Below are 72089 nucleotides of genomic sequence, written 5' to 3' on the forward strand. Positions count from 1 at the left end.
CTAAAACAGCATCGCTTGAAGCAAATTTGATTTCTGAACCTCTATATTGTATTATCTTCGGAGGTCATTGATCCATCATTCACCCCAGCATAACAAAAAGCTTGCGAAACTTTATACGTAATGTCATATTATAAACGTGACGGTGCGTTAATATATAATACGTAGGAAGACCGCAATAAAGTATTGTAAAGACGTGCTAAGCATTATTACCTTCTTCACACCATTTCTCACGTTATTCCTCCTGTCGCAAAGATATCATTCTGAATTTTATGTTTATATTCATGTGCTAAGCTCGCTATACTGATTCCGTCAATCTTCCTTTCTTAAAATGCATAATCTAACCGAAACAATTCATACTATACTAATTCCAGTATTATTACGAATTTTCCTTGCTATAAAATATTTTCAAGATGTCTACTTAAATGACTATTCAAGATGGTGACAAAAATAATCCTTCACATTTTCATATTTACCAGTAGCACATACACGCGCTTGGTTACCAAGTACAAGTTAAGGCCTACGTTTTTTAAATCCTTGCAAAAGGAGGAGGAAGGAACGTTCCATCTTTCGAGAGCTTGCATGTGAACTTCGATTCTCGTGATTCCTTCTGGCAAATCTCCGTCACGTGTATCTGCAATGGACATGTGCTTGCAAACGGCAGAAGGGAGGGGAGAAGAGGAGGACCAAAATAGTGGACGGTGTTGCAGAAGGATGAAGAATGTCGCACACACGCATGCGTACACATGGGAATGGAAGGAATGAGTGCAATCGATGCTACAGCTGGGAGCATAATATGTGGCGTGTGTCGTTGATACTGGGTTAGCATCTGTTTCTCATTCTCCACACCGATCCACCGTGCACCATTTCTATTTCGTCCATACCGCATCGAATGGAGTGGCCAAAATTTCATTTCACGAGTTTCTGCACCGCGATCGTTTCATCATACTTGGACTTATTCACCATACCAAGATTGCCATTCCATTACCTTGCGTAATTTGTGTGTCGGAGTTCTGCTCCTCGAGCTTATTCCTTTTCCAAAGATTTCGTGGCTGAATTTAAATACACGTGATCGTGTGCGATCATTTATGGCGGATGGTTTATTGTTTATGATGTTCGTTGCAGTAAATACTTTCATTTTCTTCCTGTACGCTTCTATATAGTGAAAGAAACTTTGCGCCGTAAACGTTGCTTGATAAGTTAATAGTTGTGGTATACGATGTGAAGCCAATCGATTCCGGTCTGAGGATAAAGGGAGAAGTATGTTAAAACAATGAATAATATAAGGCGAAATGCAATATTCTGAAATTATTGAAAATAGATTGAAAGGGACCAGAAGTACACGTATGGTATACTAAAGCAACCAATAAAACCATTTGTAAGTAGTACTTTACCGATGTAGATCAATTAGGCAAAATCCAAAGTGTCACCTCGGAATTAATTTGGATAATACCACAAAATGCTGTTCTAATGAAAGAAACAGAAGAATACATTTCTCTACGAAATTTAGTATATAACCACTCCGTTATGTTCACTATTAAATAATGGAATTCCATAGACCATAATATTGCATACAAGCCTACATACTATATTATACAGGTCTAACCTAATTTATCCACTTTATCTTCAGGAACAGCTAAACTGTTGTCTATGTCAACTTATACTTCTAAGAACACCGAGAAACGTCATTCCAAGGCATTAACTAAATCATTTCCTTCCACGAAATTATTTTTATTACAAATTTACGAATCCACTTCTCTCTGACGGCTCTGTACATATAAATTGAAGTGGAATTAAACACCAGATAAGGGGGAACATACACAGCAAAGTTTGTCGTAGTCAAATCATTTATCTATATGTAAATATTCATATCGGACAAAACAAGCGACGAAATTATTCATAGGAAACCTATATAGAGCGAAAGTAATGATAACTGAAATTTGATGGCACTTGCATTCTGCATCTACACATGAACTTCCAGTTTATACCGAACAGTAGCAGAAATTCTTCATGAAATAGCACAGCAATAGCTACACTATGCAACAAGTTGATAGTCTACTCTAAAATTTTCAGTGATTTTCGAATAAATTCAGGGCGGTATATCTCGGCAAAGAAAAATTATTTTTGATTATAGACAAATTTGGCTTGAGGGGCGTGGGGTCGTTATCGTTACACAAAAAAAATTATCGTTGCACAAAATTAATAAAGACTATGAAGAAACTGTTACCCTTTTCAGAATATTATGTAAGGATGGAAATAAAAATAGCAGAAATCAATTACTCTTATTCATTTGTTTCAGAAACATGACACGTCAACCAGTATTTGCTCCTAGATTCGTTCTCACCACATTAAATTATAGAAGATTTTAAGAGAGCGGCTATTAAAAATCATATCCACTTTTTTCTGTCTCTTCTTAACACATTCGCCAGGCATTATAGCGTTGCCGCGATTTTTCCCATAAACCGTTTAAATTTGTAGCAGGAAATGTCGGTGCTAATTAATGTTCGTTAGCGGTGATAAAGACTGAAGACACTAAGCGAATACGTATGTGACATGTGCGTAAAATGAATTTCGATATAAGGAACATGGAAACCTGCAGGCTGCGCTGTTATTTCATCGAGTACTCTGCGGTAACGTCTATCCCAAGTCATGACCACTTCCTCCCCATGTTTCAACAACCACAGCCCGGAATAGAGTCATTCGTTAAGACGAGTACAAAATTTGACCGTCATACAGATTTCACATGCCTTCCACTTTCCCGAACCCGCCGTAGTCTCTCAATGCGTGTGTCACGCAATAGCACGAGAGGTGATGAGTAAAATGTCTAGCTGCAAATAGATCGAGTTCTATATTGACCACAAGTGACGTTAAACTCCAGATTGCCTCAAGGCTCAGTCATTTAGGCTGTTTTGTTTGGCTCTTATAATGGTCCGGTTGTTTGTCGTCGGATGCGATAAGGTTGGTTATCTCGCGTTTGCAGGGTAATATGAGTGCTGGTTCCGATGACGACAGTTGGGCGTCTTGGGATATCACGTTCCCCCCTCCTTAGATTGAATTTGGCGCCACAAACTCGTCTCTTGATGATACACTTGTGAAACTTAGCCGTTCTTGGCTCTATAGTCACGGTTCCTGGGCGGTCCTCCTCAAATGTAACACCTGGGTTGCTGTTGGTCTCCAACATAGGGGTTAATTGTGGTGTAGTTGCAGTTGGTGTAGCTTGAGTGTTACTATTTTGTTTCCCGGTTTGTTTTTTTTTTTTGATTTTGAGACATAATATGTTTATACAGAGCTTTGTAGGTAAACATATTTTTAGAACTAATACATTAGCCAGGAAGAAATCTGCCATCGCGAGCGAGATATATCCTATTATTTGAATCCAGGTTGGTCTCCATGACTTTACCTTATCTACTCTATGCGAACATTGCAGTTGGCTAGATTTATCCGTCAGTTGGTTCAATGTGTCTGAATAGCTGTTTAAATTACTGAATAATTTCGGGGTATTCTCTAACGTTTCTAAAATATTACTTAGGTTTCTGCTATTATCAATTTGGATTGTCTTAATTTTTGTATCTTGGGTGATATTTACAGTGGTTCCTGCTATCCTCATGTGATTATTCCCGTACAAAATGTCGCATGCTTCTTTCGATCGTAATAGTGAGGCTTGTATCAGATTTACATTCAGATGTTCCTTTTCTTTGAATACAATTAATTCTGTGTTGTTCACGTATCGCTGTGTATTGATTCTCTGTTTTGCTGTGGTATAAATGTTGTTTGGTTGAACTTATAAATTGTGAATTGAGAGAATTTGATATTGCTATCAGTACCCAATATTTCAGAGGCGCAGTCGGGTTTGGCTCGGCGGTCGTTTATGGGTTGCGTTTGTTTGCATAAAAGAAAGTTATTACGGCTCTTGCATTTATGTCCAGGTATTTTCGGTCTACATTACTATGAACAAGTCCGAAAGAGAAAAATTTCGGTGTTTCGAACAATGGTGCCACGAATACCCGGTTTTCCTTGTTTGGCATGGGGTATACGTGCTCTATATCCCACTCCATGTCTTACAAAACGGGGATTGAGGGTTTGAAGAAAATTTCGTTTTCTTGGGTGAACAATGCGAAGTTTGCTATGTCTATTGCGTGTTGGAAATTCTCGTTTACCGTTGTTATTATAGAGCTAATTATCCTGTGGCATAGTGCTTTGGCAAAGTTTTGAATGAAAGCATGGTGATCAATTACTTGTGGGCTTATTATCCCTTTCTTTCCGAGCAGTATTACGTTAAATATCACGTCTAGTTGTAAATGAAGTACATAAACAGAACTTTCAATCATAATTACATTTCCATTGACGATTTCGTCTTGTCTACTGTCTTTTACAGGATTTTTGATGTCTGCGCTGAGTTTGTTAAGTTTCTCTAAGCTATCTGTGTTAATGATTCCCCTAATTAGGGCTGTTTGATTAGCAACTATGGTTTTAAGCCGATTTCCTACCTCAAATAACTTGTCAATATTTGTATTAACTATTTGCAAGTCATTTGCACCTAGTATTCCAAATGAACCCTTGAATGCAGATCTTATCGCATCGATCAGGCCTCTTTTTACTCTATTGTGTCTGATAAGTCTTAATTGTGCTTCTAGATTTCGCAGTTTGTCGACTTCAAGGTGTAGCGTATTTACTTCAGCCTTAAATAGACTTTCGGTCTTAAAATATTTCTGTAGATCCTCAACATGAAATTTTATAAGGGCTATATGAGAATAAACGTCATTTATGCCTAAGTATATAAATACAATACTGTCAGAAGGGTACTTGTAACGTTTACCAACCTTCTCATGGAATATAATGTTATAGTTTAGGGGAATCGCCTCTAGAGCGAGCACGTAGCTTGCGGCGAAAATGATCGTCCGGAAAAATACGTTTTCAGTATGTTACCATGAATCTTCTTTAACTGGATGCTTACAATAATTTCATAGTATGGTGTATGAACTCCGTGATGTGCCTAACTATTCCACATCTAATTCATCGTGTTTATGGCCTTTATGTACCATTATAAAGCCCCTTCATTAAACATGGTCTGAGTTTTTACTATCTTTCTCAACTGAACCCTTTGGTGTCTTTCTTCGTTCCTCAATAGTGCTTCTGTGTCTAGCGTTAGGTAGTTATTAAATCGTTTTTGCAACTATTCGATCATTTCATTCTAAGTAAAACGTGCTGCCTTAGCTGCAGAGGAGGGTAGATTGGCATTTCTTCCAAATGTTAATTCAAATGGTGTAACCCTGGTGAAATCGTGTGTTGCCGTAATTTAACCCAGGCATACAAGATTCAATGCTTCGTCCCATTCTTGTCATGTGTCGTGTCCGCCGGTTCTTACTAAATCTTTTACTTTTGCGTGTGTACCTTCTAGGGATCCCTTTGGTTGCGGTTGGAAGGCGGCAGTTTCAATGTGTCTAACTTTAAGCATGTCCTCGAACTTCGTTGTTAATTCGCCTATGAAGTTTTGTCCTAGGTCAGTAAGGCTCGTCTTCGATGCAGAAAACATGTAGATATGGTGTGTGGATAAAGCGTTTATTATGACCTAGACTTGTTGATTCTTTGTGGTACGAGCACCAGGTATTTCGTTAATTCGTCATAAATGGATACAATGGATTGGCTTCCTTTCTTTGTTTTGGCCATTGGTCCTATTAGGTCCATGCTAATTTTGTCGTTAGGTTGCGCCGGGGTTTCAGTAATATCAGGTATTCCTTTAGGACGTATATTGTTAATTTTTCCTTTTTACAGGCGTCACAATTTTTTATGAATTGTTCAATTATTCCTAATAGTTGCGGTATTTTGTCCTTGGCTTTTATACGTTGGTAAGTTTTCTGAATTCCGAGGTGTCCTATAGTGTCGATGTGGCTTTCCTTTATCACTGTTTCAATTTCTTCAGGTGTTAGGTCTTCAATCGATTCCCAAGCAAATTGTATCGTTCAGACTTTATTTTCTATGTACATCAAGGATATTTTAACGCGGTTCTTTTCCACTTCAGTAAATGTGCTGCCTCCTATTACTATTTTGATATGACTTTTAACGATGTGGCATAATTCTTTTAGCAATTTATTTTTGTCATAACTGCCTAAATTCATTTTTGTTGGTTGGCAGAATTTGTGAGCGTTGGGGACTAACATTAGGCGAGGAGGTAGATTTGATTCTCTTTTCCATTTGTTAAATTCCTGTATGTTGTATGCCGTTTGCTTCGTCGGCTGCTAATGGTTGAGTTATTATGTTTATTCTAGGCAGTGCCTGTGCGGCTTTATTATCCTTTCCCTTAGTGTAGTCGATTTCATATTCATATTCCTCTAACCTTAGTCTCCACCTTATTAAGCGTGATGAGGTGACTTTGCAATTATGCAGCCACTTTTGGACTTGGCGATCAGTTCTCACTAGGAATTTTCGCCACAACAAGTACTGTCTTTGTCCTTTCACTGTCCAAACTATAGCGAGCAATTCTTTTTCTGTCGTGGAAGAGTGAGGGCAGAAGCTGGGGTGGGTTCTGGTGTTAGGTATCCGCCAGAAACCACGATGAAACTGATGATCCCTATAGCTGCAAAGCCGAGCTGCGCAGTGCGGGAGACTTCGGTGAAGTTGTAGGGCCCGAACCGGCAAGTCCACTCACCTCGCCTCCTCGTTGGTGCCATCGGGATCCAGTAGGTGGTGTCCCATGCGTTCGCGCATGCCACTGGATGCGAAAGAGAGAGTGGTAACGGGCCATGGAGACCATCGGTTGGATCTCATATCCATGCCAGACCCGTAGTGGCCCAAGAGAAATTCGCCAAATCGGGTATCTCCCCGGGCGTACTCCTGAAGCCTACTAGGGTCTTGTGCGGGTTGACTTCCTCCGCTGGTTGGACCTGTTCATTTCTTTGGTATGATGATGATTTAAATTCGCACCCAACATCTACCACAACATCCATAAATGGACCAAGTACGGCAAAGCAGCGTTTGGCGCAGAAATGCTTAAGAAACAATATTTGTCGTGGAATAGTTCTTTTCAGGTGAATTCACTGTGCGGGATACAGCAACATGGATGGCCGTCCAGGGATTGCATGACACCTAGTCCGTCGCCACTTGCATCTGTCGTTAACGTGAAGGGTTTGTTATAGTCAGGATATGTCAGTACTGGTGCTTCGCATAAGCCTCTCCTTGACAAGTCAGAACAGTTCTACGGTTTGTCCGTCCTAAAGAATGGTGCCTCCTTCTTTACCAAATCTGCCATGGGTATAGCAATTTTTGAAACTCTTTTTATGAATTTACGGAAATGTCCATATAGTCCTAAGAATGTTTTGGTATCGGATGGGTTAGTTGGAATTTTCAAGTTTTTCACTGCGTATATCTTCTTAGGATTTGGTTTTATTCATGCGGCGGTGATTAAATGGCCAAGGTACCCTACTTCATGTTTCAATAACTCACATTTGCCCGGATGGATCTTAAGTCAGATTTCTCTAAGTCGTAGGAGTACTATTGCGAGATTCTAGTTATGTTTCCATATTGTAGCGCCAAATATTATAATGTTATCAAGGTAGACAGAGAAATGCTTGTTAATCAATCCCTTGAGTGCCGTATCCATCCTGCGTTGAAATGTGGCGGGGCATCTTTCAATCCAAAAGTCACGCGGTTAAAATGAAAGTGTCCCTGATGTGTGATAAATGCTGGATACTTCTTTGATGATTCATCCATTGGTATTTGGTGAAAACCGGAGGAGAGGTCATGTGCGGAGAAAGATTTGGCATCTCCTGTCTGAGATTGAATATCGTCACTGTCTGGTAGGGTATACGCTCCTTGATCCGTTAATTCGTTCAATTTTTTAGAGACAACGGCAATGCGCTATTTTTTCTTTCTGGATGCGTCAGCTTCCTTAGGTACGACGCATACGGGGGAATTCTATGGGGAGTCTGATCCTTCTATAATTTTCTTTATCAAGAATTTCGGTCATCTGTCCTTTTATTTCCTGTTTGTGGGCTTCAGGGGGTCTGTGCGATTTGGTATTGATGATTCTGTTTAGTTTTAGTGTAATAGCGTGTTTAGTTAAACTAGTTCAAGGTATAGTGTCAGTTTCCAGGCTGAATATATCGAGGTAGTGCATTAAAATTTTTTCTATTGGTTCGTGGAGGTCTTTCTCTTTATGACATGACCTTATTGTGGTTCTGAATTTGTCTATCTGGCTTGCTTCATGTGTATCCTAAATTCGATTACTGATTTCACTGCTAGTTTCACCAGATTTGAAGAAGCATACTCGTGTATGTGTTCCCTAGAAATAGATAGTTCCAACTCTTCTTTCACCTGGTTGTACTTCGGTAGGTTTCTGGAAATGTAATATGTCATCGTTGAGCTTAACTTTGTCATTGGAGACTTCATAAATGTATTTTTCCTGGAGTGATAACCTAAATATACCGTATTCTATTACAGTACAGTCCTCTAGTATTAAATGTACTTTATGTGATTGGGAAAAGGGTTTGGAGCTTATGAAACTGTTTGTCGTGTGTTTGTCTTGTCCCGTGAAAAAATTTGTGATTTGTCTGCTGGGAAGGTATTGCTGCAAGTAGGTTCATTCCAACTCCTGTGTCGGTGGGGCATACGGTTCTTCCTCTTGGAGTACTGAATCTCCTAGTAAGTAATCTTCCTGTAGAAAGGTTGATTCTAATTCAGGATCGCTCACTTCTTCTAACTGCATTCGATTCATGTTTGGTGGTAGGTTGCGCTGGCTGTCTGGGTGAATATTTGATTGTGGACATTGATTAGCTAGATGTACGATTTTGCTACACTTAAAACACTTCGCCTGGGCTTGATATAACAGCGATGTGCGTTCTATTCGGCTAAAACTGTTTACTGTGTGGGGAGCTATGCGTCTAAGCAATATTCCATGCGCTTCATTTCCTTGCGAGTTGTATTTACGTTGTCGAGTGTGGGTGGTGAGTTCATGTTAATGTTTGGTTGCTTCCATCCGATTTGTTCTTCACGTAAATAGCGTTATACTTCGGCAGCTTCCTTTTCTGTTTCTAGTAGTGGTTGTGGCTCGTTTACTAGAGGTATTTCTCCGATTTCCAGTTTCAGTCCTTCTAGATATATTCTATTGAACTTATTCACTGTTGCTTCCATCATCATACGTCTGGTTAGCGGTTGAGGGTATTGATTAGTTATGGCATACGTGAATCTAATCAGTATTCGTCTAATGCGCAGGTTGAAATTCTGGATGTTCTCATCTCTACCTTGTATAATTTCGTGTAACTACTCACTATATCCTTCTGTAGTGACTTGAATTGCTACGTTCCTCCTCAACGCTTCATATAATTCTCCGAATGACTCTATTTGTACATTTCTTGTACCTAATGCGGCTTTTCATCTCGAATATATTGGCTTTGAGTAACAATTCCTTTCCTACACACAAATTGCTCACTTCTCCCACCACTTTAATGAAGTCTTCAACTCCTGTACCATTATCTCCATTGAGGATTGGGATATGCCTGGCAGCTTCAATCTGTGGTAGGTACAGCATTTGGTATATGGTCATATTCTTCTTCGAAGGAATCATCCTGGATTGGTGTCTGTGCTGGGATCTTCTTTCGTAACGTACCTGGTGGTTGTGGCTCTTGTCGTATAGCTGTGCGTGTACTGTTGTCACTCGTTATTGGTGAAACAAATTCACTGGATTTCATGGCTCCTGGTATGGAAGAACCGAACCGCAGTTCGGCTAAGGCTTTGCTCAATATCTATACTCCTTTGATTAGCTTTTCATACTCTTTATTGGATTGGTTTGTTGTGCGTTCGATCTGTCGTATATTTCTATAGCATTTGTTCCAGGCGTTCATTCTGCTTCTGCATGGCGTCAAGCATGGCTCGGAAGAACGGATCGACGGTAGTAGAGGTGGAGCGTTTTCAGGCACTGTCCTTGCTTTTGCTTATTATTAAATTGCCTTCTTCTGTGTCTTGACTATCAAAACTAATTCGTCCTACGCGGTATTGTAGAAAAAAGATAGTGTTTTTACATGATGGAGGTGTTCATTGTTCGTGATAGTGTGTATATCCTTAGAAGTAACACGTAGTCCTATGTCCTGCTAACCGTAGTTAGGCAGCCTTAGGTTCTCACAGGACATTAATCAATGCCCTGGCATTTATTTCCGAAATGTCACGTAATATTTCGAGTGACAAAGAGTAAAACGTTTAGCACCAAATAGATCGTGTCCTTTATTAATTACAAGTGACTTTAAGCTCCGCATTGCCTCGAGGTTCAGTCAAGACGGACTTTTGGGCGGTTTGATCGGTCTTCTATTATGGACCGTTTATTTGTCGTCGGATGCGGTAAGGTTGGTCATCCTGCGTTTGCTGGGTAACATGAGTGCTGGTTCCGATGACGTCAGTTAGGCATTTTGGGACGACACACATGCGACACGATGGCGATGGAGAATTTATTTCGAGACGTGACCATAAAGTATCAATTAATTGACCGAATTCAGAGGTCGTGGATATTAGGAGGTCAAAGGTATTCAACAAAGCAGTGCAAGGAAGGAGAGTGCACTTCCTAAGCAGTAGTTCATTGGGAGGGCTGAGCTTGAAAGGAGGGATGAAGTTAACGATTAGATCGAGGGTTTGCTGCGCTTTGGCTCTTAGGGGCGTGTTATATAGGCATTACGTAATAATAGTAGGTATATTCTGTTAATTAAGAGGGTCACATAATTCAACAAACTAATCTCGTCATGTTTGCAAACCACGGGAGTATAAAAGATATATGACTTAATTTGAACTGCACTACGCATGTGCTGCTTGAAAAATATGAGCGCAGTTTTTATATCAGACGAAGTACTCACTGCCGAATTTTGGAATGAGTTTAATCAAATAATTAATTAATGTAATTTCAAATATGATTGATATCTGCCAATCGGTTAATGCTATGTATATGATCAATTATCGCACTAAACGCTATTATCATTGGCTCCATACTTGACTAATGACGATTATAATAGTTCGCAGTACCTTGATTGAGGTTTTGTGCACTTTTTGTTAACTGCATGCCTTTTCTTTACACAATACACTAATTTCGCTGCCTACGTTTGAAGAAATAACTTTAATGCAATTTTCCTGAATCCGCGCATTAAACGAATTGTCATCAAATGTTTCAAGGTACTTTGTATTAAGTATCATCAATTTCTGCCTCAATTATAATATTAAATTTTACCCTTCCGATTTCCATTTCTCATTACCTATTGAGCGTAGTATCAGAAACTCGAAGCTTACCCAAGAACGATATTTGCGGTGCAAAAGCAGGAATTACACCCTAACAGGCCTACTCATATTCAAGGAAAGGGAAGGGAAGCTTATTGTGCAGGGTTTGGTACTTCTTCGGAATGAGCCGTTGAATTTTCGCTCACTGTTACTCTTTTTGCCGTCCTCATGTTTCATTAGGATTGGATGGCGCATCGGGATGGTGATAGAGAATGTTGATTATTTGTGCATGAAACTTTTTAGATTTAGCACCACAGCTGCGAGCTGCAGAACGTAGCATAGCAATGCAGAGCAGTAAACAGCACCTAATATTACCGCATAGCACAGCACAGCACATTATTGCTCAGGGCGGCGCCACTTCGAGCAGCACCGATATCACACCACAGCACTTCATTGCTCAGCATCGCAATGGATAACACCGCAAACAGAACTGTGCCTAGCAGTGTGCAGCTTGTCACAGGAGGGCGCAAGAGCGTACAGGCTGTCCCAAAGGAGCCCAGTAATGCTCCGAATACCAAAGAACACCTGCGAATAGCGCTGTTTCCTTGATTAACGTAACAGGCGCTAACCACAGCAGGACAGAGCGGAGCGCAGGAAAGAGCACCGTAGGGCAGCAGAACACAATGAAGCGCCGTATAACCACGAACAGGTGCCAATAGCACAAATGCTTAACCTAAGCGAGCATAACCTATCCATACTTCTCCTACTATGACGCAATGAAGCTTAACGGCAGCAGTGATAGTCAGATCGTTGGAAAACCGAGCAAGCCGCAGTGATACGCAGAATCCATCGAATAGCAGCGAAAGGTACAGATTCCTTAAATATCCTAGCCTATCCAATACAATCCTGTCATACCCTAACCTCACGTACACTACTTTCCGTGACCCAACTGCAGTTGGCATCAGCAGAACGCAGAACCGTAATTAGCCAAATGCCAGAGAATACTAGCAAAAATCACATATCCGATCCCCGAGTTAGCCTAACACAACCTATCCACAGTTGATCATGGCACAGTGCAGTTGAGGACATCAGAGCATAGCACAGCAGATTAAATAGTCGAATACAACTGGCGGCAGCGCATAGCACCGATTCCTATCCTAACAATATCCATCGCTGCATATCCTAACCATACAACAGTGGAGCATATCCGTGCAAAACGTAGCGAAGCAGAAGAGGGCAGTGCATAGTAGAGCGACGAAAACCATCGTATCGCAGCGAACAGAGCATACTCATGTGTTAATCTAGTCTGACCAGCCTCATAAACTCTACCTTCCCAAACCTATCCAGAGCGGGTCATTGCAGTGTCCACCAGAGTGCGGCTGTGCGCAGCAGACTGAATATATGCGCTAAACACAAATGCAATTATAGCTTCATAAATATCATAATTACATGGTATCGTAATAGCATCATTGCCATTGGATTAACCTATTCACTGGTCATTAAATACTATAGCAATTCCAGAATAATCAAACGATTGACCAATGTTGCCTGGAGATATTATCATTTGAATGTACAGTTCTGGCTGCAGCCATTTGCACAGTAATATTTGCAATAGTATAATCTATTAACAGGTGATCCAAATTCTATGTCGACGGTAGAATGACGAAGGGGTAAATCAATTATCGCCAGAGACATCGACAACTGGCGATACGGAAATGGGTGTATCTGACTACAAAGCTTTATATCCATTTTGTTAACCTACACACTGACCTTCCAAATTCTATAGCCATCTAGGAATGGTCAAGGGGAGGATCAATTACCTCCAGATATACAAGCAATTGAAGATAATGTGCTGAGCGTTGTCTCCAATACTTTTCTATTGCCATTAGAGTAATCTAATCAATGAGAACCTAAATTATGCGATAAACGATTGAAGGATCAATGGTTAGATAAATCATCGCTAGGGATGTAAACAATTAACAATGCTTTACTCTGAACAGCCATCTACACATTCCTGTAGCCATTGGAGAAATCTATTCACTGGTTATAAAGTTTCCACAGCTATTTTGGAATGACCAGTTGATATTTAAAGTATCGCTGGAGATATTCTCTAGTGACAATACGGTACTGAATATAGAAATCTCCTCAGTGCCATCGCAACTGCATTAACCTATTCGCAGATAATCTTAGTCCTATAGCTATTCTACAATGATCAATGAGTAGATTAATTATTCATATGGAAATCGACAGTACCATGAATGGTGTAGCCGTCTATGGACTGTAAGTGTCATCTGATATATCTGTTTGCAGAACACGTATATATTACAGCAATTTCAGAATGGTAAATGGATAGATCAATTATCGCAAGAGACATCAACTATAGAAAATATAGTTCAATGTACAGCCATCGATACAGGTATTGTGTGCGTTGCCGTGGCCTGCCAATTAGCGACCACACCGTACCACGAGCGAATGCTACGGCTTCGCGAAAAAGATGTTATTGTACTTTCTAGCGTCACCGCTGCAGCGGAACGCGTGTGTAGATGTTGAACACGCGGTTTGGAGAAACCCTGCACTCACCTTTGAATGATCATGGGACAAGTTGGACCTACCCTTGCGGGAACCGGCTCACTTGGCCGATCCTCAAGGCCGTCTCGCGCCCTGTAGGCTCACTACCAGCGGGGGACACGTGGAGGTGGAGCTGCCAGCTTTCGCTCAGTCCCAGCAGGTTGGCATTTGCAGCTAGTTCTGCACCGCCACGGTATCTGTGGATACCGCCTGCGTTGGCGGTCGCAGGGCTCTTACCTGTTGTACTTGCTTCTTCTCGTCCTCCGGTGTCAGACATGGTTCTCTCCTCTGGCAGTCTTCTTAGTTTGTCCCTGTTGGCTGCATCCTCCTTAGCAGCGGTTGGTCCTGTTCCGGTAGGATCCTGCTTGGGCCAGCCTTGTGCTTCTTTTTTGTCCTCTTCTACTACTTTCTTCTTCTCCTTTCACACCGCGTCTTCTCCCTCCGCCACCACGTGTCCCTCTTATAGTTGCTCCTACTCTTCTTTCCCGCCATTTCTTCTACTTGGCGGAGAGTACTTCGCGAGCGAACTTCCGAAAGTGACGAAACACCTTTCTTGAAGTGAATATGTGACATTCGACTGGCCACCTGAATCTGTGGCCGTCGAGTTCTTCTTTCAGTGCGCGCCGATCTTCACTATAGGGTGGGCACACTTATATGATGTGCCTAGGAGTTTCCTTTTCACCGCCGTCGCACAGTTCCGTTTCGCTGCTGCCAAAGTACTTCAGCTTGCTGTTGAAGTCACCGTGGCCGCTGAGGAACTGTGTCACATGGTGGTCCACGTGGATCCATTTATTCCTGACCCTCTCGTGAACGCTGCTGAAGTAGGCGTATGCTTTTCGCCCTTTCCCTGTCGCTCGCCAATGCTCCTGCCAAGTACCCATGGCCTCGTTGCTTTGCCTCCACTGTGTTGGTGGATCTTCTCCTTTCAGGGTGTATCCGCGCGCGCATTTCGGCCACAATGTCGATAGGCATTTCCCCAGCTATCACTTCAAGAGCTTCTGTCGAAATTGTTCGGTATGCCTTCGTGACCTGAAGCTGGGCCATCCTCTGCGATCTCTCGAGAATCTTCTTTGTCTTCAGGTTCAATAGGCCGCTCCAGCCGGCTGCGGCGTACGTGGCGATCGGGACAAATAGCCCCATGTACAGGGTGGTTGTGGCTCCCCGTCCGAGACCTCAGTTTGCCTTGGCCACATTTGCAAGGCTATTGGACACCATTCTGCACTTGCGCGCTATTCCTTGCACGTGCTTTTCTATCCTCAGGCCGCGTTCAAGGTGAACGCCCAGGTATTTGATTGATGGGCGCATCCTGATTCTTTTCCCGTTCGTGCGAATTGTTGGTGGTCGTTCGGCGTCAAGCTTTCCTTTCACCAACAGCATCTCCGTCTCCTCGGTTGACAGTGCTAGCCTCTTGCGGCTGCACCATGTGGATACCGTTATGACCGCTGATTGACCTTCTCGCCGCAGTTCCTTCCTCGAGCTACCGTCGACCAGGATTACTATATCTTCGGCGTAAGCGACCGCTTCGCAATGGGTTTCCTCGGACTCCGGTTGCGCCAGCAAGTCGTCGAAAGAAGATTTCAGAGGCTGGGTTCTAGTACCGACCCTTGCGGGCAACCCATTGTTACTGGCTTCTCGACCGATTCGTGCTTCCCTATCAGCTGTGCTCTCCTGTCCGTGAAGTAGCTTTGCGTCAGCTCGTACAAGTTCTGCTCGCAGTTCCTTCGCTTCAGTTCTTGGAGCACGTTAGGCCACCACGCATTATCTGAGGCACCCGAAATGCCGTGTGCGATCGCTAAAATGTACTTCCACTCGCTCTTCTCATTTATCGCTCCTCGTACCTTCACAATTGCGTCCTCTGTCGATTTTCCAGGACGGAATCCGAACTGTCGCTCAGAGGACAGTATATGATTGTGGATGAGTGAGGCCATCCTTTTCGCCATAAGTCGCTCCAACAGCTTGCCAATCATTGAGAGCAAGCATATCGGCCTATTCGACCTTGGGCTACTTCTGTCTTTGTCCGGTCCTTTGAGAACAGTAACAATGTTACCGATTTTCCATCTCAGGCATCGATAAAGTACTATTGCCATTCAATTACTCTATTCACTGATAATCTGAATACCATAACAATTCTAGAAGATCAATCGGACATATAAATGACTGCCAGAAAAATTGACAATTGGCTATACGGTGCTGAGTATAGCCATCTTCACTGTACCATAGCAATTGCATTAATCTATCCAATAATCGTTTAAGTTCCATAACAGTTCTAGAATGATAATGATTAGAGCCGGCTACATAACACTAAATCCCTTGCGCTAATCTATGCACTTATGATTCTTACTTCACAGCAATTCCTGAATTAACAATGTGCATATCAATCATCGCTCGGCATATTACCAATTGACAATACACTACTAAGTTTATCCCTCAGCAGAGCACCATAGCAATTGGAAAAGTTTATTCACTGATCACAGAAATTCTACAGCAGTCCTCGAATGACCAAAGGATAGACCAATTGTCGTTGGTGATATTGGAATTGTCACTACAGTACATGGTATGGTCATATACAAAGTACTGTAGCCACTGTTTTCATGTATACACTGATCATCTATATTCTTTATCAGTGACTGATGGACTATTGGATAGGACAATAATCGCTAGAGATATTAGCATTGAACAATCCGTTACTGAGGATATGTATCCACACACTATAGCCATTGTATTAATGTACACACTGATAACTTTAATTCCACTGCAATCCTAGAATGTATAATGTATAGATCAATTATTGCTAGAGATGATAATATTCAACAAAACTGTAATTAATACAGCCACCTACGGCGTACTATATCCATTGCATCAATATATTCATTGACTAATTACCTTTCATAGCAATTCAAGAATAATCAATGGCTGCACCTATAGTCGCTACAGATATTCAAAGATGAGAATACTGTGCTGAGTGTTGCTACCTTAGCGGAAATATAGCAAAGCACGCATCAATAACGCCGCTCTTTACATCTATTCAGTAAATATTCAAATTCCGCAGCAGGTCAAGGATTATCAAGGCATGGATCAATTACCTCTAGAAACATTAAGAGTTAAGAAAACAGTGGAGGGCATAGCCATCTAAACAGTACTACATCCACAGCATTAACCTATTCACTGATTTGTCAATTCTGTAGCAATTCATCATTGATCAATAGATAGATGGATTGTCGCTAGGTATATCAGCAATTGAAATTACGGTACTCAGCATAGCCATGGATACAGTACTATAGGCTATGTATCAGTCCACCCAATGATCATCAAAGTTTTATAGCAATTATACAATGATAAATGGATATTTCAAAGATCGCTGGAAGAGCTAACAATTAACAATACCGAGCAGTGTATATCCACGTACGTAGTACTACAGCCATTCGATTAATCTACTCCCTGATCATTTAACTACCACAGCATTTCTAGAACGATAAATCGCTAGATCAGTTAACTCATGAGATACTGACAGTTGACGATACAGTCCTGAGTGTTGCATCTTCCGGGAAATATAGCCATTTACGCAGTACTAACGCCAATGCATTAATGTATTCAGTGATCACTTTAATTCGATAGCAATTCTATATTGATAAATAGATGGATGAATTTTCGCTTGAAATACTAACAATTGATAATACGGCACATAGTATAGCTATCTACGCAGTACTATATCCACTGTATTAATATATCCACTGAACGAATAGTTTAAAATGTAATCCTAGAGTGATCAATGGATTTTCCGTTTATCTCTGGGGACATTGTCAATTAACAATACAGTACATGATAGAGCCACCAACAATGAAATATAGCCACTGCAATAATCGATTATTGCCATCATCGCAATACCGTAGCCATTGATTAATCATTTCAGTTGTCATATCAGTCCCACAGTATTTCAAGGACTATCAACATAAGGATGGATCTTCGCTAGTGATATTATCAATTAACAGTAAATGTTATAGCCGCCTACGCAATTTCATATCCATTGCCTTAATCTATTCACGGCTACTGTCAGTCCTAATGCAATTCTTCATTGAGCAATGGATGTATCAATCTTCGCTTGAAACGTTAGCAATGGATAACGCATTACTTAGTGTATCCTCATACGCAGTATTATAGCCATTGGACAAATTTTTCAGTTATCATGTGAATTCCACAGAAATTCAGCAGATATCAATGGATGTATCAGTTATCTCTAGGGGCATTAACATTGAACAGTACACTACAGACTATAGCCAACTACACCTTACCATATCCATTTCATTAATCTGTTCACTAATCATGTAGGTTCTATGGGAATCCTAGCATCGTCAACTGGTGGACGTTGCACGGTAGCAACAGGATTGATCTATTCACTAGCCAGTAAATTCTGAAGCAGTTCTAGAATGACCATCGGATAGGTCAATTATCGCTGGAGATATAGGAAACCAACGCAGCAGTGCCCAGTATAGGCACCCACGCGGTACTATAACCATTGCATTAACATATCCACCCTTCGAGCAATTTCTATAGGTATTATAGATTGACTAATGTGTGGTTCATTTATTATATTATAGAGGAGATAATAGTTAGGAATACAGTACTGAGTAAAGCCCTCTACAGAGTACTATAGCCATTCCATGAACCAGTTCACGGATCATTTTATTGCTATAGCAATCCTATGATTATAAATGGGTGGAGCAATTATGTCTAGAGAAGGTAACAATCAACAATACACTACAGAGCATAGCCATATCCACATTACTATATCCATTGCACTAATCTATTTACTGATCATGTAATTTCTACAGGAATTCTACGTAGAACAGAGGACAGATGAAATGTCGCTTGAAATATTAACAATTAGGTACAAAGTACTGAGTGCAGCCATGAACACATTACTATAGCCCTTGTGTCGACCCTTATAGTGATCATCCTATTTCTATATAGCAATTTCAAAATGATCAATGGATACGTATACTATTGCTTGAGGATCTAAAAATTGAAAATACAGTAATCAGTATATCTAACAGCGTAACCCTGCAGCCAATGGCACAAATTGGCATAAAGTATTCGCTGATAGTGTAAATTGTGTAGAAATTAAGGAATGACCTATAGATAGGTTAATTTTCGCTAGAGGTACCTATGATTTACCTTACATTGCTGATTATAGTCACAATTACAGTATCGTAGCCATTTAATTAATCTTTTCAATGATCACACAAATTCTAGGGTAATTCTATAATGATGAATGGACAGGTTTATCATCGCTAGCGGTTTTGTCAATTTCAAATACAGTGGTGAGTGTAGCCACGAACGTGGTACTATACCTATTCGTATAAGCTATTAACTGATCATAAATGTTCTGTGGCAACTCCAGAATGATCAAGGAGTGGATCAATTATCTCCAGAGATATTGACGATTGACAACACAGTGCTGGGTGTAGCCACCTGTCCTGTGCTATAGCCAATGGATCAGTCTACCTATAGTTCATGTAAATTCTATAGCAATACAAGAAGGATTAATGGATAGATCGATTATCTCTAGAGATATTAACGATTGACTATACCGTGTCGAGGAGAGCCACCTATAGAGTACTAGAGACATTGAGTCAATCTATATACTGGCCACCTTATTCCTGCAGCAATTCTAGAATGATCAATGTATATATGCATTATAGCAAGAGAAATTGACAATTGAAGGTAGAGAAATGTGTACAGCAATCAACTTAGTACCATAGCCGTTGGTATAAATTATTCGCCGCAAATTCTATAGCAATCCTAGTATTGTCAAGGTAAAGGTCAACTATCGCTAGAGATATTAATAACTACCTATGCAGAACTGAGTGTATGCCTCTAAACATATCTATAGTACTTCTATTTACTTATAAACAGAACATCCGCTTTCTTTGACAATTCCAGAATTATCAATAGAAGCATTAATTGTCGCCACAGATATTAAGGAGTGACAATGCAGAAACCAGTATAGATCCCCATGTATGTCTTCACAGTAATATATCATATGCGTTAACCTATTCACTGATCATGTAAGATCTATATCAATTCCATAATGAGAAATTGATGGATAGGTTGCTGCAAGAGATATTAGAACTGACTGTAATGTGATGAGTGTGGGCAAGTGGGCAATTCTATAAAAATTGGTTTAACCTATAGACGGACCACTCATATTCTATAGCAATTCTGTAGCGACCAGTGGATATATCAATTATTGCAAGAGATACTAACAACTGACAATAATTTACTGAGCTTAGCAATCAACGCGGTACTACATCCATTGGCACAGTACCTATGCTGATCGTCTTATATCTAAAACAATTCGTGAATTATCAATTGATGGACAAATTGTCGCCAGAGATGTTGAAAAATGGTAACACAGTACTGAGTGTAGCATTCCACAATGTAATAAAGCCGGAGCCTTAATCTATTCGCTGATTACTTAGGCTGCAAGATAATTCGCTAATGATCAATCATTACATCAATTATCGCTTCATATATACACACTAAATAACGCAGTACTGAGTATAGTCGTCTACATCGTGCTATATATGCATTGGATATATCTACTCGCGGGTCACCTAATTTCTACAGAGATTCTAGAATTGTCAATGGATAGATCAATTACCGCTACAGACATTTTCAATCAACAATAGGGTACTGAGTATAGCCACCAACGCAGAAATGTGGCCCTTGGAATAATTTGTTTACCGATGACTTATATTGTATTGCAGTTCCAGAATGACAGAAGACGAATCAATTATAGCCCAAGATATTAACAGTTTACAATACATTAGTAAGGGCAGCCATCCGTGCCCTTCCATCACTACTGGGCTAATCTATCCGCTGACTACCTGCACTACATGGCAATAAGGTATCATTAGTAAATGGATGAATTATGGCTAGAGATAATAATACTTGACCGCACACAACTGTGTACAGTCATCAACATAGTACTACAGGCGTTTGGTCAACCGAGTTACTGATGGTTTCAATTTCATTGCAATTCTGGAATGACCAGTGTGTAGATAAATAATCGCTTCTGATACTGACAACTGATAATGCAGTACTTGGTGTAGTTGTCCAGGCAGTTCTATATCCATTGCGTTAATCTAATCACTGACTATCTAAGTTCCACATCAATTACGGAAATACAAGTGGCTGGACAAAATATCCCTAGATATCCTGATAAAGTACAATACGCTACACAGTGCAGCCGTCCGCACAATGATACACATAGTGGATAAATCTATTGGCCGATGATTTAAATTCCGTAGTAATCCTAGAATGACGAGGGAAGGATCCATTAACGCATGCCATGATAACAACTGATAACAAAGTACTGCGTACAGCCATTGTCACAGTTCTGTATCCTCCGTATAAATGTGCTAGTATATTCACAAATGTCAGTACGGTACCTAGTACATCTACAAACGAAGCGGGGATACCGTCGGATTAATCTTTTCACTGATGATATCTCTCCTTCTGCAATTCTACAGTGAGAAATGCATATCTATTATCTCTCGATACATTTACAGTAGACAACACAGTACTGAGTACCGCCATCATCACAGTACCTTATCGGTTGGATTACTTTGCACACTGCTGTGGTAAATTGCAAAGCAGATCCAGAATAAGCTATGCATATTACGGTAATGGATTTTGATATTTACAATTGCCAGAGCGGTGCTTAGTACATCCACAAAGAGACTACTGTGTCCGTTGGATAATTGTGTTCAATGATGATTAAAATCCTATAGCAATACTAGAATGACAACATAATGGTCCGCTATCCCTTGATACTTTAACAATTTAAAACACAATACTGAGTACAGCCATCGTAAGTGAACTGCAGCCGTTGGATAACTCTGTTCACTGATGATACAAGTTCTATAGCAAGCCAAGAATGACCAAGAACAGGACCATTTTCCCTTGATATATTAACAATTGACAGCAGCGTATAGAGAACAGCCATCATCACAGTAGAGTAGCCGTCGGATTACTTTGCTCACTGATGTCGTAAATGGCAAAGCAACTCTAGAATAGCATATGCATGGAACGGTCATGGCTAGTGATATTTACAACTGACAGTACGGTGGTTAGGACATCCACCAACACAGCACTGTTGCCATTGGTGTAAACTGCTCAATGACTTAAATCCAATAGCAATCCTGGAATGAAAAAATACAGATCAATTATCTCTCGAGATATTAACAATTGACAACACAGTACTGAGAACAGACATCAAGGCAGTGCTGTAGACAACGGACCATTTGTCCACTGACATCGTAATTTCCAAAGCAATTTTGAAATAACCTGTGCATAGTAATATTCTGGCCAGGGATATTTATATTTAGCAGTAAGGTGCATAAACAATCTTCCAACAAGTCGGTGTAGCCGTTGCAATATTCTGTTCAATGGTGATTTAGGTGCTATAGCCGCTCTAGAACGACAGAATACGGATACATTATCCCTCGAGGTATTAACAACTGACAACACAGTAGGTAGTACAGTCATCATCGTTGTGCTGTAGGCGTCGGACAATGTGTCCAGTGATGATGGAAGTTCCAAAGCATTTCTGAAGTAATCAATGTATAGTACGTTTATGTCTGGGGATATCTACTATTGACAATACCATACTTAGTACGTCAACCAACAGATCACCGTAGTTGATGTATTAAACCGTTAAATGATCATTATGATTATATAGCAATTCCAGAATGACAAAGTACAGACGCATTATCCCTCGTGATATTAGCAATTGACAACGCAATACTGAGTAAAGCTATCATCACAGTATGTAGTTGATGTATTACTCCGCACACTGATGACGCAAGTTGCAAAGCAATTTTGGAATGACCTATGCATAGAATGGCCAATGCTAGTGATACGTAAAACGGACAGTGCGGAGCTTGGTGCATCTACCAAGAGAACACTGTTGCCGTTGGCTTAATCTGTTCTCTTATGACATATATTCCGTAGCTATTCGGAAACGAAGAAGGACAGATCCATTATATTTCGAGTTGTAAACAATTGACATCAATTACTGAGTACTGCCACCATCCCAGCGCAGTAGCCGTTGTACTACTTTGCTCACTGATAATGAACATCCAAAGCAATTCTGAAATAACCAGTGTACAGTACCATATTGCTAGTGATATTTGCAATTCAGAGTGCAGTACTCCATACATCTACCAAAAGAGCACTGTTGCCTCTGGAATAAGCTATGCAGTGATGATCTTGATTTTATAACAATTATAGAATGACGAGGTACAGACACATTACCCTTCGGGATATTAGCAACTGACATCTCAGTACAGAGTACAGCCACCATCACTGTGCTGTAGCCGTTGGATTAATTAGGTTTTCGACGATATATGTTCCACAGCAAATCCAGAATAATCATAGCATAGTACGGTTGTGTCTAGTGGCACCTGCAACTGACAGTGCGGTGCTTAGTACTTGAACAAACAGAAAACTGTAGCAGCTGGATTAATCTGTTCAATGACGATCTAAATTTTATGACTCCTTTAGGATTACATAATACAGACCCACTGTACCTCGAGACACTTACATTTGAAAACAGAGTACTCAGTACATGAATCGACACAGTATTGTAGCCGCCGAATTACATTGTTCACTGGTGATGGAGTTTCGAATGCAATTCTAGAATAATAAATACATATTTCGGTTATGGCTAGAGATATTTACAATTGACGATGGGGTTCACCAGTACATCTACCAGCAGAGTACTGCAGCCGCTGTGTTTATCTGCTCAACGATGCACTATAATTTATAGCAATTCCAGAATGGCAATGGACAGATACATGATCCCTCTAGACATTAACAATTGAATACACAGTACTAAGTACAGTCATCATCAGAGAACTATACCAGTTGTATTCCTTTGCTCACCGATGACGTGAGTTGAAAAGCAACTTTAGAATACCCTATGTATAGGACGGTTGCGGCTAGAGACATTTATATTAGACAGTACGGTACTTAGTACGTCCACCAGCAGAGTATTGTTGACGTTGGATTATTCTGTTCACTGATCATTTATATTCCACAGCAATTCAAGAATGAGAAATGCAGATCTGTTATCCATCGAGGTATTGACAAATGACAATAAAGTACTGGGTTTCGCCATGTACACAGTATTGTAGCCGTTGTATTAGTCCATTCAGTGATCATATTATTTCTACAACAATACTAGAATGGCCAATGGGCGGATCAACTAGCAGTGGTGATATTGACAATTCAGCATATACTGCTGAAAACAGCCATGATTACATTTCTACAGCCATGGTATGAAATAATCCTTTGATCATTTATAATATACTGCTATTCTAGATATATCATTGGACAGATAAATCATCGCACGAGATAGTGACAATTGACAACACAGTACCGGGTAAAGCAGTCAACACATTTTGGCAGCCATCGTATAAATCTGTTCCTTGATCGTCCACGTTACACCTTAATTCAAGAATGGTGAATGCATACATCATATATCGGTAGTGATATTGACAGCTGACCTTGCAGTACTGAATGCAGGCATCTACACAATACAATAGCTATTAAATTAATCTGTCCGCTGATCATCCGTGTCCATCAGCAATTGCAGAATTTTCTATGGACAGATCAGTTGCACCTGCAGAAATAGCCATATGTCAATGCAGAAGTGAGCATAACCGTCGACAGAACACTGTGGGCGATTCATCAATCATGTCACTCATGCCTGGAATTCTATAGTGACTCTAGAATGCAAAAGAAACTTCCATTATCGATTGAGATATTAATAATTTAAAAAACAGTACTGAGTAGCGCCATCATCGATGCACTGAAGAGGTTTGGTTAACTTGCCCACTGATGACTTAATTCCAGAGCAATTCTAGCATAATCAATGTACAGATCAGTTATGGCTGAAAACATTTATAATTAGCAGTACGCTGTTTACTAGCTCCACCAATAGGGCACTGTAGCCTTTGGAATAATCTGATCAATGACGATGTTACCTGTATAGCAGTTCTGAAGCTATCCATGTGTATATCAAATATCGGTTGTGCTATTGACCAATGACAATACAGTACAGTGCGTGGCCATATCCGCAATACTATAGCCAGTTAATTAATATATCCGGTGACCGCGTGATTTCTTCCGCAATGGTAGAATGATGAATGGACGGAGCAATTTTCGCTGGCGACATAGATATATGTCAATACAGCACTCACTATAATCATAAACAGGGCACGGTAGCTGGGTGAATAATCTTATCACTGATGATTCAAATTATATAGTAATAGTGTAATAACATAATGCAGGTCCATTATCGCTCGAGATATTAATAACTGGCGTAAAAGTACTGATTACGGCACTCATCACTGTACTGCCGCCGCCGGACTAATTTTTTCACTGACGATTTAATTCCAAAGCAATTCTGGTGTAATCAATGTATAGTACGGTTGCTGCTAGAGACATTTACAGTCGACGGTACTCTCCTTAGTACATCCAGCATCAAGGCACAGTGGTCTTTGTAATAATCTGATCAGTGATGTCTTGTTTTCCACAGCAATCCTAGAACAAACATTGTATAGTTCAGTTATGGCTAGAGATGTCAGCAATTGACTGTATGGCACATAGTACGTGCATCAGCAGGTTGCAGCTGCTGTTGGATAGATCTGTTAACTGACGATCTATATTCTATAGAAATTCTAGAATGACAAATGGTAGATCCATTAACCCTCAAGACATTGACAGTTGATAACACGCTACAGAGTACAGCCGCCGTCACACTGCTGTAGGCGTTAGGTCATTGGTTCACTGATGATGTATATACCAAAGCAATTCCGGGACAACCAATTTATAGATTAGTTATGTCTAGGGATACTTACATTTGGCAGTATGTTACACAGTATATCCAATAACAGGTCGCTGTATCCGATGGACTAATCTGTACAGTGACGATGTACGTTCTACAGCAATTCTGGAGTGACAAAAGACATATCGATTGTCGCTCGAGAAATTAGCATCTCGAAACACAGTACCCTGTACAGCCGTCATCACAGTATTGCATTCGTTTGATAAATCTGTTCCCTGATGATTTATAGTCACCAAAATTAGGAGAATGACAAACGGTTAGAAAATATATCGATAGTGATATTGACAGATTACAATATAATACCGAGTGTAGCCGTCTGCACCATAATATAGTCATTAAATTATTCTGTATGCTGATCAGCGAATTCCGTTAGCAACTGTAGAATAATCAATGGACAGTGCAACTTCTGTTGGAGACATTCATATATGTCAATAGGGTACCGAGTATAGCCATTAAGAGCGCACTGTAGCCGTTGCACCAAACTGCTTAGGCGACGATATGAATCCTATGGCTAGTCTACAGTGACTAAAGGCAAATTCATTTTCGCAGGAGAAATTAGCACTTAACAACACAGTAGTGAGTACAACCATTATAACAGTAGTGTAGCCGTTCGATTAATTTGTCCACTGATGACATATATTCCTCAGCAATTCTAACAAAACCAACGTATAATCCAATTATGGCTATAGATATTTACAATTGGCAGTACGGTACTTAGTTCGTTCACCAGCAGGGCACAGATGCCGTTGGAATAATCGGTCCACTGATGATTTATATTCTATAGCAATTCTAGAGTGACAAGAGGCAGATCCATTATCGCTAGAGTCATTGTCGACAAAGAGGTACTAAATATAGCCACCATTGCAGTAATGTTGCCGTTGGATTAGTTAGTTCACTGAAGACTTTAATTTCACTGATTGTCTGTATTCTATGGCAGTTCTAGGTTGATCGAAGCATAAATCTGTTGCATCAACAGGCATTAACGCCTGATTGTACAGTCCTGACTACAGTCATCGACGCAGTACCAAAGCCATTGCATCAACCTATTCTTATCTTATCTAACTTACATTGCTATGCAAGTATGATCACTGGAAAGTTGAAATGTCGCTAAAGACATTGACAATTGAAGATGCGGCATTGAGACTTGAAATCTAAACAGTGCCACGTCCATTGGTTTCATCTATTCGCAGCTCGCCTAGGTTCTACTTAAATTCTAGGACGATTAACGTATTGACTAATTACCCCAAGGTTTTTGACAGATATCAATACAGCACAAAGTGCAGACATCAACACAGTACTCTAGCAGTTGAATGAATATTTTCACTGTGGATTTATATTCTGCTGCACTTCTAGGATGACGAACGAAAGATCAACTATCGTTCGAAACAATAAGCTTTGAGAGTTCAGTACAGAGTACAGCAATTATCTCTATATGGCGTCTGTTGCATTGATCAGTTTAACGATGATCTAAATTCCGTAGCAACTCCAGTATGAGAAGAGTAACATCAACCATCGTCCGAGATATTAACAATTGACGAAGGAGTACTGGATTCAGCCATCGTCACACTACTGAAGCCGTTGGAATTACTTGCTCACTGATGATTTATATTACGCAGCAGCTCCAGAATAAGCAATGTATAGATCAGTTATGGCCGGAGATATATGCAATTGACGGTACGGTAATTAGTATATCAACCAACACAGCAGTCTAGCCATCTGATTAATCTGTTCACCGATGATACTAATACTATAGCGTTTCTAGAATGATCAAAGCATGAACCAGGTACAGCTAGATATATTAACAATTGACAATGGACTTCTGAGTATAGCAATCAATAAGGTCCAACAGCCACTTTATCAACTTATTCTCTGATCGTCGGTATTATATTGCTAGTCTTGAACGATCCATGGATAGATCAATTATCGCCTTAGATATGGACAATTGAACATGCAATATTGAGTGTGGCCGTCTAGGCAGTGCAATATCCAATTGATTAATCCTTTCGCTGATCGTGTATGTTCTACAGCAATCCTAGTATGAGTCATGGGTAGATCAAGTTTAGCTGCAAATATTGGCAACTGGTAATACAGTACCAAGCGTAGTCATCTATATAACACTGTAGGCATTGGATTAATATTTTCACTGAAGTTTCAACCTCCACAGCAGTTCTAGAATTATCAAATGTTCAATCAGGTATACCTGGAGATACGATCGTTCGAAAGTGCGCAACCGAGTATGGCAATTAACACCGTGCTACGCCAATTTTATTAACCAATACTCTGATCATATATCTTATGTCGCAATTCTAAAATTATCAAAGTATAGATCAACTTTCACTACTGATATTAACAATTGAAGATACAGTACTAAGCATGCCCATCTACAGATTACTACTGTCACTTGACTAGACAATTCGCTGATCGCCAAACTTCTACAGCAATACCTGACAATTCTACATCATTCCACAATCAATCTACGGTCGCTGAAAAAGTAAAATGATCAGGGACATATTAATGCAATGGCTAATGTATTGTGCAGACTGATACACTTAGTACTGCACTGTCATTGTCAATACCGCTACAGACATGTGATGTATCCATTGATCATTCTAGAATTGCTACAGAGTTTAAATCATCAGTGAATAGATAAGTCCAACGGCTACAGTGACCTCATGGTGAACGTACTAAGTACCGTAGTGTTAATTGCAAGTACCTCTAACCTTAACAGTTGCATGCATTGATAATACTGGAATTACTGTGGAACATACATCAAAAGAGAACGAGTTAATTCAACGACAGCTATACACTGACTTTGGCCGTATGCAGTACAGTGTTGTCAGTTCATAACACTTCGAGCGATATTGGGTCCGACTTCTGTCATTCTGTAATTGCTATGGAATTAAAAACGTAACTGAAGAGATTGATCAAACGGCTACGGTGCTCTGTTGGTGGATGCACCATGTACAGTTCCGCAGATTGTAAATAACTCTATTCGTTACCATACTACACATTGATTATTCTAGCATTGCTGCGTAACTCATAACATCAGCGAACAAATTAATCCAACCGCAACTGTACCGTGTTGGTGTATGTGCTAAGCACCGTACTGTCAATTGTAAATATCTCTGGCAATAACAGTACTATACACAGATTATCCTAGAATTGCTATGGAATTTATATCACCGATGAACAAATTAATCCAACGGGTACGGTAGTGTGATGATTGCTCGCCTCTGTACTGTGTTGTCAATTGTTAATATCGCGAGGGATAGTAGATGTGTATCTTGTCATTCTAGAATATATATAGAACATATATCACCTTTGCTGTGATTAATCCAACGGTTACAGTGCTATATTGGGGGCTGTAATAAGTACCGCACTGTCAATTGGAGATGTCTTAAGACATATCCGTAATGTACATCGATTATTCCAGGATTACTTTCGAATTTACATCGTAAGCAAAAAAAGTACTCGAACGGCCACTGTAATGTGATGATTTCTGTACTCAGTACCTTGTCTCAGTTGTTAATATTTCGAGTGGTGACGGATCTGCCTTTTGTCATTTTAGAACTACTATAAGATGCAAATCATTATTGAACAGATTAATTCAGCGTCTGCAGTGTTCAGCTGGTAGATGTACGAGGCACCTTACTGTTAATTGAAAATACCTCAAGCTACTCTAGAATTGACTACTCTAGAATTGCTAAGCAATTTACATTATCAGTAAACGGAGCTGTTCAACTGCGACGAAAGTTTGATGATGGCTGTACTGGGTACTGTGTTGGCAATTGATAATGTCGCGAAGGATAATGAATCTTTAGTTTGTCATTCCAAAGTTGTTACCGTATCCAGTTCATCATTGAAAAGAGTAATGCGACGGCAACGGTGCTCTCTTGGTAGATGTATGAGGTACCGTGCTGTCAAATGTAAATATCTCTGGACATAACCGTAGTATACATTGATTGTTCTAGAATTGCTTTTGAAGTGACATTATCAGTGAACAACGTTATTCAACCGTTACCATACTCTGATGATGGCTGTAATGTGTACTGTGTTGTCAATTGCTTATATCGCGTTTGAGGATATTTCTCGTTCTAGTATTTCTGTAGTATATACAATTTCAGTGACCAATTTAAGCCAACGGTAATAGTGCTCTGATGGTATATGTACTAACTAGCGTACTGTGAGTTGTAAAGGTCACTAACCATGACCGTAGTATACATATGCTATTCCAGATTGCCTTCGAATTCACATGATCAGTGAAAAAAGTAGACCAACGTCTACATTACTGTGATGATGGCTGCACTCGGTACCGTGTTGTGAATTGTTGATATCTCGAGGGATAATGGGACTGCATTCCTCTTCCTAGAAATGCTGTGGAACATGCATCATCAGTGACGAGATTAATACAACGTGAACAGTGATCTGTTGGTAGACGTACTAAATGCCGTAATGTCAATTGTAAATGTCACTGGCCATAACCGCACTATACATAGGATATTCTAGAATCACTTTCGAATTTACGTTTTCAGTGAACAATGCATTTCAACGGCTACAATACGGTGAACATGCCCGTGCTCAATACTGTGTAGTCAATTGTTAATTCCTCGACCGTCAGTGTACCTGTATTTTGTCATTTTAGAATTTTATATAACTCAAATCATCACTGAACATATCAATGTAGCGGCTGCAGTGCTATATTGGTGGATGTATTAAGTGCCGTACCTTCAATTGTATATATCTCAAACCATAACCGTAACATTAATTGCTTATTCCGGAGTTGCTGAGGAACTTACGTCATCTGTGAACAATGTATACGACAGGCCATACCAATTTGATGACGGCTGTACTCTGCACTGTGTTGTCAATTGTTAATAGCTCAAGGCATAATGAAACTTCTCCTTAACTCTACAATTTCTGAAGAATATGCATCCTCGCTGAACTATTGAATCCTACTGTCACAGTGCTCCGTTGATGAATGTACTAATTACCGTACTGTGAAATGTAAATATCACTTGCCATCAGCGCAATATGCGTAGATCATTCTATATTCACCTACGAAGACACATCATCAACGAACAAAGCATTCCAGCGACTTCATTACCAGGATGATTGCTGCACTCAGTACTTTTTCGTCAATTGTTAACATCTCGAATGCCAGTGCAGATGTATATTCCCATTCCAGTGTTGCTACAGAATATAAGTCATCATTGAACAGTTTAAACCAACGGCTACAGTGCTATACTGTTGTATATAGTAGGTACCGTACTATCAATAGGAAATATTTCAAGCTATAACCGCAATATACTTTGATTATTCCAGAAATGCTTTGGAATATACATCATCAGTGAACATAGTAGTCCAACGCCTACGTTGCTGTGATGATGGCTGTACAGTGTGCAGTGTTATCAATTGTTCATGTCTCGAGTGATAGTGGACCTGTACTTTCTCATGCTAGAATTGTTATAGAAATTAAATCATAATTCTACAGATTATTCCAACCGCTACTCTGATACTTTGGTGGAAGTAGCATGGACCGTACGGTCAATTTTAAGCATTTCAAGCCGAAACTGTTATATACAATGTTTATTCCAGAATTGATTTTGAGGTTACATCTCCAGTGAATAAGGTTGTCCAACGGCTACACTACAGTAATGACAGCTGTCCTCAGTACATTTGTGCCAGTTATTAATATCTCGAGGGTTCATGAATCTGCATTTCCCTTCTAAGATAGCTATAAAATTTAAATCATCACTGAACAGTTTAGTACAGCGGCTGCTGCGCTCTGTTGGTAGATATACTAACTGCCGCACTGTCGATTGTAAATATCACTAGTCGCAGCCGCTTTATACATTGGTTATTATAGAATCACTTTCCAATTTGCATCATCAGTGAGCAAAGGAGTCCAACGGCTACGTTACTGTGATGATGGCCGTACTCAGTACTGTGTTGTCGATTGTAAATATGTCGGGGGTTAATGAATCTCCGTTTGTCATTCCAGTGAAGCTATAAATTCTAAATCATCATTGAACAGATTAATACAACGGCAGCAGTGCTCTGCTTGTAGAGCAACGAAGTACCGTACTCCCAACCTTAAATATCTATAGCCGTAACCGTAGTATACATTGATTGCACTAGAATTATTTCGGATCTGACAGTATCAATGAATAGTGTTATTCATCCGTTACAATAGAGTGATGACTGCTGTACAAATTACTGTGTCGTCATGTGCTAGTATCTCGAGGGGTGGATTGTCTTTACTTTGTCATTCTAGGAATGTTCTAGAATTTAATTCATCATCGAGCAGAGTAATTCAACGGCCACATCGCTATATTGGTGGATGTAGTAGGCACCGTAATGTCAGTTTTAAATATCTCAAGCCACAACCGTAATATAGATAGATTTTCTCAGCATTGCTTTATAATTTACGTTATCAGCGAACAAAGTATTCCAACGTCATAATTACCGTGGTGACGGCTGTAATCATTACTTTGTTGTCAATTGTAAATATCTCGAGGGACAGTTCATCTGTGTTCTACCATTCTAGAATTGTTATAGTACTTAAAACGTAATGGAACAGATTATTCCAACCGATAGAGTGACATATTGGTGGTTGTAGTAAGTACCGTGCTGTCAATTTTAAATGTTTGATGCCAAAAGCGTTATATACATTGTTCATTCCAGAATTGATTTGGAATTTTCATCATCAGTGAACAAAGTATTCCAACGGCTGCACTGCTGTGATGATGGCTGTTCTTAGTACTGCGTTGTCAATAGTAAATATCTCGTGGGCTGAAGAATCTCCATTTGTCTTTCTAGAAAAGCCCTAAAATCTAAATCAGCATTGAACAGATTAATACAGCGACTGGAGTCATCTGTTTCTAGGATTACTTTATGACGTACTGTAAGCTGTAAATGTCACTAGCCATAACGGCACTAAAGATAAGTTATTCTATAGTCACATTCGAATTATATTCTCAGTGAACAAAGCAGTCATACGGCTACAATGCTATGATGATAACTGTACCCAGAGCTGAGTTTTCAATTCATACTTTCTCCTAGGAAGATGGACCTTCATATAACATTCTACAGTTGCCATGGAATATACATCTTCAGTGAGCACTTTCATCTGGCGGAAGCAGTGCTCTGTTGGTAAATGTCCTAAATGCCGTGTTGTAAATTGTAAATATCACTTGACATGACCTAGCTATACATAGGTTATTCTAGATTCACTTCCGAATACACGTCATCAGCGAGCTAAGTAGTACAACGGCTACATCACTGTGATGGTGGCTGTACTCAGTACTGTGTTGTCAGTTGTTAATGTCAGTGGTCAGTGTACCTCTATTCTGCATTCCAGAATTGGCATAGAATTTAAAATATCATTGAAGAGATTAACCCAACGGCTACAGAGCTACATTGGTCAATGTAGTAAATGCCGTAAGGTCAATTCCAAATGTCTCAAGCCATAACCGTAATATACATTGTTTATTGTAGAACTGCTTTCGAATTTACGTCATCAGTGATCAAAGTTATTCAAAGCCGAGTATGATGTAATATTGGCTGTTCACTTTACTTTCTTGTGATTTGTTAATATCTCGAGGGATAATGGATCTCCATTTGTCGATCCGGTATTTCTGTGTAACATACATCATCTTTTACCAAATTAATACTACGGCGACAATGGTCTGCTGGAAGATGTACTAATTGCCTTACTGTCAATTGTAAACATCACTAGACACAACCGCACCATTGATAAGCTATTCTAGAGTTACGTTCGAACTTACAATATCAGTGAACCATGTAATCCAAGGGCAACATTACTGTGATGGTGTGTGTACTCAGACTGTGGTGAAAATTGGCAATAACACGAGGGTCAGTGGATCGGTATTTTGTAATTACAGAAGATTTATAGAATTTTGATCATCATTTAAATCAATAATCCAGCGGCTACAGTGCTATACTGGTGGACGTAATATGTATAGTACTCCCAATTGGAAATAACTCAAGACAAAGCCGTACTATGCATTGACTATTCCATAACTGCATCGGAACTTACGTCATCAGTGAACAATGAAATTCAACGTCTACATTACTGAGACGATCTCTGTATTCAGTACGGTGATGACTATTGTAAATATCACAAGAGATAATGGATCTGCCTTTTGTCATTCCAGAATAGATATATATCATCACAGAACAGATGAATACTTCGGCTGCAGCGCTCTTCTGGTGGATGTACTATATACCGCACTGTCAAATGGAAATATCTCATGCCATAACCGTAGTGTACTCTGAGTATTCCAGAGTCGCTTTGGAATTTACATCATCAGTGGACAAAGCAGTCCAACGTCTACATTACTGTGATGATGGGTGTACTGGGTACATTGTTGTTAATTGTTGATATATCTAGATATAGTGGAAATGTAATTTGTCATCCTAGAATTGCTATAGAATTTAAATCATCACTGAGCAGATCAATCCATCGGCTACAGTGCTATATTGTTTAATGTAAGGTGTACCGTGCTGTCAGCTCTACACATCTCAAGCCACGACCGTAATATGCATTTACTATTGTAGAATTGCTTTGTCATTTACATTATCAGGAAACAAATTATTTCAACGGCTACATCACCGTGACGATGGCTGTATTCAGCAGTGTGTTGTCTATTGTTACTATCTCGAGGGAAAATGGATCTGCACTTCTCGTTCTAGGATTGCTGCAGAATACAAAACTTATGTGAACAATTTAATCCAACGGCAACGGTACTCTGTTGGTAGATGTACTAGTTACTGTACTTTGAATTCTAAACCTCACTAGCCCTAACCGCAGTATACATAGGTTATTCCTCAATTCTTTTGGAATTTATATCATCAGTGAACAAAGTAGCCCATCGTCTACATTACTGTGATGATGGTTGTAATCAATACTGTGTTGTCAATCATTAATATCGCGAGTGACAATAGATACGTTTTTTGTCGCTCTGGAATTGTTATAGAATAATAATCATCATTGAACGTGTTAATGCAACGGCACGAGGGCTCTATTGGTAGATCTACGAAGTACCATACATCCACATGTAAATATCAGTAGCCATATCCGTACTGTACGCTGATTATTCTAGAATTGCCTTAGAACATTCGTTATCAGTGAACAACGTTGTTCAACCGTTACTATACTGCGACGATGGCTGTACTAAGTTCTTTGTTGTCAATTGTTAATATGTCGAGGGATAAAGGAACTGCACTTCTCGTTCTAAAATTGCTGTCGTATATTTGACTTCAATGACCAACTTAATGCAATGGCAACAGTACTCTGTTGGAAGATGTACTAATTACAAGACCGTGAATTCTGAACGTGACTATCTGTAAACGTATCATACATATTTTATTCCAGTATTACTTAGGGATTTACATCATCAGAGAACGAAGTGCTCTGACGACGACATTACTGTAATGATGGCTGTAACCAGTAATGTCTCGCCAATTGTCAATGTCTCGTGGGCAGGTGAATCTGTATTATGTCATTCTAGAATTGTTATAGAAGTTAAATCATAATTGAACTGAGTCAGCGGTCCGCTACAGTGATATATTGTGGATGTATTACGTACCGTACGAAAAATTTTATATATTTCAGGCCAAACCCGTTATATACATTGTTTACTCCAGTATTGATTTGGAATATATATCATCAATGAACAAGGTAGTCCAACTGCTACAGTACTCTGATGATGGCTGTGCTCAGTAATGTGTTGTCAATTATCAATACCTCGAGGGTAATGGATTTGTCTCTTGTCCCCAGAATAATTATAGAATAATTAGTCACCGTTGAACAGATTAATACAGCGGTCGCAGTGCCCTGCTGGCGGATTTACTGAGTACCGTAATGTCAATTGGATATAGCTCAAGTCATAACCGTACACAGCATTGATTATTCTATAATCGCATTCGAATTTCCATCATCAGCGTACAATTATGTCCAACTGCTACATTACCGTTGTGATGGCCGTACTCCGTGCTATGTTGTTAATTGCTAATACCTCGAGGTATAGTGGGACAATCATTTGTCATTCTAGAGTTGCTATGAATTCGATATCATCATTTAACAGACTAATGCAGCGGCTGCAGTATCTGCTGGTGCATGTAATAAGTACCATTCTGTAAATTGAAAGTATCTCAAGCCGTAACCGTAATGCACAGTGATTATTCCAGAATTACTTTCGAATTTACAGCATCGGTGTGCAAGGAGGTACAACGTCTACAAAGCCGTGATGATGAATATACATAGTACTGTGTCGTCAATTGTAAATATCTCGAAGCATGTTGAAACTGTTTTTTGTCATTCTATAAAGGCTGTAATACCTAATTCAAGACTCAACAGACTAATACAGCTGGTGCTGTGCTATGCTTGTTTTTGTTATATTTACCGTAAAGCGAATTGCAATTATCACTAGTCATAACCGTAGTAGACATAGATTATTCCAGAAGTGTATTGCAATTTACATCATCAGTGAACAAGGCATTCCAACGTCTATATTACTGTCAATATGGCTGTACCCAGAACATTGCTGTCAATTGTTCGCATCTCTGGGGTGCTGTGGGCCTGGGTTTTGTCATTCTAGAGCCGTTGTAGAATTTAAATCATCACCGAAAAGCTAGATCCATATCCTAACGTTCTATATTGGTGGGTGTACTAAGAACCGTACTGTCAACTGGAAATGTCTCAAGCCACAAGCGTAGTATACATTGATTATACCGCAACTGCTCTTGAATTCACATCAGGTAGGTGAAAATTAGTCCAACACCTAAAGTAGTGTGATGATGGCTGTACTTAGACCTGTGTCGTCAATTATTATTATCTCGAGGGTCTGTGGATGTGTATTTTGTCACTACAGTATTGTTATAGAATTTAAATCATCATTGAACAGATTAATCCAACGGATACTGTGCAATATTGGTGGGCGTAATATGTAGCTTACTCTCAATTGGAAATATCTATAGGCGTAACAGTAGCATACACTGATTACTCCAGAATTGCGTTGGAATTTACATCATGAGTGAACAAAGGTGTCCAGCGGCCACAGTAATCTGACGATTACTATACATAGTACTGTGTTGTCAATTATTAATGGGTTTAGTGGGTCCCTCCTTTGTCACTCCAGGATATTTATGAAGACTTCGTTATCATTGAGCAGATAAATACAGCGGCTGCAGTGTTCTGCTGAAGGATTTAATAAGTATCGTACTGTCTGTTGGATATACCTCGTGCGATAACCGTACCTTGCATTGATTATTCTACAATCACTTTCTAATTTCCATCATCAGCGTACAATGTTTTCCAACGGCTACATTATCTTCATGATGGCCGTATTGTGTACTGTGTTTTCAATTGCTAATATCTTCAGGGATAATGGATCTGTAATTTGTCGTTCTAGAATTGCTACGATTTCAATATCATCATTGGACAGGTTAACACAGCAGCTGTAGCTTTCTGCTGGTGGATGTTATAGGTGCAGTAGTGTCAATTGGATGTATCTTAAGCCATAACCGCAATATACAATGATTGTTCGAGAATTGCTTTCGAACTTGCATCATCAGTGATCAAAGTAGTCCAACGCGTACAGAGATGTGATGATGACTGTACTTAGTACTGTGTGGTCAATTGTTAATGTATCGAAGGATGTTGAATTTGTCCTTTGCCATTCTACAAAGACTATAATATCTTACAAGACACTCAGCAGAATAGTACAGCGGGTGCATCCCTCTTCTGCTGGATATACTAGTTACCGTGCAGCGAATTTTATATATCATCATTCGTAACCGTAGCAAACATAGATTATTCCAGAGTTACTTTGTAATGTACGTCATCACTGGACAAAGCAGTCCAACACCAACGTTAATGTGAATGTGGCTGTCCTTGGTACAGTGTTGACAATTGTTAATATCTGGATTGTCTGTGGATCTGTATTTTGTCATTTTAGTTTTGTTATGTAACTTAAACCGTCATCGAACGGACAAATCCAACGGCCACAGTTCTATACTGGTGGATGTAACATGTACCGTACTCTCAATCGTAAATATCTCAAGCCGTAGCCGCACTATACATCGATTATTCAAGATTCACTTTACTATTTCCATCGTCAGTGTATAAAGCTTTCCAACGGTTAAAGTAATGTGATGCATGTACTCAGTACTGTGTTGCCAATTGCTAATATCATGAGGGATAATGGATACATCTTTCTTAATTTTAGAACAGCAATATAATCTATATCGTCTTCGAACAGGATAATGCAGCGGCTTCAGTGCTCTGGCAGTAGATTTTCGAAGCAAGGTACTGCCAACTGTAAATATCTCTAGCCGTAATCGTAGTATACATTAATTACTCTAGAATTATCTTGGAACTGGATGGAACTAGAACATTATCAGTGAATAACATTATTCAGCCGCTACAATACTGTGACAACGGCTGCACTCAGTGCTATGTCGTCAATTGTTAGTATCTGGTGTCAGAGCGCCTGTATTTTGTCATTCTATGATTGTTATAGAACTTATTTCATCATTGAACAGATAAGTCCAACAGCTACAGTGATATATTGGTGGATGTAGTGTGTACCGTACTGTAAATTTTAAATATCTCGAGCCATATCCGTAACGTACATTCATTATTGCAGAATTGCTTTGGAATATACAGCATCAAGGAACAAAGTAGTCCAACGGCTTCATTACTGTGACGACGGCTGTACTCAGTACAGTGATATAAATAGTAAATATCACAGGAAATAATTAATCAGACATTTCTCATTCTAGAATGGCTATAGAATCTAAAACGTCTTTAAACAGATTAATACAGTGGCTACAGTGCTCTGCTGGTCGATGTCCTATGTACCGTGCTGACAGTTGGAGATATCTGTAGCCATGTCCGTACCATACATTTGTAATTCTAGAATTGCATTGGTACTGACATTATCAGGGAACAACGTTATTCAACCGTTATTCAATACTGTGATGGTGGCTGTGATCAGTACTGTGTTGTCTATTTTTAATGTCTCGGGGGATAATGGATCTGCATTTCTCGTTCTGGACTTACTGTAGCATATACAACTCATGAGACAAACTTAAACCAATGTCAATAGTACTCTGTTGGCAAATGTACTAATTACCGTACTGTGAATTCTAAACATCGCTAGCCGTAACCATAGCATACACAGGTTATTCCTTAATTGCCTTGGACTGTACGTCATCAGTGAACAAAGTAGTCCACCGTCTACGTTACTGCGATGATGGCTGTAATCAGCAGTGTGCCGTCAAATGCTAATGTCTCGAGGGACAGAGTATCTGTGCTTTGCCATTCTAGAATTGTTATAGGGTTTAACTCATCCTTAAACAGATTAATCCAACGGCTACAGCGTTATGTTGGTGGTAGTAATAAGTACTGTATTAACAATTTTACATATGTCTAGACGCGACTGTAGAATACATCGATTATTTCAGAATTGCTTTGGAATATACATCATCAATGAACATAGTGCTCCATCGGCAGCATTACTGTGAAGATGGCTGTACTCTGTACTGTGATGTCAATTGAAAATTTCGCGACGCATAATTGATCTGTCTTTTGACATTCTAGAATTGTTCTAGAACCATGTTCATCATTGATCAGATTCGTCCAACTGCAACAGTCCTCTATTGTTGGATGTTCGTTGTACCGTATACTCACACGTTAACATCTCTAGCCACAACTGTAGTATACGCAGATTATTCCAGAGTTACATTGGAATATATATTATCAGTGGACAACGTTATTTGACCGTTAGTATACTTTGATGATGGCTGTACTCGCTACTGTGTTGTCAATTGTTAATATCTCGGGGGATAATAGACCTGTGTTTTGTCCTTCTGTGACGGATATAAAATCTAAGTCATCATTGAAGTGTTTAATGAAGCCGCTGCAGTGCTGTGTTGGTAAATGTAATGAATGCCGTACTGTCAGTTGTAAATATGACTAGACACAAACGTACCATACATTGCTTATTCTGGAATCACTTTCTAATTTACGTCATCAGTGAACAAAGCAGTCCTATGTCTACATTACTGTGATGTTGGCTGTAATCAGTTCAGTACCGTCAGTTGCTAATATCTCGCGTGTCAGTGGTTCTGTATTTTGTCATTCTAGAAGAGTTATGGGATTGCAATCATAATTGAAGAGATCATTCCAACGGCTGCATTAACACATTTGTGGTTGCAATAATTACTACAAGGTCAATTTTAAATACTTCAGGCCAAAGCGGTTGTATGGATTGTTTATTCCTGAGTTGACCTTAAGTTTACGCCACCAGTGAACAAGGTAGTCCAACGGATACATTAACGTTATGATGGCTGTTTTCAGTACCGCTTTGTCAATTGTTAGCATCTCGAGGAATAGTTGATCAGTCATTTGTCATTCTAGAATAGCTATAAAATCGTAATCACCTTTAAGCGGATTAATACAGTGGCTTCAGTGCTCTGCTGGTGGATGTACTAGGTATCGTGCTGTCGGATGTAGATATGTGTGGCCATAACCGTAGTATACATTGATTAATGTAGAATTATATTGCAACTGACATTGTCAGTGTGTAACGTTATTCATCCGTTAGAATACTGTGATGACGGCTGTACGCAGTACTGTGTCGCCAATTGCTAACATCTCGAGGGACAGAGGGTATGTATTTTGCCATTCCATAACTTTTACAGATTCTTAATCACCATTAAGCAGAGTAATGCAACAGCAACACTTGTAAATACCTCTAGCCATAACCGAACTATACTCTGATCATGTTAGAATTGCCATGGAATTTATTTTATCGTTGAACAACGTTATTCAACCTTTACCATACTATGACGATGGCTGTACTCAGTACTGTGTCGTCACGTGTCAATATCTCAAGGGATAGTGGGTCAGCACTGAACCTTCTAAAATTGCTCTCGAATATACAACATCAGTGACCTATTTAATCCGAAGGAAACTGTGATCTGTTGGTAGACGTACGAATTACCGAACTGCGATGTCTAAGCGTAACTGGTCATAACTGCAGCATATATATTCCATTCCAGAATAACTTAGGAATTTTCATCATCGGTGAACAAACTGGTTCAACTTCTACATTACACTGATGGTGGCTGTAATCAGTAGTGTGTTGTTAATTGTTAATATCTCGAGAGCCAGTGGACCAGTATGATGTATTTCCAGAATTGTTACAGGACTTAAATCATAATTGAACAGATTAATCCAACCGCCGCATTAATATATTTGTGGATTTCGTATGTACCTTCCGTTCAATATTATGTATTTCAAACCATAACGGTAATATACATTGATTATTCCAGTATTGCATTGTAACTTACACCACCAGTGAAGAAATTAGTCCAACGGCTACATCACTGTGATTATGGCTGTTCTGAGTACTGTGTTGCCAATTGTCCATATCTCGAGGCTCATTGGGTATATATTTTGTCATTCTAGAATTGTTGTAGTGTCTATATCACCACTTCACGTATCAATCCAAAGGCAACAGTGCTCTGTTGGTAGATGCACCAAGAACCGTACTTTCAATTGAAAATATCTCAAGGCTCAAACGTAACATACATTTATTACTCCTGAGTTGCCTTGGTACTTACTTCATCCGTGTGCAATGTAGTCCAACGGCTACAGTACTCTTCAGATGACTGTACACAGTACTGCGATGTCAATTGTCAATTTCGCGATGGATAATGGATCTGTGTTTTGCCATTCTAGAAATATATACATTCTAAGTCATCATTGAACAGGTTATCTCAACATCAACAGTGCTCTATTCTTAGATGTACGAGATACCGTGATGTGTGGTGTGAATATCTCCAGGGATAATCTCTGTATACATTGATTATTCTAGAATCGCTTTGGAAATGACATTATTAGCGCACAAGGTTATTCAACAATTACAAAAATGTGAAGACGGCTGTAATTAGTACTGTGTAGGTAGTAGTTAATATCACGAGGGATAATTGACCTGCGTTTCTCATTCTAGAATTACTGCGGAACATACGTCGTAAGTGGATAGCTTAATCCAACGGAAACTATGACCTGTTGGAACATGTACTAAATGCAGTGCAGTCAATTATATATGTCACGAGCAATAACCTCGCTACATATTTGTTATTGCAGAGTCACATTCCAATTTACTTCATCAGTGAACGGGGTACTCCTACGGCTACATTACGGTGATGGTGGCTGTAATCGGTACTTTTCTGTCATTTGTTAATATTTGAAGGTATAATGGATTGGTATTTCTCGTTTGAGGATTGCTGTCGAATATAGGCTATCAGTGAACAGGTTAATACAACGGCAACTGCAATATGATGCAAAATGTACTGAATACCCTACTGCCAATTGTATATGTCACTAGCGATAAGCGCTCTATACACAGGTTAATCTAGAGTCACAATCGAATTTACTTTATTAGTGGACAAAGCAGTAGTCCAACGGTTTAATTACTGCGGTTGCGAGGGTTCTCAGTACTTTGTGGTAAATTGCTAATGTCTCGAGGGCCATAGGATGCCTACTTTGTCATTCTATAGTTGTTAAAGAAATTAAGTCATCATTTAAGGGAAAAATCAAACGGATACACTGACATATGGGTGGATGTAGAAAGTGCCGTACTGTTAATTGGAAATATCTGGAGCCATAACCGTAATATTCGTTGATCATTCTAGAATTGCATTTGAATACACAACATCGGTGAACAAACATATTCAGTGGCAACGATACAGTGATGATGGCTGCACTCGGAACCATGTTGTCATATGTTTAGGTACCAAGGTGTAATAGACTTGCATTCCCATTTCTAGAGTTGCTGTGCAATATACATCATCAGTGAACACGTCGATAATACTGCAAGAGTGATCTGTTGGGAGACGTACTGAACGCCGTACTGTCATGTATAAATGTCACTGGCCGTAGCTGCACAATACATAGGTTATACTAGAATCACTTTCGAATTTACATTATCAGTGTATAAAGTAGTCCAACGACTACATTACTGTGATTCTGAAGGCTTTCAGTAATGTGTCCTAAATTGCTAATATGTAGAGTGCCAGAGTATCTGTATTTCCTCATTCTAAAATTTTTATGGAATTTAAATGGCCATTGAACAAATTAATCCGATGAGAAGTGTGCTACATTGGTGCATGTAATAAGTACCGTGCCGTCAGTTAGAAATATCTCAAGCCAACCGTAATATACATAGATTACTCCAGAGTTGCTTTGGAAATTACATCAGCAGTGAACAAAATTATTCGATGGCTTCGATACTGTGATGATGGGCGTAATCAGTACAGTGTTATCAATTGCTAATATCACGAGAGTTAATGCTGCTGCAATTCTCGATGCAGAATTGCCGCATAATATACAACCGCAGTGACCAATCTAATCAAACTACAACAGTGCTCTGTCGGTGAAAATACAGTTACCGTACTGTGAATTCTAAACGTCACTAGCCATAACCGTATTATACATACGTTATTCCAGAAATGCACAGGATCTTCCATCATCAGTGATCAAAGTAATCCAACGTCCACATTCCTGTGTTCATAGCTGTAATCATTACTGTGTTTTGAACCCTTAATATTTCGAGGTACAGTAAATCTGTACCTTCCCGTTCTAGAGTTGTTATAGAATTTAAACAATAATTGAACAGATTAATCCAACCACTACTGTGATGTACTGGTGGATGTAATAGGTACCGTACGGTCAATTTTAAATTTTTCAAGACATAACCGTCAATTACAATTATTATTACATAGATGCATGGAATTTACATCATCAGCGAGCAAAGCAGTCCAACGGCTATATCACTGTGGTGATGGCTGCACTGAGAATTGTTCTGTCAATTGCTAATATTTCGAGTGTAAGTGGATCTGTATCTTGACATTCTAGTACTATTATAGAGTATAAATCATCACTTAACAGGTTAATACTACGGCTACAGTGATATATTGGTGGATATAAAGAGTACCTTACGTTAAATTTCAAATTTTCCAATCCATAACCGCAATGTACAATGATTATTCCAGAATTGCTTTGAAATTTGCATCATCAGTGAACAACGTAGGACAACAGCTACACCAATGTGATGGTGGATGTACTCAGTGCAGTGTTATCAATCGTTAACATCTCGGGCGATAATGGATCATTCTTTTGTTATTCTAGAATGGCTATAATATCTAATTCAACAAACAACAGGTTAATAAAGCGGGTGCAGTGCTCTGCTGATGGATGTACTAATTAGCGCGCTACCAAGTGTGAATATGACTAGCCATAAACGTAGTAGGCATTAGTTACTCCAGAAATACGTTAGAATTTACAACACCAATTATCAAAACAATCCAACGTCTACATTACATTGAGTATGGCTGTACTCAGTACAGTGTTGTCAATTGTTCGTCTCTCGAGCGATCGTGGGAGAGTATTCTGTCATTCTAGGACCTCTGTAGTATATAAATCATCACTCAATGCATTAATCTATCGCCTAATGTGCTATATTGGTGGATGAAACAAGTACCGTAATGTCAATTGGAAATACCTCAAGATACAACCGCAATAAACATTGATTATACCACAACTCCTCTGGAACTTACATCGTGTGTGGACTAGGTAGTCCGACGGCCACAGTACTCTCATGACGGCTGTACTCAGTACTGTGTAGTCAATGATTAATGTCTCGAGGGTCAGTGGATGTGTATTTTGTCATTATAGTATAGTTGTAGAATTTAAATCATCATTGGACAGATTCATCCAACGGCTACAGGGCTATAATGGTGGATGTAATAAGTACCGTACTGTCAATTGGAAATATCTCAAGGCGTAAACGTACCACGCATTGGGTATTCAAGAATACCTCTGGAATTATCATCATCAGTGGACATAGAATTCAGACGACTACACTACTGTGGTGAAAGCTGTACTGAGTCCTATGTTGTCAATTCTTAACGTCTCGAGGTATAATGTATCTCCGCTGTCATTCTAGAATAGCTATATAACCCTAATCATCACTGTAAATGTTAATATAGCTGCGGCAGTGATCTGTTGGCGGGTGTACTAAGTGCAGCACGGGCAATTGGTGACATCTCAAGCCGTAACCATAATATACATTGATTATTCCAGAATTGATTTGGAATTTACGTCATGAGTCAAAAAAGTGGTCCAACGTCTGTGGTATGCTGATGATGTCTGTACTCAGCAATGTGTTGTCAATTATTAATATCTCGAAGGGTAATGGACCTGTCTCTTGTCACTCTAGAATATTTATAAAATCATAGTCGTCATTCAATAGATTAATACAGCGGATGCAGCGCCCTGCCGGCGGATTTACGAGGTACCGTACTGTGAATTGGATATACCTCAAGAAATAACCGCACTATACATTGACTATTCTAGAATCGCTTTCGAATTTACATAATAGGAGTTCAAAGTCGTCGAACTGCTGAGCCACTGTGGTGATGGCTGTACTCAGTACTGTGCTGTCAATTATTAATACCTCGAGGGATAATGGATCCGCCTTTTGTCACTCTAGTATATATATAAGACGTTAGTCGTCATTGAATAGATTAATACAGCGGCTGAAGTGTCAGCTGGTGGTAGTAACAAGTACCGTACTGTCAATTGAAGGTATCTCTAACCGTAACCGTAATATACATTGATTATTCCAGAATTGCCTTTGAATTTACGTCATCAGTGAACAAATTAGTCCAACGTTTATAGTACTTTCATGGTGGCTGTAGTCAGTACTGTGTTGTCAATTGTCAATGTCTCGAGGGTCAGTGGATCTGTATTTTGTTATTCTAAAATTGTTATAGAATCTATATCAGCATTTAACATATTCATGCAACGGCTATGGCTATTTATTGGTGGAAGTAATAAGTACTTTAGGTTAAATTTTATATATTTCATGCCATAACCGCCACGTACAATGATTATTCCTGATTTGCTATGAAATTTGCATCATTAGTGGACAAAGTAGGACGACGCCTACACTACTGTGATGATGGATGCCCTCAGTACTGTTTTGTCAATTGCAAATATCTCGAGGGATAATGGATCTGTCAATTGTAAGTCTAGAATAGACATAAAATGTGAATCATCATTGAACAGATTAATGAAGCGGCAGCGGGGCTCTGCCGATGGATGTATTAATTACCGGGCGCTCAGTTGGAAGTATCTGTGGCTATGACCGTACTATACATTTATTATTCTAGAATTCCCATGGAACTGAAGTTATCAGTGGACCATGTTATTCAACAGTTACAATACTGTGATGATGTCTCTACTGAGTCCTCTGTTACCCATTGTTAATATCACGAGAGATAGCGGATCTGCATTCCTCGCTTCAGAATTGCTGCAGAATATGCAATTTCAGTGACCAATCTAATCCTACAGCAGCAGTACTCTGTTGGGAGACGTACTAATTACCGTACCGTGAATTCTAATCATCACTAGCCATAACCGAATTATAAATGCTTTATTCCAGAAATACTTAGGAGCAAACATCATCAGTGAACAAAGTAAGCCAACGACTACATTACCGTGACCACAGCTGTAAACATTACTGTGTTGTCAATTCTTAATTGTTAGTGTCAGTAGATCTGTATTTTGTCGTTTTAGAATTCTTATAGAATATAAATCATAATTGGGCGGATTAATCCAATCGCAACTTTGAGTTACTTGGGGTTGTAATAAGTATAGTTGTAATAAGTCAATTTTAAATACTTCAAGCCGTAACCGTCATATACAATTGTTATTCCAGAATTGCATGGAATTTGCATCATCAGTGAACAAAGCGATCCTACTGCTACTTTAATGTGGTGATGGCTGTACTGCGTGCTGTTCTGTCAACTTTTAATATCTCGCGCGTAAGTGGATCCGTATATTGATATTCTAGTATTGTTATAGAATATAGATCTTCATTTGGAAGGTTAATCCAACAGCTACAGTGCTATATTAATGGACGTAGTAAGTACCGTACTGGAAATCGGAAATATCTCTAGCCATAACAGTACCATTCACTGATTATTCCAGAATTGCATTGGATTCTACAGCATCATTCAACAAATTAGTGCAACAGCTACGGTAATGTGATGGCAGCTGTACTCAGTACAGCGTTCTCAATTGTTAATATCACGAGGTATAATGGCTCGGCATTTTGCATTCCAGAATAGCTATAATATCTAAATCATCATTGAACAGGTTATTCCATCGGCACCAGTGCTCTATTGGAAGTGTACTAATTACCGAACTATGAATACTAGAAGTCACTAGGCATAACCGTAGTATACATATTTAAATCTAGAATTGTTAAGGAATATCCATCATCAGTGATCAAAGTAGTCCAAAGTTCACATCACTGTATCGATGGCTATAATCAGAACTGTGTTGTCCATTGTCAGTATATCCAGCGTCAGTCGGTCTGTATATTGTCATTCAAGAATTTTTATAGAATTTAAATCATGATTTAACAGATGAATCCAACGGCTAAGGTGATATGTTAGTGGATGTAAAATGTACCGTACGTTAAATTTTGAATATTTCAATCCGTAACCGTGGCGCACAATGACTATTCCGGAATTGCTTTGGAATTTGCACCATTAGTTTACAACGTTGACCATCGGTTACACTACTGTGATAATGGACGTACTCAGTACCGTTTTGTCAATTGTTAACGTCTCGCGGGATAATGGATCTGTCGTGTGTTGTTCTAGAAAAGCTATATAAAATATGTCTTCACTTTACAGATTAATACAGCGGCTGCAGTCCTCTGCTGGCGTATGTCCCATGTACTGTGCTCACAGTTGGATACATCTGAGGCCATAACAGTTCTGTAAATTAAATGATTCAGAAATGTTTTGGAAATTTCGTCATCAGCGATCAAAGCATAACAGCAGCGACATTATTGTGTTTATGTCTGTACTCAGTACTGTGTTGACAACTGTTAATATCTCAATGGTCTGTGGATCTGTATTTTGAAGTTCAAGTACTGTTAATGTATAGAAACCACCATTCAGCTGGTTAATTCGGCGGCAACAGTGCTCTGTTGGTAGGTATACTAATTACCGTACAGTGAATTCTATGCGTCACTAGCCATAACCGTAGTATACATACTTTATTCTAGAATTACTTTGGGAATTGCATCATCAGTGGACAAAGTAATTCAACGTCTACATGACGGTGATGATGGTTCCACTCAGGACTGTGTCGTCAATTTTCAAATCCTCAGGGGTTAGTGGACCTGTATTTTATCATTCTAGAATTGTTATAGAATTTAAGTCACCATTCGACAGATTAATCCGACGGCTGCAGTGCTATATTGGTGGATGTAACATGCACCGCACACTCAATTGGAAATATGTATAGCCGTAAACCCAATAAACATTGATTGTTCTAGAGTTGCTTTGCAATTTACACCATGAGTGAACAAACATGTCCAACGGCTACAGTACTCCGATGATGGCCGTACTCAGTAGAGTGTTGTCAATTATTTATACCTCGAGGGATAATGGATCTGTATTCTGTCACGCTGGAATGTTTATAAAATCTTCCGTACTGTCAATTGGATATATCTCAAGCCATAACCGCACAATGCATTGATTATTCTAGAAACGCAATCGAATACCCATCGTCAGTGTAAAATGTTGTTCAATGGCTACATTACCGTTATGATGGCTGTACTCAGTACCGTGTTGTCGATTGCTTATTTCTCGAGAGATAATATGTCTGTCATTTTTCATTCTAGAGTTGGCATGAATTCAACATCATCATTGAAAAGATTAATACAGCGTCTGCAGTGTCCTGCTTGCGGATTTATTAAGCACCGTGCTCTCAACTGGATGTATCTCAAGACACAGCAGTACTATACATTGATTATTCTAGAGTCACTATCGAGCTTATGTCATCAGTGTACAAAGTTGGCCAACTGCTACTTTTCTGTGATAATGGCTGTAATCAGCACTGTGTTGGCAATTGCTAATACCTCGAGGGGTAATGGATCTGTCATGTTTCTTTCTAGAAACGCTACGAATTATGTATCATCATTGAACAGGTTAATACAGCGGCTGCAGTTTCTGCTGGTAGACGTCATAAGTACAGTGCTGCCAATTTTAAGAGTCTCGAGCCATAAATGTAATATACAATGATTACTCCAGAATTGCTATTGCAGTTAGATCATAAGTGACCAAAGTGGTCCAACGGCTACAGAGCTGTGATGATGGCTATACTTTGTACTGTCTTGTCAATTGTTAATGTCTCGAAGGGTGTTGAAGATACGTTTTGTCATTCTAGAATGGCTATAATAGTTAATTCAATACTCAGCAGACTAATACAGCGGGTGCAGTGATCTGCCTGCTTGTGTCCTTATTGCTGCGCTGCCAACTGTAAATATCGAAAGCCATAACTGCAGTAGACCTAGGTTTTTCCAGAATTACTTTGCAATTTACATCATCAGTGATCGAAGCATTCTAACGTCTACATTACTGTGAAAATGGCTGTATTCAGTTCTGTGTCGACAATTGTTAATATCCCGAGGGCCAGAGGGACTGTAATTTGTATTTTGTAATTGTTATAGAATTTAATTCCTCATTGGACAGATTAATCCAATGGCTGCAGTGATATGCTAGTGGATATAGTGTGTGTCGTACTATCGTTTTTCAATATCTCAAGCCGTAACTGTAGTATACATTGATAACTCCAGAATTATTTTGGAACTGAGGTTGTCAGTGTATATCACTATTCAACCGTTACAGTACCGTGATGACGGTTGTAGACAGTACTCGTCGTCAATTGTTAATATCTGGAGGGACAGAGGGTCTGTATTTTGTAATTCCAGAATTGTTATAGAATCATAATCGCCATTGAACAAATTAATCCAACGGCAACGCTTTTAAATTCATCTTGCTATAACCGTACCGTACTCTGATCATACTGGAATTGCCTTGGAATTTATATTATCTTTGAACAACGTTATTCAACCGTTACCACGCTGTGACGATGGCTGTACTCAGTACTGTGTTGTCAAGTGTTATTATCTCGGGAGTTAATGTATCAGAACTGCTCCTTCTAATGTTGCACTCGAGTATGCAACTGTATTGAACAACACAGTCCAAAGGCAACCGTACTTTGTTGGTGGATGTACTTATTACCGAACTGGGAATTCTACACATAACTAGACATGACCGTAGTATACATACTTTACTCCAGAATTACTTAGGAATGTACATCATTTGAGAGCAAAGTAGTCCAACATCTACATTACACTGACGATGGCTGTAATCAGTATCGTGGTTCCAATTGTTAATATCTGGAGGGTAAGTGGATCAGTATTATGTCATTCTAGAATTGTTGTAGAATTTAAATCACAATTGAACATATTAATCCAACCGCTACAGTAATACATTTGTGGATGTAGCATGCACCGTCCATTCAATCTTAAGTACTTCAAGTCATAACCGTAATATACGTTGATCATCCCAGAGCTGCATTGGAGCTTACACCATCATTGAGCTCAGAAGACCAACGGCTCCACTAATGTGATGACGGATATACTCAGTACTGTGTTGACAATTGTTAACATCTCGAGGGATAATGGACCAGCATTTATCGTTCTAGAATTGCTGTAGGATATACAACTTCAGTGACAAATTTTATCGAATGGCAACAGTGCTCTGCAGGTAGATGTATTAATTACCGAACTGTGAATTGTCAACATCACTAGCCTTATCCGTATTATACATTGATCGTCCTAGAATTGCTTTGGAACTGACATCACCAGTAAAAAACGTTATTCATCTGTTACAACAGAGTTACAATAGCTATACCCAGTAGTCTATTGTCAATTGTTAGTAATTTGAGATATAATGGATCTGCATTGCTCGTTCTAGGATTGCTGCAGAGCACCAGTATCAGTGACGAATTTAATCCCGCGACAACAGTGCACTATTGGTAGATGTACTAAGTACCGCACTGTTAACTGGAAACATCAATAACCGTAACCATAGTATACATAATTAATTCCAGATTTACTTTGGAATTTACACCATAATTTAGTGCAGCCGTCAAACGTCAATATTAATGTGGTGATTGCTGCACTCGGTGCTCTACAGCCTGTCGTTAATTTCTCGAAACATAAAGGAGCATCATTTTTTACTCTGCAATTGCTGTTGTTTGTACATCTACTGTGACCACTTTGATCCAACGATAACAGATATGTGCTTGTAGAGATACTGATTACCGTAACGAAAATTATAAATATCATTGGACGAAATCGTAACATACACAGGTAATTACAGAATTAATTTGGAATTTACATCATCATAGAACAAAGTAGTCCAGCGCCAACATTACTATGCTGACGACTGTACTCAGTACTAGGTGGTTAATTGTTAATATCTCTAGGGGTGATGAGTCAGTTATGCGTCATTCTAGAGTAGCTGTAAAATATATACAATCACTGAGCAGATAAATACAGCGGCTGCAGTGCTTTGCTCTTGGATGTACTAAGTACCGTACTGCCACATGTAAGTATTTCTAACCATAAGCGTAATGTGAAGTGCTTATCATAGAATTGCTATGGAATTCACGTTAACAGTAAACAACGCTATAAAACCGTTACCATACTGTAATGATGGCTGTAATCAATACTCTGTTGCCAATTGTTAATATCGCAATGGTTAATGAACCTGCATTTCGTCATTCTAGGATTTCATTAGAATTTAATCATCATAGAACAGATTAATACAACGGCTGCAGTGCTCTGCTGGTGGATGTACTATATACCGTAATGTCAATTAGAAATACCTCATGCCATGGCCGTAATATACATTGATTATTCCAGAATTGCGTTGTAATTTACATAATCTGTGACAAATTAGTCCAACTGCTACATTACTGCGATGATTGCTGTACTCAGTGCTGTGATGTCGACTCTTAATTACTCGAGGGATGATGGATTTTCATTTCCCGTTTTAGAATTACAGTGGAATAAACATCTTCAGTGAGCAATTCAATCCCACGGCAGGAGTGCTCTATTGGAAGTTGCACTAAATGACATACTTTCAATTGAAAATATCACATGTCATCACAGCACTACACATAGGTTTTTCTGGAACAACATTCGAATTCAAATCATCGGTGAACAAAGGAGTCCAACTGCTAAATAACGGCGATGATGGCTGTACTCAGTGCTGTGGCATCATTCGACATTTTCTCTAAGTCCTGGATCGGTATTTTGTCATTCTAGAATTTTTTATAGTGTTTAAATCACCGTTGAATTGCCTAACCCAATGACTAGGGTGCTATATTGTTGGATGTAACACGTTCCGTGCTGTCCATTAGAAATATCTCAAGACATAACCGTAATTCCCTATGATTATTCCAGAAAAGCATTGGAATTTATATCATCAGAGGACAAAGGAATAAAACAGCTTCACTACTGTGATGACGGCTGTACTCAGTACATTGTTGCCAATTGCAAATATCTCGGTGATTAATGAATCTCACTTTGTCACTCTAGAACGGCTATAAGACCTAAATCATTATCCAACAGGTTAATACAGTCGCTACAGTGCTCTGCTTGTAGATGTATGGAGTGCCGCACTGTCAATTGTAAGTATCTCTAGACATAACCGTAGTATACATTCATTACTGTAGAATTATCCAGTGAATAATGTCATTCATCCGTTACACTACTGTGACGATGGCCATATTCAGTACTGTGTTGTCAATTATTAACGTCTCGACGGATAATCGATATGCGTTTTGTCCCTCTAGGGTAGCTGTAAAATCTAAATCGTCATTGAACATATCAACACAGCGGCTGCGGTGCTCTATTGGTTCGTGTATCAAATGCCGCACCATCAATTGTAAATATCTCTGATCATGACCGCACTATACATTCGTTATTCTAGAATCACTTTCTACTTTGCGTCATAAGTGAACAAAGTAGTCCAACGTCTACATTACAGTGCTGATGGCTGGAATCAGTACTGTGTGGTCAATTGCTAGTATCTCGAGGGTCAGCGGATTTGAATTTCGCCATTGTGGAATTATTATGGAATTTAAATCGTAATTGAACAGACTAATACAACCGCTGAAGTCATATATTGCTTGAAGTAGTAGGTACTTTACTGCCAATTTTAGATATTTCATGCCAAAACAATTATATACGTTGCTTGTTTCAGAATTGATTTGGAATTTACATCCTCAGTGAACAAAGTAGTCCAACGTCTACACTACAGAGATGATGGTTGTACTCAGCACAGCTTTGCCCACTGTAAGTATCACAAGGGTTCATGTATTTCACTTTGTCATTCTGGGACAGCTATAAAATCAAAATCATCATTGAACAGACTAATACAGCGGCTGCAGTACTCTACTGGTAGACGTACGAAGTACCCTACTATCAATTGTAAATGTCTCTAGACGTAACCTTAGTATACATTGATTACTATAGAAATATTTTGGAACTGGCTTTATTAGTGAATAATGTTATTCATCCGTTACAATACTGTGGAGACTGCTGTACACAGTACTGTATCGTCGACAGTTAATATCCAGAGGGCAGAGTGTATGTACTTTGTCATTCTAGATTTCTCCTAGAATATAACCCATCATTGAACAGATTAATCCAACGGCTACAGCGCTATATAGGTGGATATAGTAAGTGCCGTACTGACAATTTTAAACATCTCTTGCCATGACCGTAATGTACATTCAGTATTTCAGAATTGCTTTGAAACTTACATCATCAGTGGTAAAGTATTTCAAAGTCTACATTTATATGATGATCGCGGTACTAGGTACAGTGCTGTTAATTGTTTATAGATCGAAGGCAAGTAAATCTACCATTGTCATTCTGGAGCAGCTATAAGGCCCAAATCATCATTGAACAAATTAATAAAGCGGCTGCAATGCTCTGCTGGTAGATGCACGAAGTATCGTAACCTCAAACGTAAATATCTCTAGGCATAACCGTAGTATACATTGATTAGTCTAGAATTATTTTGGAACTAACATTATCAGTGAAATATGTTATTCATCCGTTCCAATTATGTGATGGCGGCTATACTGAGCAGTTTGTCGTCACTTGTTAATATCACCAGCGGCGGAGAGTCTGTATTTTGTTGTTCTAGCGTTGTTCTTGCAATTAATTCACCATTGAGCAGATTAGTCCAACGGTTACGGCGCTATTTAGGTGGACGTTATACGTACCGTACTGACAACTTTAAACATATATAGAGATAACCGTAACATACATTGATCATTTCACAATTGCTTTGTAATTTACATCATCAGTGAGCGTGGCAGTCCAACGGCTACACTAATGTGATGATGGCTGTTCTAAGCACTGTGTCCTCAATTGTTAGTATCTTGGGGGACTCTGGATCCGTCTTTTGTAATTCTAGAATAGTTATAAAATCTAAGTCATCATTATACAGATTAACACAGCGGCTGCAGCGTTTTTCAGCTGGATCTTCTGAGTACCGTGTTTTCAGGTGGAGATACCAGTAGCCACTACCGCACTATGCATTTATATTTCTATAATTACTTTGGAACTGACATAATCAGTGTACAACGTTATTCAACCGTTGCAATACTGTGATGATGGATGTACTCAGTACTGTGCTGTCTATTGTTAATATCTCGAGTGACAGTGGATCTGCACCTCTCTTTCTAGAACTGCTGCATAATGTACAACTTATGTGACCAATTCAATACAACGGCAATAGTACTCTGTTGGTATATGTACTGATTAGCGCACTGTGATTTCTATATGTCACTAGACATAACCGTAGTATGCATAGGGTATTCCTTAACCGTTTTGGAATTTACATCATCAGTGAAAAAGTGTTCCGTCGTCCTCAATACTGTGATGATGACTGTACTCAGTACAGTGTTTTTAGTTGCTGATATCTCGAGAGACAGTGTACCTGCATTTTGTCATCCTAGAGTTTTTATAGAATTTAATCATCAGTGAACAAATTAATCCAGCGGCATCAGTGCCCTATTGGTAGATGTACAAAGTACCGTTCAGTCACTCGTAAATGTGTCTGGCCATAACCATACTGTACGCTGATTATCCTAGAAAGGCTTTGGAACATATATTATCAGTGAAAAACGTTATTTAACGGTTACTATACTGTGACGACGGCTGTACTCAGTGTTGTGTAGTCAATTCCTAATATCTCGAGGGAAAATGGGTCAGCACTTTTCGTTCTAATACTGCTGTCGAATATACAACTTCAGTGACAAACTAAACCCAAAGGCAACAGTGCACTGTTGGTGGATGTACTGACCACCGAGCTGTGTATTCTAAACATCTCTAGCCATGTATTATACATATTTTATTGCAGAGTTACCTAGGAATTTACGTCATCGGAGAATAAAGCAGTGCAACGTCTACATTCCTGTGATGATGGTTGTAATCGGTAGCGTTTGGTCAATTGAAATATCTCGAGGGGATGATGAATCTGTATTATGTCTTTCTATAATTGTAATAGAATTTAAATCATAATTGAACAGATTAATCCATCAGCTACAGCCATATATTTGTTAATGTAAAATGTACCTTGCGGCCAGTTTTAAATATTTCGGTCCAGCAACTTTATATACACGGTTTATTGCAGAACTGGTTTGGTATTTACATCATCAGCGAACATGGCAGTCCATCGAAGCACTAATGCGATGGTGGCTATACTCAGGGCTGTGTTGTCAAATATTAACATCTCGAAGAATAATGGATATGTCTTTTGTCCCTCTTAGAGAGCTACAAAATCTAAATCATCATTGAATAGATTAGAGCAGCGGCTGCAGTGCTCTGTTTGTTCATGTACTAAATGCCGCACAGTCAATTGTAAATACCTCTGAATATGGCCGCGCTATGCATTGGTTATTCTGAAATCACCTTCGAAGTCACATCGTCGGTGAATAAAGAGAAGCAACGGTTACATTATAGTGATGATGGCTGTAAGCAGTAGTTTATCGTTAACTGTTAATATCTCGAGTGTCAGTGGATCTGCATTTTGTAATTCTAGAATTGCTGTGGAAACATAATCATAGTTGATAGGATTAAACCAACGGCAACTGTAATGTATTAGTGAGTATAACAATATTGTCAATATTATTGTCAATTTTAAGTATTTCAAGACATAACCGCAATATACGTTGGTACTCCAGAGTTGCATTGAAATATATAACATCAGCGAACAAAGTATTCCAACCGCTACACTAATGTGATGATGGCTGTTCTCAGTACCGTGTCCTTAATTGCTGGTATCCCGAGGGAGAGTGGATCTGCCTTTTGCAATTATGGAAAAGCTATAAAATCTGAGTCACCACTATACAGATTAACACAGCGGCTGCAGTGGTCTTCAGGCGGTTGTCCTGTGTACCGAGCTGTCAGTTGGAGATATCTGTAGTCACTACCGTACTGCACATTTGTAATTCCAGTGTTACATTGGAACTGACATTATCAGTGTACAACGTTATACAACCGTTGCAATACTGTGATGACGGCTGTACACATTACCTTGTTGCAAATTGCTAGTACCGCAGGGAATAATGAACCAGCATTTCTCGTTTTAAAGTTGCTGTACTGTATCCAACTTCGGTTACATACTTAATCCAGCGGCAAATGTGCTCCGTTGGCAGATGTACCATTTACTGTACTGTGATTGTAATCACCTCTAGCACTAACAGTAGGGTACATACATTATTTCAAAGTAACTTAGGCATTTGCATCATCAGTAGACCAAGTAGTCCAACGACCACACTACAGTGATGGCTGCTCTACCCAACGCTTTGTAGTCAATTGTTAATATCTCCAGGGATAATGTATCTGACTCTTGTCATTCTGGTATACCTATAAAGCCTACACCATCACTGAACAGGTTAATACAGCGGCTGCAGTACTCTGCCGGTGGAGGTACTATGTACCGTGCTGTCAGTTGGAAATATCTCTATCCATAACCGTTGTATAACTTGATTATTCCAGGATTGCTTTGGAATTTACGTCTTCAGTGTATAAAAGCAGTCTAACGGCTGCATTACCTTGGCGATGGCTGTACTCATCACTGTATTGACATTTGTTGATATCTCGTGGGATATTGGACGCGTATTTTGTCATTCTGGAATTGTAATAGAATTTAGAACACCATTGGTCAATTTAATCCATCAGCCACTGTGCTTCATTGGTGGATGTATTATGTAGCCTACTTTGAATTGAAAATATACGGAGCCATAACCGTCATATGCATTGAATAATCCATAATTGCCTTGGTATATACGTCATCTGTGCAAAGAATTCCAAAGGCTACAGTACTGTGGTGATCGCTCTACTCAGTACTGTGTTGTCAACTGTTAATACCTCTAGGGATAGTGGATCTGTTCTTTCTCATTCTTGAATAGCAATAAGATCAAAATCACCGTTGTACAGGTTAAACCAGCGGCAGTAGTTCTCTGCTGGTGTATGTACTGAGTGGAGTGCTCCCAATTGGGAATATCAGAAGCCATAGCCGTAATATGCATTGATATTTCAACAATTGCTTCGGAATTTACATCATCCGCGAACAAATAAGCCCAATGGCTGCATTACTGAGATGATTGCTGTACTCAGTACTGTATCTTCAACTGCTAATTTCTCTATGTACAACGGACCATCATTTATCATTCGAATATTGCTGTGGAACACACATCTTCATTGAACAGTTTAATCGAGCGGCAATAGATCTCTGTTGGTAGATGTACTGATGTATGATGTACTGATTGCCATAATATATGTTGTGAATATCACTAGACACAACCGCACCATTCATACGTTATTCTAGAATTACGGTCCAAATTACAACATCAGTGAACAAAGCAATCCAACGGCTGTGATTGTGGGTGTCCTGTGTAATGTGTTTTAAATTGCTAATAACACAAGGGACAGTGGACCTCTATTTTGTCATTCTGGGTATGTTATAGGATATAACTCATCAGTGAACCTAATATTCCATCGGCTACAGTGTTATATTGGTGGATGTCATAAGTGCCCCACTTTGAATAGGAAATATCTAATGACATGTCCGTAACATACAGCGATTTTTCCAAAGTTGCTTTGGAATTTTCATCAACAGTGAATAAAGTTATTCAACGACTGCAATAATGCGGTGACGGCTGTACAAAGTACTTTTTGTCATTTGCTAATACCTCTAGAGGTAATGGATCCACATTTCTCGTTCTAGAATTACTGTGGTATATACATCTTCACCGACACTACTAATACAGCGGCAACAGTGATGTGTTGGTAGAAGTACGAAATGCCATACTGTCTGTTATAAATGTCACAAGCCATAACCGACCTATACATATGTTATTCTAGAATCGCTTTCGAATTTACGTCATCAGTGATGAAAATAGTGCAACGGTAAAATTACTGTGACTTTGGGTGTATTCAGTACTGTGTTGTAAATTGCAAGTAACTCGAGGGTCAGTGGATTCGTATTTTGCCATTCTAGTGCGGCTATAGCATATATATCATGATTGAGCTGATTAATGCAATGGCTACCGTACAATACTGTTGAATGCAATATGTACCGTACTGTCAACTGAAATATCTCATGCCGTAACCGCAATATACAATGATTATTTCTGAATTGCTTTGGAAATATCATCAGCAGTGAGCAAAGTTGTTCAACGGCTGCAATACTGTGATGATGGCTCTTCTCAGTACCGTGTTATCATATGTTAATATCTCGAGGGATAAGTGAAATGTATTTCACGTTCTAGAATTGCTGTGGAATATGCATCATCAGAGAGCAGATTAATAGAACGGCAAGAAACTGCTGGTAGACGTACCAAATGCCGAACTGTCAATTGTAAATATCACTAGCCCCAACCGCACTATACATTGGTCATTCTAGAATCACATTCGAATTTACATTATCAGTGAAGGAAGTAGTTCAGCTGCTACATGAATATGACGGTGGGTGTATTTGGTACAGTTCTGTCAATTATTAATATCTCGAGGAACAGTGGACCTGTTTTTGTCTTTCTAGAAATGTTACAGTATTTACATCATTAAGCAGTATAGTCCAACGGCTACATTGCTGTAATTGTGGAAATACTAACTATTGTACTATCAATTGCAAATAATGCAAGCCACAAACGTAATATGCGTTGATTATTCCAGAATTTCTCTGGCACTTACACCAACAGTGAACGTAGTTATTGAACGGCAACAAAACCGTGGTGACGGCCGTACTCAGTACTATGTTGTCATTTGTTAATATCTGCAGGAATGATGGATACGCATTTCTCGTTCTAGTACTGCCATCGATTATTCGTCATGAGTGAACAGATTAGTCCAACGGGAATTCTGATCAGTTGGAAGATGTATTGAATGCCGCACTGTCAATTGTATATATCACAAGCCATAACCACACTGTACGTAGGTTTCTCTAGAATCACAATCGAATTTACATTATCAGTGGACAAGGTTGACCAACGGATACATTACTCTGGTGTTGGGTGTACTCAGTACTGTGTTGTAAATTGCTAATACCTCGAGGGTCAGTGGATTTGTATTTTGTTATTCTAGAACTGTTGTAGCATGGAAATTATCATTGATTGCAATAATCCAACGGCTACAGAGCTATAATGGTAGATGAAACGAGCACCGTGCTATGAGTTGAAGATATCTCAAGCCATAACCGTAATATACATTGATTATTACAGAGTAGCTTTCTAATTTGCATCATCAGTGGACAAAGCTGTCCAATGGCTACATTATCAAGATGATGGCAGTTATCAGTGCTGCGTAAACAATTGTTAATTTCTCAAGGGATAAAGGATCTACGTCTCTCGTTCTATAATTGCTGTAGAATGTGCAGCATACGTCAACACACTTTTCCAACGGCAACGATGCTGAGTTGGTAGATGTACTGAGCATCATACAGTCAATTGTAGATATCGCTGGACTTAACCGTACTATGCATAGGTTATTCTAGAATTACTTAAGAATTACCATCATCAGTGAACACAGTTATCCATCGTCCAAATTACACTGACGATGGCTGTACTTAGTACTGTGTTGTCAATTATTAATATCTTGTAAATGTTGGACATGTACTTAGTCATTCTAGATGTGTTGGAGTGTGTAAACCACTATTGACAGTTTATTCCAAAGGCCACAGTGCTTTAATGGTGGATGTAATATGTACCGTACAGTCAATTGGAAATAACTCAAGCCGTAACTGTGATTTACGTTGACCTTTCTAGAATTGCACAGGGCTTTACATCGTCAGTGAACAAAGTAGTCCATCGTCTAGATTTCTCTGATGATGGCTGTAATCATATCTGTGTTGTCAACTGCTAATATCTCTTGGGACAGTGGACCTGTATGTTGCCATTCTCGAAGTGCCATAGAACTTATGTCATCATTGAACAGTTTAATCCAACAGCGGAGGTGCTATATTGGTGGATGTAGTTAGTGCCCTACAGTCAATTGGAAATACCTCAAGCCATAACCGTAACGTACATTGTTCGTTCCAGAATTGCATTGGTACTTACATTATCCGTGTACAAGGTTACTCAACCGTTACAACACTTTGAATCTGGCTGTACTCATTCCTGTGTTTTCAATTGTTAATATCTTGTGGTACAATGAATTTGCGTACCTCGTTCTAGAGTTGCTGTAGGATATACATCTCCAGTGACAAATTTAATCCACCGGTAACAATGCTATACTTGTAGATCTACTAATTACCGCAATGTGTGCTGTAAAAACCACTGGCCACAGCCGTAGCATACATATCCCATTCCGGAATCACTCAGAAATTTACGTCATCAGTGGACAAAGTAGTCCAACGTCAAAATTAATGTGGTGATGTCTGTAATCATTGGTGCGCTGTCAATTGTTAACGTCTCGAGTGATAGTAGATCCGCCTTTTGCCATTCTAGACTAGCTATTAAATCTACATCATACCAGAACAGTTTAATACTGCGGCTGCAGTGCTGTTCTGGTGGCTGCACTATATACCGCACTGTCATTGGAAATGTCTCATGGCATAACCGTTGTATACTTTGATTGTTGGTATGTAATATACACTATCAGCGAACATTTTATTCCAATGTATACATCACTGTGATGATGGCTGTACTTAGTACTGTTTTGTTAATTGCTAATATCGCGAAAGATAATAGATATGTATTTTGTCATTCTAGAAATGTCACAGGGCCTTAGTCATCATTAAACGGATTAATGCAGCGGCAGCATTGCTTTATCGATAGCTATACGGAGTACCGTACAGACACTTGTAGGTATCTTTGGCCATAATCGTACTATACGCTGAAAATTCTAGATCACCGTTGGGACTTACACTATCAGTGAACAACGTTATTCACCGTTACAGTTCTGTGATGATTGCTGTACTCAGTACTGTCTTGTCATTTGTTAATATCTCGTGGGATAATGGATCTGCCCTTCTCGTTCTAAAATTGCTGACGAATATACAACATCTGTGACCAACTTAATCCAACGGAAACAGAGATCTATTGGTAGATGTACGAGGTACCGTAGAGTCACTTGTAAATAGCTCTGGCCATAACAGTACTATACGTTGGTCATTCTGGAATTGCTTTGGTAATCAAATTATCATTGAACAGCGTTATCCAACATTTACTATACTGCGACGAAGGCTGTTCTCAGTACCACGTTTTGAAATGTTCACATCTCGAGGGATAATGAATCTGTTCTTCTCCTTCTAAAATTGCTGTTCAATATACAACGTCAGTGACCAACTTAATCCAAACAGCAACAGTGCTCTGTAGGTAGACGTACTAATTACCAAAATGTAAACTCCAAATATCACTAGCCATAACCGTAGTATACATATCTTAATCCAGGATTGCTTAAGAATCAACGTCATCACAGGACAAAGTAGTCCAACCTCTACGTTACTGTGATGACGGCTGTACTCAGTACCGTGATGTCAAATGTCAATGTCGCGAAGGAAGATATATTTTTATTTTACGATGCTAAAAGTGTTACAGAACCTTAATCATCATTGAACAGATTAATGCCACGGCAAGAGTGCCCTATTGGTAGATGTGCGAAGTACCGTACCGTCACATGCAATATCTCTGGCCATAGCCGTACTGTACGCTGTTCATTCTAGAATCGTATTGGAATTTACACTATCATTGAACAACGTTATTCAACCGTCATTATACTGTGGCGATGGCTGTACTAAGTACTGCGTTCTGCATTGCTAATATCTCGGGTGATAATGGATCCGCGCTTCTGGTACTAAAATTGCTGTCGAATATACAACTTCCGTGACCAACATAATTCAATGGCAACAGTGCTCTGTTGGTAGATGTACTAATTACCGTACTGTGCATTCTTAACATAACTAGCCATAAAAGTAGTATTCAAATTTCATTCCAGAATTACTTAGGAATTCAAATGATCACTGAGGAATGTAGTCCAACGTCCACATTTATATGATCATCGCTGTAGTCTGTACTGTGTTGTCAATTGTTACTGTCTCGTGGGAAAGTAGATCTGTATTTTGTCATTCTAGAATGGTTACAATATGTAAACCATCATTGAAGAACAGATTCATCCAGCCGATAAAGTGATATATTGGAGGATGTAGCTAGTACTGTACGGTTAATTTTAAATATTTCAAGCCAGTGCCGCTATATGAGTTATTTATTCCAGGATTGGGTTGGAATATACATCATCAGTGTGCAGAAGTAGCACAACGTCCACAGTACTGTGACGACAATTGTTAATGTCTCGATGGATAATGTCTCTGCCTTTCGTCTTTCTAGAATAGCTATAGAATCTAAATCAACATTGAACAGATTAACACAGCAGCTGCAATGCTTTTCTGGTGGATGCACTCTATACCGCACTGTCAATTGGAAACATCTCATGCATTAACCGTAATATACATCGATAATTCCTGAATCGCTTTGGAATTTACGTCATCAGTGGACAAATTAGATCAACATCTACATTACCGTGATGATGGTTGTACAAGGTACATTGTAGTAGATTGTTGATATCTCAAGAGAGAGTGGACCTGTGTTTTGCCATGCAAGTATTGTAATGGAATTTATATCATCCCTGAAATATTTAATCCAACCGCTGCAGTGCTATATTCTTAAATGCAGTATGTACCGTACTGTCAATCCGAAACGTCTCAAGTCATAACATTAGTATGCATTGATTGTTCCCGAATTGCATTGTAACTTACATCATTATCGAGGAAATTATTTCATCGGCTACACCACTGTGATTATGGCTGTACTCAGTAGGGTGATGCCAATTCTTAATATTGCTAAGGATAATGGATTTACATTTTGTCATTCCAGATATGTTATAGAACCTTAATCATCATTGAACTGATTAATCCATCGGCTAGTGTGCTCTATTGGTAGATGTACGTGGTACCGTACAGTGACATGTAAATATCTCTAACAATAACCGTGGTATACGCTGATAATTCTAGAGTTGCTTTGGAATTTATATTGTCAGTGAAGAACGTTGTTCAAACGTTACTGTTCTGTGACGATGGTTTCACACAGTACTGTGTTGTTAACTATTGATATCTCGCCTGATAGCTGACCTGTATTTTGTCATTCTAGGATTGCAATAGAACTTGCATCATCATTGAGCAGATTAATTCAACGGATAGAGGGCTATATTGGTGGATGTTATAAGTGCCGTATTGTCATTCGGAAATATCTCATGACATGACAGTAGTATACATTGCCTATGCTGGAGTTGCCTTGAAAGAGACATTATCTGTGAACAACGTTGTTTAAACGTTACAATACTGCGGTGATGCCTGTATTCAGTACTGTCTTGTCAATTGTTAATACCTGGAGGGACAATTGACCTGCACTTCTCGTATTGGAGTTGGTGTGGACCATCCAACTTCAGTGATCAATTTAATTCCACGGGTACAGCGCACTGTTGGTAGATACACTAATTAGCGTACCGTGAATTGTAAACGTCACTAGCCATAACCGCTGTATACGTAGGTTATTACAGAATTTCTTTGGAACTTACGTCACCAGTGGACAAAGTAGATCAACGGCTACATAACTCTGACGATGGGTGTACTCAGTACTGTGTCGTAAATTGCTAGTATCCCGGTTTTCAGTGGATATGTGTATGGCCATTCTAAAATTGTTATGGAATATAAATCATCATTGAACATAATAATCCGACGGCAACTCTCCTATATCGGTGGTTGTAATAGGTAACGTACTATCAACTGGAAATATCTCAAGCCGTAACCGGAACATACGTTCATTATTCCAGATATGCTTTGGAACTTAGGTGAACAGTGAACGTAGTTATTGAAAGGCAACAATACCGTAATGACGGCGATGCTCAGTACTGTGTTGTCATTTGTTAATATCACGTGGGATAATGTATCTGCATATCTCGTACTAGAAATGCAGTGGAACATACGTCATAAGTGAACAGAAAAATACAGCGGGAACAGTGGTCTGTTGGTAGATGTACTTGGTGCCGCACTGTCAACTGTAAGTGACACTAGCCATATCCGCATTATACACAGGTTGTAAAATTGCTTTCGAATTTACATTATCAGTGGACAAAGTAGTCCAGCGGGTACAGTACTGCGATGGCCGGTATACTCTGTACTGCGTTGCAAACTGCTAATTACTCGAGGGTACGCGGATACGTATATTGATTTTCTGGAATAGCTGTAGAATTTAAATCATCATTGAGCAGAGTAATGCAACGGCTACGTTGGTATATTGGTGGATGTAATGTGTACCGTACTGTCATTTGGAAATGGCACATGCCATAACCGCAATAAGCGTAGATTATTCAAGAATTGCTGAGGAACATACATAAACAGTGAACGTAGTTATTGAGCGGCAACCGTACTGTGATGATGGCCCTTCTCACTACTATGTTGTCGTTTGTTAATATCTTGGGGGGCAATGCATCTGCATATATCTTGTTCCAAAATTGCTGTGGAATATATATCATCAGTGACCGGATTAGTGCAATGCCAACAGCGATCAGTTGGTAGACGTAACAAATGCCGTACTGACTATTGTAAATATCACATTAAATAACCGCACTATACATAGGTTGTTCTGGAATCACCTTCGAATTTAGATTATCAGCTAACAAGGTGGTCCAACTGCTACAATACTGTGACGGTGGGTGTACTCAATACCGAGTCGTAAATTGCTAATACCTCAAGGGTGTGTGTATATGTATTTTGTCATTCTAGAATTGTTATACAATTTAAACCAAGATTGAAAAGGATAATTCAACGGCTACTGTGCTACATTGGTGGACGTAGTAAGCACCATACTAGCATTTGGAAATATCTCAAGCCATAACCGTGATATACATTGATTATTCCAGAAATCCTTTGGAACATACATCAACATTGAACGTAGTTATTGATCGGCAACAGTACAGTGGTAATGGCTATGCAATGTAATTTGTCGTCACTTGTTAATATCATGAGGGGTAATGGATCTGCATTCTTCATCCTTGAATTGCTGTAGAGTGTACATCATAAGTGAAGATAGCAAACCAACGGCAACTGTGCTTTGTTGGAATATGCCCTAAACAGCGTATTTTCACCTGTAAATATCACAAGACGTAACCGTACTATATACAGGTTACTCTAGGATTGTTTCAGAACTTCGTCAGTAACCGTATTATTCCATCGTCTACAATACTTTGACGATGTGTACTCAGTACAGTTCAGTAAATTATTAATAACTCGAGGAATAGTGGACCTGTATTTTGCCATTCTAGGATTGTTATTGAATTTAACTCATCCATGAACAGGCTAATTCAAAGGCTACATTGGTATATTGGTGCATATAATAAGTACCGTACTGTCAATTGGAAACAACTAAAGCCGTATCCGCAATAGGCGCTGATTGTTTCAGGTTTGCATTGGAGCTTGCGTCATCAGTGAACAAAGTTGTCCAACCGCTGCAATACAGAGTTGATGGCTGTACTCATTACTGTGTCGTGACTTGATAATGACGCGAGGGACAATGGATCTGCATTTCTCGTTCCTGAAATGTTGTGGCATATACACCATCAGTGAACATATTAATCAGATGGCAGCAGTGATCCGCTGGAAGGTGCACTAAATGCCATACTGTCAGTTGTAAGTATCGCATGAAATAATCGCACTATACATTGGCCATTCTAGAATCACATCCGAATTTACACTATCAATGAAAGAAGTAATCCAACTGCAATATTTATGTGAAGGTGGGTGTACTCGGTACTGTGTTATAAATTGCTAATTCCTCGAGGGACGGTTGATCGGTGTTCTCTCGTTCTAGAATTGTTATATAACTTAAATCATGATTGAGCGCTGTAATGCAACGGCAGCCGTGCTATATCTGTGGATGTAGTACGTACCGTACTGATAGCTTGAAATAGCTCAAGCTATAACCGTAATATGCAATGATTATTCCTGAAATCCTTTGGAATTTTCATCGTGAGTGTACATTGCTATTGAGCTGCTACAATAACATGATGTTATCTGTACTCAGTACTGTGTTGAAATATGATATTATCTCGAGGGATAATGGATCTGCATATCTCGTTCTAGAATTGCTCATGTATATGCATCATCAGTGAACAGATTTATATAACGGCAGTGATATGTCGGTAGACGTAGCAAATGCCGTACCGTCAATTATAAGTGTCGTTAGTCATAACTGCACAATACGTGGGCTATTCGAGAGTCTTTTTCGAATTTACATTATCAGTGAGCAAAGTAGTCCAACGGCTTCATTACTATGATGGTAGGTGTACTCCGCACTGTGATTTAAATTGCTAATATCTCAATGGACAGTGGATATGTGTTTAGCCACTCTAGAATAGCTATAGGATTTAAATCACCATAGAACATGTTAATACAACGGCTACCGTGCTTTATTGGTGGATGTAGTAGGTACCGTACTAACAAATGGAAACATCTCATGCGATAACCGTTACGTATGTCGATTATTCTTGAATGGCATTGGAATTTACACCATCAGTGGGCATAGCTATTGAACGACTACAGTGCTGTGATGATGGCTGTACTCAGCACTGCGTTGTCATTTGTTAATGTCTCAACGGATAGTGGGCATGCATTTCCTGTTCTAGAGTTACTGTGGAGTATACATTATCAGTGAACAGATTAATCCAACGTCATCAGTGTTCTGTTGGAAGATGTACTAAATGCCGTAATGACAATTGTAAATACTTCTAGCCATAACCGCAATATACGTATGATGTTCTATAATCACTGTTAATAAACGGGGTCCGTAAGCACAAAATATTCATACCTTCTATAATAGCATTTATAATTAGTATTATTAGGATGAGATCCTCTTATCTGCAGCTCTCTATTTCACCAATAAATTCTGATTCATGAACACATTAATACGGCGCTATATCTTCTCTCTTCATCCATGCTTCGAGCTACAGGCAAGAACGAGAGACGTAAAGCGCGCCTCGCGAAAGCTTTTCCTACTACTCAATCTTAGCAGGCATCTCTCACTGTGCAGACACATTGACGTAGCGGTGGTCAAAGTTATACATATTTCAACAGTCACTTTCGAAATTCTTCATCAGTGAACAAAGTATTCCAACGGCTACAGTACTAGGATAATACCTGTACTCATTACTAAGCTGCCAATTGCAAATACCTTGAGACATAACGGACTTGTCTTTTGTCATTCTAGAATAGCTATGAAATCGAAATCATCATTTAACATGTTAATACAGCGGCTCCAGTCCTCTGCTGGTTGATGTACTTAGTACCGTGCCGTCAGTTTGAAATGCCTCTAGCCATAACCGTACATTACATTGTTTATTCCAGATTTGCTTTGAAACTGATATTAGCAGTGAACGAAGTTAAGCAACCCTTACCATAACATGAAGATGGCTGTACTCTATACTGTGTTGTCAATTGATAATATCTCGAGGGATAATGGATCTCCATTACTCGTACTAGAGTTGCTGTAGAATATAAACCATCAGTGAATAGAATAATCCAACGCAACAATGCTCTGTTGGTAGGTGTGCTACGTACAAATGTGGCTACTGCAGGTATCACTAGCCATAACCGTACTATACATAGGTTGTTGTAGAATTTCCCTAGAAGTTACATCACCTGTGAACAAAGTAGTCCAGCGGCTACATTGCTGGTATGATGGCTGTACAAAGTACAAAGTTGTCAATTGTTAATATCTCGTAGGTTAATGGATCTGTGCTTTAACGTTCTAGAATTTTCATAATGTTTAGTCCATCACTGATCAGATTAATCCAAGGGCTGCAGTACGCGCAGTAATGTCAATTGTAAATATCCCTAGCCATAACCGTACCATACAATGATTATCCTAGAACGGTTAGGAAAGTCAAATCATTGATGGTCAAACTAATCCAACAGTTGTAGTAATGTGATTATCACTGTACTCTGTACTCTGTTGCCAACACCTATTGCCTCGAGAGATAACAGATTTGAATTCTCTCATTCTGGGACTGTTATGTAATACAAATCACCATTGGACAGATTATTCCAGCGGACACAATGCTCTGCTGCTAGTACTACTAGGTACCGTACTGGCAATTGTAAATACCACTAGCCTCAACCGTACTATACATAGGGTATTCTGGAAATGATATCGAATTTTCGTCATCAGTGAAAAAGGAAGTGATATGTCTGCATCACAGTTACGATGGCTGCGCTATGTACTATGTTGCCAATCGTTAATATCTCCAAGGAGATTGGAAATGTACTTTGTCATTCTAGAAATGTTATAGAATTTAAATCATCACTCAACATATTACTCCAACGGCTACGGTGCTCTGTTGGTGTACGTAGTATGTACCGTAATGTCAGTTGCAAATATCCATAGCCATAGCCGTACTATATTCCGATAATCCCACAATGGATTTGGAAACTTCATTATCAGTGAACAAGTGATCCAACGCCTACAGCTCTGTGGTGGTGGCTACACTCAGTAGAGTGTCGTCAATTGCTAATGCCTCGAACGATAATGGACAAGTATTTTGGCGCTCTAGAGTTGCTATGGATGCAAGATGATAAGTGGGGCGGTTAATCGAAAGGCAACAGCGTACTGTTGGTGGATGTAATAAGAAATGTACTGTCAATTGTAAATATCACTTGACATAACCATACTGTACATATGTTATTCTGGAATCACTTTTGGAGTATACGTCTTCAGTAAACAATGTAGTCAACTGCTACATTACTGTGACGATGGCCATAGCGAGTGCTGTGTAGACAGTTGCTAACATCTCAAGCGATAACGGATCTGAATTTTTCATTACAGAAATGTTACAGGAAATATATCATCATTGAACATACTGTTCCAACGGATACAGTGCCCTGTAGCTGGCATTAATATGTACCGTACAGTCAATTGCAAACACCACTTGCCATAACCGTGCTATACATAAGGTATTATGGAATTACATTGTAATTTACGTTATCAGTGTACCAGGCATTCCGACGGCTACGTTATTGTGATGGCGCCCGTCCTTTGCACTGTGTTCTCAATTGCTAATGTCATTAACATTATCACAGCCATTCAAGGGTAGTAAATGTATAGTACGGTTATGGCTAGAGATATTTGCAACTGACATTGCAGTGATTAGTACAACCATAGTCACAGCACTGTACCCGTTGTAATTCTTTGATCAGTGATGTTAATGACAAAGCAATTCCACAATGGCAATCGCACATCCATCATCCCCCGACATATTAACAATTGACAACAGAGTACTGAGTACAACCTTCCTCATGGCAATGTAGCCGTTGGATTACTTTTTTCACTGATGATGCATATTCCAATGCAGTTTAGGAAAAATCAATGTATAGTACGGTTAAGGCTAGGTATAAGTCCAATTGTCGGTACGATACTTAGTACATCCACCAGCGGAGCAGTGTAGCCGTTGGACTAACCTGTTCATTGATGAATGAAATTATATGGCAAGTCTAGGATGACACAAGGTAGATCCATTACCGCTCGGGATATTAGCAATTGGCACTACAGTAAAGAGCACAACAGAGTACATCATCGCAAAGGTGTAGACGCTGGGTTAATTTATTCGCAGAGGAGTTAAATTCCATGGGAGTTCTGGTATGTTCAGTGCATATTTCGGTCACACCTACAGACATTTGCCTCTTATAGCACTGTACATAGAACGTCCACCAATAGATCACAGTAGCCGTTGTGCTCATCAGTTCACTGGTGACTTAAATTCTATGGCAATTGATGAATTGATGAAAGTATTATCCATTCGTATTAGGAGACATTAACCATAGACAATACAGCACTGATTGCATATATGAAATCAGAACGGCAGCAACAGTACCAACATACTCTAAAGTGATATATGTAGCATTGCCATTGCCGTATTATCATAGGATAGATGAATTACAGCCGAGAAGATTGACAATTGAAAATAAAACACAGAGTATAGCAATCTAAACAGGCAAGCTCACGCCAATATCCAATGGATTAATCTGCCCAATGATCACCTTACTTCTACACCAGTTCTAGAGCGATTGAGGGATAGGTCATTTACCGGGAGAAATATTGACAGTTCAAAATATAGCACAGAGTGCAGTTATCAAGAAGGTACTATAGATGTTGTATCAGTCTATCCAAACGAATTAGCCCTTTCGGTATGGAGCAGTTGTCCGCAGTTTTGCGTCCATGGTACGCGGAATTATTCCACAAGTGTGGCTGCACTGTACGGCATCGTTAGCCGCGAAAGCGCGATATCCTAAGCTAATCCTCTGCCGAAAGCCGATTTTGCCAGAATCTTATCTCGCGGATAAGGAGGAAAAGCAAACAAAACAGGCTTGACGTTTAACTTTTTAAAATCACATTCATTTGCTCACAGTATATTTATTAAGGTTAATATTAATGACACAAATAATTTGTTCCATTGTCACAAACCTAGAATATATAATAAAATCATTAGTATAAGAAAATATATAACAAAGCTAACAGTGCAACGTCGTGTGGCAGTTCACATATAGATGTACAGTCTGTCCTAAGCAAAGGGAAGAACGGTACACCGGAAACGTCATTTCACGGATTAAAGTATATAACGGAGCAATTAGAACAGCCGGAATTTTGAACAGGTAATGGTACAGTAATGCATACTATGGAGAGTATTCATACCCACATAGCCTGCCATAAGTGCCAATTATAGGCTTTGCGTCGAAAACACCCAGGGAATGTTTCGTGGACGCCGCCCATAGGAGGCAGTAGGACCCACAGGGCTTTCCGTCGCAACCGCCAACAGGCGACGGCAGTAGACAGACTACGTTTCAAGGCCGCCACTAACCGGCGGCAGTAATAAACACTGAGCGTTCCGTGGACGCCGCCATGTCGCGACGCTTGTACCGAAAGTGTTAAATTCAGTAGCAATCCTGGATTGACTATAGTAACATTAATTATCGCTCGAGATAGCAAGATTTGACAATACAGTACTGCATACAGCAATTAAAAGAGTACTGTATCCGTCGAATATATACATGCATTGCATTTCATTTTGTATGATTTGCATTTTGTGGCAATACTAGGATGACAGAGGCAATGACAGTTATCTCTCGAGATAGTAAGCATTTGCAATGCAGTGCACAGTACATCCTTCACCACAGTACATGTAGCCATTGTTTCAGCTTTATGCACAAATGACGTATATTCAACAGCCATTCTGGAACAATCGATGCACAGGTCTGTTGTGGCTAGAGATATTTACCACTTACCGTGCAACTAAGTACGTCGACCAATAAAGCACGAGAGCCGTTGCATTCATCTGTTCACTGATGATATAAATGCGACAGGATTTCTACAATAATCGAATATTATGTCAGCTGTATTTGGAGATACTGACTACTGAAAAAGCAGAGCTGGATATATCCTTCATCTTATTACTTCAGCTACTCCATCAAACTATTCTATGATTATCTGGGTTACATTGATACCTTAGAATGATCACAGCACATCTTTATTAACGCGAAGGATATTGACAGTTGAAGATGCAGTACTGAGTGCAGCAATATGCAAAACGGCATAGCCGTCTTGTTAATTAATTATCTGATAACAGGTTCTTCGGCAATTGTCGAATGATCTGTGGACAGAGAAATTGTCCCGTGAGACATTGACATATGTCATTACAGTACTGAGTACAGCAAGCAACGGAGCACTCTACCAGTCTCATTAACATATTCACTGATGGTTTATACTCCATAGCAGTTCTAGAATGACAAAAGAGCTTTCCATTATCGCTCGAGGTGTTAGCAAGTGGCAATAACG

Source organism: Eufriesea mexicana, unplaced genomic scaffold (genome assembly GCF_001483705.2).
Source record: "Eufriesea mexicana isolate 0111107269 unplaced genomic scaffold, ASM148370v2 scaffold2501, whole genome shotgun sequence".
NCBI classification, from domain to species: domain Eukaryota; kingdom Metazoa; phylum Arthropoda; class Insecta; order Hymenoptera; family Apidae; genus Eufriesea; species Eufriesea mexicana.